General features: G+C 37.0%; 2 protein-coding genes across 7 annotated transcripts; one reads left to right on the forward strand and one right to left on the reverse strand.

Moving 5' to 3' along the window:
- The first annotated feature begins 18,073 nt into the window (after positions 1-18,073).
- LOC107808140 (uncharacterized) lies at positions 18,074-37,025 on the forward strand. Of its 6 annotated transcripts, none has more exons than XM_075234721.1 (18): positions 18,074-18,213; positions 18,433-18,576; positions 18,918-18,991; positions 20,920-20,985; positions 21,158-21,229; positions 24,327-24,399; positions 24,891-24,928; positions 25,016-25,123; positions 30,644-30,754; positions 30,845-30,925; positions 31,037-31,105; positions 33,281-33,358; positions 33,466-33,612; positions 34,598-34,705; positions 35,678-35,746; positions 35,859-35,921; positions 36,018-36,172; positions 36,363-37,025. In XM_075234721.1, exons 2-18 carry the CDS (start codon positions 18,540-18,542, stop codon positions 36,835-36,837), a joined length of 1,824 nt encoding a protein of 607 aa, XP_075090822.1. In that variant the 5' UTR covers positions 18,074-18,213; positions 18,433-18,539; the 3' UTR covers positions 36,838-37,025. The 6 variants fall into 6 exon arrangements, with proteins under 6 accessions (XP_075090822.1, XP_075090824.1, XP_075090823.1 ...); XM_075234723.1 differs by having other exon boundaries at positions 36,021-36,172; XM_075234722.1 differs by having other exon boundaries at positions 18,079-18,213; positions 18,404-18,576.
- A 1,072-nt stretch (positions 37,026-38,097) lies between these two features.
- LOC107808141 (F-box protein At5g39250) lies at positions 38,098-40,842 on the reverse strand. The gene is made up of 2 exons (XM_016632631.2): positions 40,703-40,842; positions 38,098-39,433 (listed from the first exon to the last, which is right to left on the reverse strand). The coding sequence occupies exon 2, from the start codon at positions 39,186-39,188 to the stop codon at positions 38,436-38,438; it is 753 nt and encodes a 250-aa protein (XP_016488117.1). The 5' UTR covers positions 39,189-39,433; positions 40,703-40,842; the 3' UTR covers positions 38,098-38,435.
- Positions 40,843-72,089: the final 31,247 nt, after the last annotated feature.

Genomic DNA, 72,089 nt, shown 5'->3' on the forward strand with positions numbered 1-72,089 from the left:
CGGTATTAATACCAGATATTCCTGCTATATTAGAAGCTATTAGTTGCTGGTTTCTGATTTGTGCAAGGATATTCCCTCTTCCATAGGAAGGTGTCATTCCTCGTCCTCTTCTTCGAGAAGGTCTATATTCGGGCCTTGTATCCTGCCATAAAATTAAAAGAATTATTAGTTCAAAAATTCTCTAGTGAGAAAATCAGGGAGACTATTATATGTCCCTTTTTTGTAAATGATTTCAAAATCAAATGATTCTAGTAAATCTTGCCATCCTGCAAACATTTGTTTAGATACATCATGTTTGCAATATTTATTAAAGATAAACTTTGCTGCTTGAAAATTAATTTTTATTAAAAACTTCTAATTGTATAAATCAGTCTAGAACTTTAATACAAATTTTACTATGGTAAGGATTTCCTTAGCCACAGTAGCATAATTCTTTTGGGAATTATTCCATTTTCCCAAATAGAATTGAACAAGATATTCGTGTTTATTAGTTGAGAAATATTGTTTTAATATTTCACCATATCCAATATCTGAAGCATCCGTTTCAACAGCCTTTGCCCAACTTGGATTAGTAAGCGTAAGGCATGAAAGATTATTAACCTTCTACTTAATACGTTTGACTGATTTACTATGATCAGCAGTCCATGATTTTAGATTTTTCTTTAATCTTTCATAAAGAATTGAAGTATCCTTAGCAAGGTCCTTTATGAAAGGAGCAATATAATTAAAGCTTTTTAGAAACCTCTGGAGTTGAGTCCTATCAGTTATGACATCAGGGAATTTGGTTGCAAATTCAATGCTTCTTTGTATCAGAACTATTCTTCCATTTTGAATATTATGGCCTAAAAATCTTATATTGGTCTGAAAAAGGGACATTTTTTATTTAGAAATTACTAAGCCATTTTGAATTATAATTTTTCTAAAAAGATCCAAATGTTTAAATTGAATTTCAATATTTTTTGAAAATACTAAAATATCATCAATATAAACAATTATAAAATTTGTATAAGGCATGAAAATATCATTCATTATTTTCTGAAATTCAGAAGGGGCATTTTTTAAACCAAAAGGCATAACATTCCATTCATACTAACCCATTGGGATATTAAAAGCGGTCTTGTATTTATCTAACTCAGATATCTGAATCTTCCAATAACTAGATTTTAAATCAAATTTTGAAAATATTGTGGCATCATGCAATCTATGCAATAAATCCTTTTTATTAGGGATTGAATATCTAATCTATTTTAAAACTTTATTAAGGGGCTTATAATTGATAACTGATCTTGGAATTCTCCGTTCCTATTTAGCATGTTTATTAACATAAAAAGCAGTACATGACCATTTAGACCTTGAAGGTCTTATAAGACCTTTTTGCAGCAAAGAATCTATTTCTTTTTTGCATAGTTCCTAATCATCTGAATTCATTTGGCAAGGCCTAGTCTTAGTTAGAATATTATCTTCCGAAAAGTCTTCTTTATAGGGAAGACTAACTATATGCTTTTTTCTATTCCAAAATTGGTTTGGATGGTCCTCACATATTTGTAAAGAAAACTGATTTTTCAAAAAATTATTTTTTTCTATAAGCTTTAGGTTTTGTATATCTTCTCCAATAGTAAGACTACAGATTTCATTTTTCAAGAAATCAATTTGTCTATTTTTTGTAGAGATATTCTTAGTCATTTCATTTAAAAATCTTTTAAATGGTTGAGTTATAAAATCAAAACTAATTTCTTTATTATCAAAGGTTCATGTAAAACCTTGGGCATCACATCTAGTAAAGGGAATTATATGATGAAAAATGGGTGTAACGACCCGGTCGGTTGTTTTGAGTATTATAACCCTGTTCCCCCATTTACTGTTTAATTTATGCTTTACAGTTATTTTATGACTTACCGAGTAAGTTGGTTCGGGTCCGGAAGGAATTCAGAGTGAAATGAGATATTTAGTCTCATAATTAAAAATTTAAGTTAGAAAAGTTGACCGGATATGGACTTATGTGTAAACGACCTCGAATTCAAATTCTGATAATTTCAATATCTCTGTATGGTGATTTTGGACTTAGGAGCATGTCCGAAAAATTATTTGGAGGTCCGTAGTGGAATTAGGCTTGAAATGGCGAAAGCCAAATTTTTAGAAGTTTGATCGGGGGTTGACTTTTTGATATCGGGGTCGAAATCCGATTCTGAAAATTTGAATAGGTCCGTTATGTTATTTATGACTTATGTGCAAAATTTGAGATCAATCGGACGTGATTTGATAGGTTTCGGAGTTGTTTGTAGAAATTGGTAATTTCAAAGTTCATTAGGCTTGAATTGGGGTATGATTCGTGGTTTTAACGTTGTTTGAGGTGATTTGAGGGTTCGACTAAGTTCGTATGATATTTTACGACTTGATGGTATGTTTGGTTGAGGTCCCGGGGGGGCTCGGGTGAGTTCCGGGAGGTTAACGGATCATTTTTGGACTTGGCAAGTTGGCTGAAGACTGCTGGTGTGTTTTTCTGATTTCCTTCTTCGCATTTGCGAGTGGGCCCTCGTATTCGCGAAGGGGAATTTGAGGCAGGCAAGATTTACTCTTCGCGTTCACGAGTGGGCCCTCGCATTCGCGAAGAGGAGCTAAGTTGTTCATCGCGTTCGCACTTGGGTATCGCGTTCGCGAAGAGAAAAATAGTTGGCATGGATTTTTGCCTTCGCGTTCGCGAAGGGGAACTCACGTTCGCGAAGAAGAGCTCCGTAAGGCATCGCATTCGCGAGCAGTGTCGTGTTCGTGAAGAGCAAATGTTAGGCAGTACGATTTTGTGCTTCGCGAATGCGAGGGACCTGTCGCGTTCGCCAAGAAGAGAGGTCTTGACAGAAAGATTAAGTTCTGAAAATGGGACTTTTCCATTTTTGACGGATTGGAGCTCGGGAAGATGTGATTTTTGGGAGATTTTCAAGGAAAACAACAGGGTAAATGTTCTTAACTCATTATTGGTCAAATTACCCGAATCCATGGTTGTTTTTAACATTTAATTGGTGAATTAAGTTGGAAAAGTTTGAAAACCCTCTTAGATATATTTGAGAATTTGAGGGCCGAATTGATATCGGAATTTAATAATTTTGGTATGGGTAGACTCGTGGTTGAATGGGCTTTCGGATTTTATAATTTTTGTCGGGTTCCAAGACGTGGGCCCCACGAGCAATTTTTAGCTAAATTTCGAATTTTTATGAAAAATTTGTATTTTCATATGAAATTAATTCCAAAAAATTTTATTGGCTGAAACGAATTATTTGTGACTAGATTCGAGGCATTCAGAGGCCGATTTGCGAGGCAAAGGCATAGTAGAGTAAAGAATTTTACGTTTTGAGGTAAGTAACAGTTATAAATCTGGTCCTGAGGGTATGAAACCCCAGATTTTTGTGTCATGTGATTATTTTGGAGGTGATGCGCATGCTAGGTGACAGGCGTGTGGGCGTGCACCGAAAGGATTGTGACTTGGTCTGCCCCGTGAAACTGTAAAGTTGAATAACTTGTAGTTAGCTATATGCTCTCTATGTGTTGAAGAAATTTGACTGTAAATCATGTTAAAAATCATGCTTAGGCTATGTGATAGTACTGTTGGGACCCACAGAGGTCGCGTACTTATTGAATTATTTGCTAATTATTGTATTGTACACAACCATAATTTTACTTGTGCATCATACCTTAGTCTTTCTTGATATTTGTTGATTCACTATGTTATCTTTGTTTGGACTGATCTTTGTGATTTCTGAGAGCCCGAGAGACTAGAGAGGTTGAGGACTGAGTAAGGCCGAGGGCCTGTCTGTGAGGTAAGGATATTATGGCACGTGAGTTGTCCGTGCAGGATATTATAGCACATGAGTTGTCCGTGCAGCACGTGAGTTGTCCGTGCGGATTATGGCGCTTGGGCTGTAGGAGCCCCTCCGGAGTCTGTACACCCCCAGTGAGCGCGGGTACCCATTGAGTGTGAGTGCTGAGGGCTGAGAGCCGGGTGGTTGAGCTGTTGTGAAGAGTTGAGTGACTGTTGCCTCAAAAAGTTGTACTTGCTTTCATTTGTCGTTGCACTTAGTTGCTATCTGTCATTGTTGTGAAATTATCTGAAAGATTTTATATCCGGATTACATGAACTTGAAATGTATAAATTGATTTGACTTAAACTGCTGGATTTGAAAGCATGTCTATTCTCTGTTGGAAGTACTGAAAATGAACTATAACTATGTAGCCCGTCACTATCTTCAATTCCTTATTTATTATTGTTACTTGCTGAGTTGATTGTACTCATACTACACCCTGCACTTCGTGTGCAGATCCAGGTTCTTCTGGACATAGCGGGTGTTGATTCTCTCCCACAGTTAATTCTTTCGGAGATTCAGAGGTAGCTGTCATGTTTCACAGACCTTGTCTCTCCTTCCTTATCTCCTTGTTTACTATATTTGGTCTTAGACTATTATAGATCATATTTTTCAAACTTGTATTCATATTAGATGCTCATGTATTCAGTGACACCGGGTTTTGAAGAGTGTTCGTATCAGTATTTGTGGGATTTTGTCTTGTATTTAAATATTATATTTTCAAACTTAAAGAGAAATTGTGGGTTATTGAGATTATCGGCTTGCCTAGTATTAAATTATGGGATTTTGGGTCGTGACAATGGGACTCCTAATATAATATCATGGGATATATCTTTTACCAAAAAAAATGTTTTAGGTATACAAACCTTATCTTGGCAAATAAACACTTTTGGCAATTTATAAGAAATACTCATTCTATCACCACTAGCATTTCTTAATATATGAGTAGTTTTATGAAAATATCTCGAAGGCATTATTCCTCCTTTAAATACAATTCAAATTTGCACCACTATCAAATAAAGTAGTAAACTCTTTTTTGAAATTATAGTCTATTAAAAGAGTAACTTTTATTAAGAATTTTTTAGTAGTAAAAAGCTGGAGTTTTTGTAAAAACTCATTATCAGCCATATTAACTGCTCTTAGAAAACTACTTTTTGCTGCCTCTTTAGAGGTACCATCATTAATATTATCAAAAATCTTTTTCAGTAATATTAGTACTAAATTCCTGACTTATTGTAATGACCCGGATGATCGTTTTGAGAGTATTAGCCCCGAACCCCTAATTATTTCTTCCTCTATTTTATTTTTGGGTTTTGTGACTTTCTGGGAGGATTTATCTTTGGTTTCGAAGTGAAATGGGACACATAGTCCCTAAAAAATGGAAGCTTAAGTTATAGGAATTGACCGTAGTTCGAATTGTGTGAAGACGACTCCGAAATGGAGTTTCAACGGTTCCAATATCTTCGTAGGATGATTTTGGTCTTAGAAGCGTGTTCGGATGTTGAATTGGAGGTTCGTAGGTCATTTTAGCGTCAATTGGCGAAAGTTGGAAATTTGATGAATTTTGGGAAGTTTGACCAAGAGTGAGCTTTTTTATATCGGGTTCGAATTCCGATTTCGAAAGTTGGAGTAGGTCCGTAATATAAATTATGACTTGTGTGAAAAATTTGAGGTCAATCGGACTTGATTTGATAGGTTTCGGCGTCGGATGTATAAGTTTGAAACTTTAAAGTTCATTAGGCTTGAATCGATGTGTAATTCGTGTTTTAGCATTGTTTGAAGTGATTTAAAGGCTCGACAAAGTTCGTGTGATGTTTTAGGACTAGTTGGTATATTTGGTTGAGGTCCCTGGGGCCTCGGGTGAGTTTTAGATGGTTAACAGATCATTTTTGGACTTAGAAGATTTTCTGGTGATGGACTAGTTCTGGTGTAATCGCACCTGCGCAAGATTGACCGAACCCGCAGAAGCGAGCAATTGGTCGTAGATGCGACGTGAAGACTGCAGAAGCGGACGAGTGTAGGAAGGTTTGTCGGCATAAGCGGACGTGTTTGCGCAAATCTGCACCCGCAGAAGCAGGATTTGGACCGCAGAAGCATATCACGGGTCGCAGAAGCGGTTCCGTAGGTGCAGATAATTGGCCGCAGTGCGAGAAGCCTGGGCAGTGTTTAAAACCGAAGGGCTTCCTGATTTTTATCATTTTGGACTTTGCAAACTCGGTCTAGGGCTATTTTTGAGAGCCTTTTCTAGGGGTTTCTTGAGGTAAGTCTCTTGTGCTTATTTTGATCAATAATCTTTTTTCCCCGTTGTTTTCCCTACATAGATTGTGTGTGTTTAAGGTGGAATATGGGAGTTGAGCCTAGGAATTTGAAAAGTGTAATTTGGGGATTTGAGTGGCGACATGGTGTCAGATTTCAGTAGTTTTGGTATGGCAGAACCTGATATCGAATGTGTGTTCATATTTGGTGACGTTTACCCGATTCCAAGACGTGGGCTCCGGTCGACTTTTTGGGCCGAAATTTCAATTCTTTGCTAAAGTCGTAGTTTCATTATTTAAATTAGTCTCTTGTAGTTATATTTATAGTATGAAATTATTTTGGCTAGATTCAAGCCGGTCGGAGTTGAAAAGTCAAGGGAAGGGCATACTACTTGACTGATTGAGCGAAATTTAAGCTAAGTGACTTGTCTAACTTTGTGCGGAGGAAATTACCTTAGGATTTGGTATTGTTGTAATAATTTGTGATATGCGAGCACTGTGTACGCGAGGTGACGAGTGCGTACACGGGCTTATTATGAAAAATTCGGTTCTTGCCGATTTGTCATCTTTTAAAATACATTAACGGAGTTGTCTTCTTTTAAAATACATAACTGAGTTGCCTTTGCATATGTAGTGATCATGTTTAGCCTGGCATTGCATGTCTACGTGCCTTAACTCTTACTTGCAATATGTGCAACATGCTTAGTTGAATTACCTGGTTATCCTTTATTTGAATTAAATCTGTAACTGTAAGATTTTTGCTGAAAATTCATGTTTTTCCTTCAGTTACCTGTTGCATATTTACTTTGGGACTACGAGGCGGTTTCTCGGGAGATCCCGTTGTACTACATATTTACTTTGGGACTACGAGGCGGTTCCTCTGGAGATCCCCCTGTACTGCATACTTACTTTGGGACTACGAAACATTTACTCGAGAGATCCCCATGTACTGCATATTTACTTTGGGACTACGAGGTGTTTACTCGGGAGATCCCCATGTGTTGCATATTTACTTTGGGACTACGAGGCAGTTCCTCGGGAGATCCCCCTATACTGCATCTTTACATTTGGGACTACGAGGTTGTACCTCGGGAGTGCCCCTGTTGTGTACCTATATTTATTGTGCTGATATTTTCTGAAACTTCTTATTGTTAAATTCTCAGTCATTTCAAAATATTATTATATCTTCTACCTTGTTTTTCTTTTAAACCAGTAGGGCCCTGACCTGACCTTGTCACTACTCTATCGAGGTTAAACTTGGCGCTTACTCGGTATCGTTGTTACGTACTCATACTACACTCTGCACATCTTTTGTACAGATCTAGGTTCTTCCCACCAGACCAGATACCGGTGAGTTGGACCACACATGGAGACTTCAAGGTATATATGTCAGCGCCCGCAGATCTCGGAGTCCCCCTCTATCCTTCTTATGTTGTTTTCCTTGTTTTTTCTTTAGACTCTGATGTATATAGATACTTAGTAATTCATCTTAGAAGCTTATGACTTATTTCTACTGGGGTTTTGGGAGATGCATTGATTTTGAATCGCAGTTTGAATTATATTACATGCTTAGATGTGAGCTTCAGTTTTATTATTCAGTTATTCCGCAAATTGTTAGGCTTACCTAGTCTTAGAGACTAGGTGCCATCACGACATCCTTCGGAGGGGAAAATAGAGTCGTGACAAGTTGGTATCAGAGAACTAGGTTCATAGGTGTTATGAGTCATAAGCAGGTTTAGTAGAGTCTCGCGGATCGGTACAGAGACATTTGTACTTATCTTCGGGAGGCTATAGAACTGTTAGGAAAAGTTTCACTTTCTTGATTTCCTTATCGTGCGGGATTCTAACTTCGGACTCTAAACTTCTATATTTTTATTCTCTCATAGATGGTGATGATACCTACAGCTGGATCGGATGACCAGATACCCTCGTCCCCTGCACCCGCACGAACTACTATAGAGGAGCCACCAGTAGCTCCAATTGGAGGATAGGAACTCGAGATGCTTGTTACTGGACCAGCCCTCCAGAAGACTCTAGCCCAGTTTTTGAGCATGTTCAGTGCCTTGGCTCTGGCAGGATTGATACCTCTTGCTCCTTCCACATCTCATGCCGGGGGAGGAGCACAGACTCCTGTCGCCGGTACCCCACAGCAGCGAGTTCAGTAGACCAGGATCCAAAGATCATACCGATACAGCCGGTAGCTCCAGTTCAGCTCGAGGTTAGGGCAACAGCTTCTGAGGTAGATCAACTCAGACCTAAGAGGTACAAGAAGTACCACCCGCCTACTTTCTGTGGCTTGGCGTCACAGGATGCCCAGTGTTTTCTTAAGGAGTGCCACCGTATCCTCCGTACTATGGGTATTGCAGAGACTAGTAGGGTTTCTTTCACTATATTCCAGCTTAGAGGAGCGGCCTACCAGTGGTGGCGTGCATACGAGTTGGATGGTCCGGTTGAGGCAGCTTCACCCGCCTGGACTCAGTTCTCAGATATGTTCCTGAGGGAGTATGTTCCTCAGAGTCTCAAGGATGCCTGGCACGCGAAGTTTGAACATTTGTGCCAGGGTGCTATGACCGTGTCAGAGTATGCAGTCTGATTCAGTGATTTGGCCAGGCATGCACCAACCCTGGTCGCTACTGTTCGAGAGCGAGTTCGTCGGTTTATTGAGGGGCTCAACCCCAGTATCAAATTAAGCATGGCCCGCGAGGTGGAGATGGATATTACGTACCAGCATGTAGTAGGGATTTCTAGGAGGTTGGAGGGTATGCTGACTCAAGATAGAGAGGAGAGAAAGGCCAATAGGTCTCGAGAGTCTGGCACTTACAGTGGTACTCATGCCCCAGCTACAGCTTCTCAGGGCAGAGGTTATATGGGTCACCCTGTTCATTCAGCACTTCCAGACGCCAGCGGTGCTCCGGCCACTACTAGGCCCCACGATCCTTATTATGCACCGCCAGTGTCTAGTGTGCCTTCTGTACGAGGTGCTTCCAGTGGTCAGTCCATTCGATCAGGACCGAGCCAGTCATAGCAGCCACGTCCTCTAAGAGCTTGTTTTGAGTATGGTGACACTCGTAATTTGGTGAGTGATTGCCCCAGATTCAGGAAGGGTGCATCTCCACAGATTTCTCAGGCACTGCATGCTCCACCGGGTCCTCAGGCTATGATTACAGCACCAGCTACCACCCCACCTACACAGCCAGCTAGAGGTGGAGGTCAAACAGGTAGAGGTCGCCCTAGAGGGGGAGGCCATGCCAGATATTATGCCTTTCCTGCTAGGACAAAGGGAATTACATCAGATTCTGTTATCACATGTATTATTACGGTGTGCTATAGAGATGCGTCAGTCTTATTTGATCCAGGTTCCACTTATTCCTATGTGTCATCTTATTTTGATTCGTGTTTGGGTCTATCCCATGATTCTCTGAGTTCCCCTGCTTATGTATCTACACCTGTGGGTTATTCCATTGTTGTTGACCATGTGTATCGGTCGTGTTTGATTGTTCTTAGTGGTTTTGAGACTAGAGTCAATTTATTATTGCTCAATATGGTGGATTTCGATGTTATTTTGGGCATGGACTGGTTGTCACCCTATCACGCTATCTTTCATTATCATTCCAAGATGGTGATGTTGGCTATACCAGGTCTACCAATACTAGAGTGGAGAGGTACCTTGGATCATATTCCTAGCAGGGTTGTTTCATTTCTTAAAGCTCAGCGAATGGTTGAGAAGGGGTGTGATATGTATCTGGCCTATGTGAGATATGTTAGTGTTGATACTCCTACTGTTGAGTCAGTTCCGGTAGTGAGAGATTTTGTAGACGTATTTCCAGCGGACCTTCCGGGCATGCCGCCCGACAGAGATATTGACTTTGGCATTGATTTATTACTGGGCACTCCGCCCATTTCTATTCCACTTTATCGTATGGCCCCAGCAGAGTTGAAGGAGTTAAAGGAACAATTGCAAGAGTTACTCGATAAGGTCTCCATTCGTCCCAGTGTGTCGCCATGGGGTGCTCCTATCTTGTTTGTGAAGAAGAATGGTTCTATGAGAATGCGTATTGATTATCGCCAGTTGAACAAGGTTACGGTGAAGAACATATATCCCTTTCCACGTATTGATGACCTATTTGATCAGCTTCAGGGTGCCAGAGTGTTCTCTAAGATCGACTTGCATTCAGGCTATCATCAGTTGAAGATTCAGGAACCAGATATCTCGAAGACTATTTTCAGGACTCGGTATGGTCATTACGAGTTCCTTGTGATGTCTTTTGGGCTGACCAACGCCCCAGCAACATTCATGCACTTGATGAGCAGTGTATTTCATTCCTATCTTAACTCCTTCGTCATTGTGTTTATTGACGACATTCTGGTGTACTCCCGGAGTCGGGAGGATCATGAGCAGCACCTAAGGACTGCACTTCAGACCTTGAAGGAGAAGAAGTTGTATGCAAAATTTTCGAAGTGTGAGTTCTGGCTAGACTCAGTGGCATTTTTGGGTCATGTAGTATCGAGTGAGGGGATCAAGGTAGATCCGAAGAAGATTGAAGCAATGCAGAGTTGGCCTAGACCGTCCTCAGCTACAGAGATTCGGAGTTTTCTTGGCTTGGCGGGGTACTACCATCGATTTGTAGAGGGTTTCTCATCTATTGTTGCACTTATGACTAGATTGACCCAGAAGGGTGCTCCGTTTAGATGGATCGAGGAGTGTGAGGACAGATTTCAAAAGCTCAAGGCTGCTTTGACTACAACCCCAGTATTAGTGTTGCCTACTGGATCGGGGTCCTATACGGTATATTATGATGCGTCACATGTTGGTCTCGGTGCGGTATTTATGCAAGATGGAAGGGTAATTTCCTATGCGTCCAGACTGTTGTAGGTGTATGAGAAGAATTATCATATCCACGACCTCAAGTTAGCAGCTACTGTTCATGCCTTGAAGATCTGGCGGCACTATTTGTATGGTGTTCCTTGTGAGGTTTTCACCGATCACCGGAGTCTACAACATCTGTTTAAATAGAAGGATCTTAACTTGAGACAACAGAGATGGTTGGAGTTGCTTAAGGATTATGACATTACTATCCTCTATCATCTCGGGAAGACCAATGTAGTGGCCGATGCCCTGAGTTGCAAGGCGGAGAGTTTGGACAGTTTAGCATATCTACCAGTAGCAGAGAGGCCTTTAGCCTTGGATGTTCAGGCCTTGGCCAACCAGTTTGTTAGATTAGATGTTTCCGAGCCGAGCCGAGTTTTGACTTGTGTGGTTTCTCAGTCTTCTCTTTATGATCGTACCAGGGAGTGTCAGCATGATGACCCTCATCTGCTTGTCCTTAAGGACACAGTTCAGCACGGTGATGCCAAGGAAGTCACTATTAGAGATTACGGTGTATTACGGATGCAGGGCAAGCTATTTGTGCCTAATGTAGATGGATTGTGTGAGTTGATTCTCCACGAGGCTCACAGTTCGCGGCATTCCATTCATCCAGGTGCTGCGAAGATGTATCAGGATTTGAGGCAACACTATTGATGGATGCGGATGAAGAAAGACATAGTGGGATATGTAGCTCGTTGCCTAAATTGTCAGGAGGTGAAATATGAGAATCAACGACCGGGTGGATTGCTTCAGAAGGTGGAGATTCCATAGTGGAAGTGGGAGCGGATCACTATGGATTTTGTTGTTGGTCTCCCATGGACTCAGAGGAAGTTCGATGCGTTTTGGGTGATTGTGGATAGATTGACCAAGTCAGCTTATTTTATTTATGTGATTAATACTTACTCTTCAGAGCAACTGGCTCAGGTTTACATCCATGAGATTGTCAGGCTTCATGGCGTACCGATATCTATCTTCTCTGACCAGGGTATGCAGTTTACATCATGATTCTGGAGAGCCATACAATGTGAGTTGGGTACTCGCGTGGAATTGAGTATAACATTTCATCCTTAGACGGACGGACAGTCTGAACGCACTATTCAGATAGTGGGGGATATGCTTCGTGCGTGTGTGATTGATTTTGGGGGTGTTTGGGATCAGTTCTTGCCACTTGTGGAGTTTGCCTACAACCTTTTGAGATTCTTGAGAGGGTTGGAGAGGTGGCTTATAAACTTGCACTACCACCTAGTCTCTCTGTAGTTCATCCAGTATTCCACGTTTCCGTGCTCCGGAAGTATCACGGCGATCCGTCTCATGTGTTAGACTTCAGCTCAGTCCAGTTGGACAAGGATCTATCTTATGTTGAGGATCCAGCGGCCATTTTGTACAGGTGGGTTCGAAAGTTGAGGTCAAAGAATATTACTTCAGTAAAAGTTTAGTGGAGGGGTCATCCGGTCGAGGAGGCGACTTGGGAGACCGAGCATGATATGCGCATCAATTATCCTCATCTTTTCACCACTTCGGGTATGTCTCTATACTCGTTCGAGGATGAACATATGTTTTAAGAGGGTGAATATGTAACGACCCGACCGATTGTTTTGAGAGTATTAGCCCTGAACCCTTAATTATTTCTCCCTCTATTATATTTTTGGTTTTTGTGACTTGTCGGGAGGATGTCTTTGATTTCGGAGTGAAATGGGACACATAGTCCCTAAAAAATGGAAGCTAAGTCATAGGAATTGACCGTAGTTCGAACTGTGTGAAGATGACTCCGGAATAGAGTTTCGACGGTTCCAATAGCTTTGTAGGGTGATTTTAGTCTTAGGAGCATGTTCGGATGTTGAATTGGAGGCCCGTATGTCATTTTAGCGTAAATTGGCGAAAGTTGGAAATTTGATGAATTTTGGGAAGTTTCACCAGGAGTGGACTTTTTGATATCGGGTTCGGATTCCGATTCCAGAAGTTGGAGTAGGTCTTTAATGTCAATTATGACTTGTGTGCAAAATTTGAGGTCAATCAGACTTAATTTGATAGGTTTCGGCGTCGGATGTAGAAGTTTGAAACTTTAAAGTTTATTAGGCTTCAATCAATGTGTAATTCGTATTTTTAGCATTGTTTGATGTGATTTAAAGGCTCGACTAAGTTCATGTGATATTTTAGGACTAGTTTGTATATTTGGTTGAGGTCCCGGGGCCTCGGGTGAGTTTCGGATGGTTACCGGATCATTTTTGGACTTAGAAGATTTTCTGGTGCTAGGCTAGTTCTGGTATAATCGCACCTGCGCAAAATTAACTGCATGTGCGAGCCCGCAGAAGCGAGCAATTAGGCGCAGATGCGGGGCTGGGGGACTTGGCCAGTGGTCGCATATGCGACGTGAAGACCGCATGAGCGGAGTCGCTTCTGTGGAAGATTGATCGCAGAAGCGGACGTGTTTGCGCAAATGCGCAGTCGGAAAAACGGGATTTGGACCGCATAAGCGGAATGGGTGCCAAGAGCTGATTCCACAAAAGTGGATCACAGGCCGCAGAAGCGGTTCGGCATGTGCGGATAATTGGCCGCAGGTGCGAAAAGCCTGGGCAGTGTTTAAAATCGAAGGGCTTCGTGATTTTTATCATTTTGGACTTTGCAAACTTGGTCGAGGGCGATTTTGAGAGCATTTTCTAGGGGTTTCTTGAGGTAAGTCTCTTGTGCTTATTTCGATCAATAATCTTTTTTCCCTATTATTTTCCCCACCTAGTTTGTGTGTATTTAAGGTGGAATGTGGAAGTTGAGGCTAGGGATTTGGAAAGTGTAATTTGGGATTTGAGTGGCGACTTGGTGTCGGATTTCGGTAGTTTTTGTATGGGTGAACTCAATATCGAATGGGTGTTCGTATTTTGTGACTTTTACCCGATTTCAAGACGTGGGTTCAGGTCGACTTTTTGTGCCGAATTTTCGATTCTTTGCTAAAGTCATAATTTTATTATTTAAATTAGTTTCGTATAGTTATATTTATAGTATGAAATTGTTTTGGCTAGATTCGAGCCAATCCAAGTTGGAAAGTCAAGGGAAGGGCATACTACTTGACTAATTGAGCGAGATTTGAGGTAAGTGACTTGTCTAACTTTGTGTGGGGGAAATTTCCTTAGGATTTGGTACTGTTGTAATAATTTGTAATATGCGAGCACTGTGTACGTGAGGTGACGAGTGCGTACACGGGTTGATTATCAAAAATTTGGTTCTTGCTGATTTGTCATCTTTTAAAATACATTAACGGAGTTGTCTTCTTTTAAAATACATTAACTGAGTTGCCTTAGCATATGTAGTGATCATGTTTAGCCTGGCATCGTATGACTAGGTGTCTTAACTCTTACTTATAATTTGTGCAACATGCTTAGTTGAATTACCTGCTTATCCTTGATTTGAATTAAATTTGTAACTGTAAGATTTTTGCTGAATTTTTTTGTTTTTCCTTCGATTACCTGCTGCATATTTACTTTGGGACTACAGGGCGGTACCTCGGGAGATCCTCCTATACTGCATCTTTACATTTAGGACTACGAGGTGGTACCTCGGGAGTGCCCCTGTTGTGTACCTCTATTTATTGTGCTGATATTTTCTGAAACTTCTTATTGTTAAATTCTATGTCATTTCAAAATATTATTATATTTTCTGCCTTATTTTTCTTTTAAACCAGTAGGGCCCTAATCTGACCTCGTCACTACTCTACCGAGGTTAGGCTTGGCACTTACTAGGTACCGTTGTGACGTACTCATACTACACTCTGTACATCTTTTGTGCAGATCCAGGTTCTTCCCACCAGACCAGATACTAGTGAGTTGGACCGCACGTGGAGACTTCAAGGTATATCTGCCATCGCCCGCAGAACTCGGAGTCCCCCTATATCCTTACTATGTTATTTTTCTTATTTTTCTTTAGACTCTGATGTATAGATACACTTAGTAATTGCTCTTAAAAGCTTGTGACTTATTTTTACTGGGTTTTGGGAGATGTATTGATTTTGAATCGCAGTTTGAATTATATTACGTATTTAGATTTGAGCTTCAGTTTTATTATTCAGTTATTCCGCAAATTGTTAGGCTTACCTGGTCTTAGAGACTAGGTACCATCACAACATCCTACGGAGGGGAAAATGGGGCCGTGACACTTATAGGGACATGAGAATTTTCTAATTTAATAATTCTCTTGTCTAAGGCTATATTTGAAGCCTTTAAAAACTAAAGAATAGACACAATGATGAACATTCTGTCCGTCTTCTTCTTTTACCGCGTTCATTATTTCGGCGCGATGCTCCTTTGTCAAATAATTGTCCCACCAGCCTTTTAATTGGCCAATAAAACCTACCAATATCATTTCGGCAATCGTTTTCTCAGAATTCTTATTAACCTTGCAAATAGTGATGTACATAAGAATTCTATATACTTGAGTATAAATTTGATGGTCAGTAAAACAATCTATATTTCATTCATAGATTTTTGTGCCATTATAACTCTGAAAAAATGACTAGCATCAGGCTCCTCTATGAGTACATCTTGAGGAGTTGACCTAGGATAATAGAACATCCTTTGGACCGATTTTTGAGCAAACTTTTATGAGATTTTATTAATCTCATTAGAGAGTTTTACTCTCCTATCTTCATCAGATAGGTGCTCTAAATTTAAAGGACTAATTTTGAATCCTTCAAATTTTTCATCTAATAATTTCTCGAGGTCCTCTAGATTTCTTAACTTAAAGTCTTTGACCTTAGGAGGAGGTTGGATACTTGCAGTAGTAATTTTCTCTTTAACTTTTGTAGTATCTTTCCTAGATATTTTCTGGACTTCTGTTATTAATCTGTCCAGTTTTTCATTAATGAAAATAATTTATTCACCCATAAATACTAATATAAATATTAGTATAATTATTCAGCGTAAGCATAATATTCAAATTCTTAGCAGTGATTTTTCAGTATCATCTTCAAATAATTTTGAAAAAACTATAAAATAAATTATCCTATTTTTTCTCCCATTTGAAAGAGCTTTGTGGGGAAAAAACCGATTTAGTAATTTCACCATTAGCGAATTTGTAATCTATTTCTAACATGAAAATATAACCATCAACATATTTAGACATAAACCATGGTACAAAAGCAATCATTTTATTGTGGCTACTAATATCGTTATAAAAATTATTTTGGAAGAAATTTATTAATTTCTCATTAAAATTATCAAAAAACAATTTTCTGACATGTGGGTTTTTTAAATTCTTCTGAAATTAATTTTCTTGCCAGTGAACCGGGACTAAAATCTATTTGGTTTTTATCCATTTAAACCATCGAAAAAATCCATTTCGGATTCAGTTGGATCGGGAATAGCACTAGCAATATTATTAGTACTAATTTTTATGACATCTATTCTATTATTTTCTCTAATTTGTGATGTAGATGCTCTTGATAGAAAATCTACAGTATAATCAATAAGTGAAATATAAGAGGAATTTGATCTAGTTAATCTAGATGAATAACTGATATTATAAGTTTATTCAACTTCTGTAATTTCACTGTTAGTGTCATTTCGAGGAGCTATTGCTTCCTCAATGACCCAATTTCCCCCCTTTTATTTAGGAGGATCTATAGTATTTCCATACTTTCCCTCCAGCGTGACTCGAACCCAGAACCTAACGGTCGTGGGTGGAGGTGCTTTTACTAACTGAGCAAGCCTTACTTGTCTGACAATTCTTTGAGAAAATTTATTTCATCCCATTTAATAGGTCTTCTGGTAGTAACTTTATATTTACCAAAATTAGTTTCTATAAGAATAGTCTCATTTTTGAAATTCTTAATTTTGCACATAGGATTTAAAGTATATAGAGGCTTATAATAAATCCTGTAATAGATACATATAAGTTCTGTTCCCGGCATATAATCATAACCATGAAGCTTAATACTTAATATTAAAGCATTTAAAGATTTTTCATAATATAATATATTTCCTACATAAGAAAAATAAGAATACACATTTTAATTAATGGATGGTTACGTGTGCTGACCAAAATCGTAATTTGTCAATAACTAAGAGACCAAAAGTGATTACAATCAAAGCTCTCTATAATAGCATTATTCTGCCATTTTTAGGTTTTTTTGGTTAATGGTCGCTACACACTTATAACATCATTCGAAGTTTAAGTATTTTCTGGCTGTTATAGAAAAAATTATAAAAAAATATTCTTTCCGGCTGTTTTCGATAGACCATTCTGCCATTTTTAGGTTTTTTTGGTTAATGGTCGCTACACACTTATAACATCATTCGAAGTTTAAGTATTTTCTGGCTGTTATAGAAAAAATTATAAAAAAATATTCTTTCCGGCTGTTTTCGATAGACCCTCGGCTCCCTCCCTCCAAGAACTCCCCACCTTACTCTTGGGGTGACTCGAACTCATAACCTCTTGGTTGGAAGTGGAGGGTGCTCACCACTAGAGCAACCCACTCTTGTCATTTTTATTCAAAATTAAAATCTCAAAATATATGTATATTTTACTAATTAAATATTAAAATAAGATAATACATTACTATCAAATCCGTGACTAAATATACGAAGATTTAAACTTTAAGGCACGCATTATAAAATTACTAAAAAATTTAAATTCTTTCAAGATTGATGGAAGAATTTTGAAAAAGATACGTGCAAATCTTCGAATCTTAATCATTATACAAGATGAAAATATATTCCAATGAAAAAGATTGTATTTGTAGATCTTTAAATATTAGACATTGTGCATGATAGAACCTTTTGTGCAATGAAATAAAAATATACACGCATACCTTTTAATCTAAATAAAATCTTTAATTGTGAAAGCATGCACTAATATAATATTTTTATTATAATTGTGCATTAAAGATTTTAAAAAATTAATACAAATTAAAATTTTTAGGCTTGTTATTGGTAATCTTATAAATTCTATAATGATGTTATAGAGGGTAATTTTAGAAAAAGTTGAGGTTAAATATAACATAAAAAATTAATTCCGAAAGAAATGCGATTTTTATAATGAATAAATGTTATATAGACATAAAATAATTATTTTGCTAATCAACACACGACAAAGGGCATTGTAGTCAATATAGGAAAGAGTATGATAGGCTGAAAACTCAGGCTGGGAAGATCCGAACAGCAACATCTGATTTGAAAACTTAGGGTTCCAAATTGCTCCAAATTCCCGTGGATTGAGAGTTCATTGGAGACTTCAATTTTTCCCAGCGGCTAAGGTAATTAATTTGTTATAGAATCAATTCATACAGTTATCAATGCTCCTATGACCACTAAAATACCTCACTCAAAAAGTTGGGAGAAGAAGAAAGTTGGACAAAAAGTTACCACCTATGTGATATTTGTTTACAGACGAGTTGGGCTGCCATAATTTATTTCCCCAAAGTGAAACTGAGAATTTTACTGCAGTGTTTTTAATGCAAATCATTGAATTGTAGACAAAAGCAGCCTCAGCATAGCTCATTACTGGTAGAATCCTGAAAATTCTGAAAACGCCGTCTTTTCGGATTCACTGGGAGATTTGCTCCATCCCGTTCCATTGAAGATGAGCCGGTTGATTGAGCATCACCTAGCAAATAATAGTAAGGCCCCCTTTTTAAAAAAAATATTTTTAATTTCTTTTTAGTTGCAAACGCACTTTTATGTAGTTTATATAGTAATTCACTAGAAGTTGGTTCTCAAATTGTGATCTTTTAGACATCTCCAATAATAAATGGTCACTACAGTAAGAAGATGTTGAATGATCTGTAGTTATGTGCTTTCGTATAGACTCCTTATCTGGCTCTCTTATGGAGGGAAGGTAATTGTTTGTTCTCAATTCCCTTCTTACGCAAGGTTTCAATGTGGGTTTTGCATGTTACTTTGTTTAGAAAAAGGTGGTTTTGACTTTTAATGGGCTGTACTTCTTTTTCTGGCGGAGCAGAACAGGACATGAAAGGGACAGAGGTTTTTGTTGGTGGTTTGGCCCGTACTACTACTGAAAGCAAAATTCATGAGGTTTGTTTCAGATTTATGTTACATTGTCTTTTTGGTTCTTCAAGTTTATTTTTTTTACATTGAGCTTGTTTATTTTTTTTTTTTGTGTGGATAAAATAAGTTAACATTATTAACTGGGTCAGCACTGAGCAATTGCTGAGTTACAAAAAGTACATAAAGGAAGTCCTGTAAAAACGAATGTGTTATCTACATTGTTAACAAATTTGAACTTATCAAATGACATTATGTTAAATTTTTGTTACGCCAAAACAAGGTCAGTTAAACACTTATAGATCAGTATATGACTAGGGTAAGTTTCACCATTAAACCACATCCGGGTGCTTCACTGGGGAGAGTCCACACGATTCATGTTGGGATTGTAAACAGAATCTTGTGCAGTCTTTCATGTGTTCCTACCAGCTGCATGGAGATAGGTATATTCAGAGTCCTTTGCATTACTCAATGGATCCCAATTAGATTTTTAGAAAAGGTCCCATAACTCCCTTGCCACTATACAATGTAGAAGAGATGATTAGTATCCTCGATATCCTTGTCTTACGTAAAACACCTATCACATGGGATAAAACATCTCATTCTCTTGTCATCTTTGAGTGAGGCATAGATCATGTAAAGCATCCGACTAAAGCATGTGACCTCGAGTGGAGCTTTATCTTGCATAACAGTTGCAAAGGCCAGTCGCTGGATGTTCTTCCACCTTTCAGCAGATTATGATAGTATTGTGTGTATGACTTACTAAAAGTTAATATCGCCGTTTCACTTTTTCAGAAATCTGTGTCCTGTATTCAAGTTTTCCTAGCAAAGAAATCATCCTCTCAATATCCAATCCCCACAATACCTTATATTTAGGTACCATTTGCTCTACCCTAAAGTATCATGGCATCAGGATACACTACAAACCTGAATAAATCAAGGGTATTTATCTCTCAGAAGTGTAACCAAGCCAAAGATCTTGCCAACATTTTGTCTTCATACAATTTCCCACTTCAGGATAAATATGGCTTTGGAATTCGTCCCATAACTTTCTAATGTATTTCCATGGCCTTGCTTCCATAGCCAGGATAAGGAAAGTAGATAGACGGACTCCCTCTCTCCTTCATAACTCTGATTGATCCTTCAAACTGTTGCCTTATGTGTGGGTGTTGCTCATACTGTTCTCTCACCTTAGATAGTCTAGCCAGTCTGTTAAACTAGCTAATAATTTAAGTTAAGTCTCCTATTGTCTTGAAGAATTAGAGTTAGGTTAGATTGCTTATTCAGTCAAAGGGTTAAATTCACTGAATTCTAGGGATGTCTAGTTTTCTGCTGTCTTTGAGGGCTTGTGTTGGGTCATATTTTAAACAGATCATGCTTTTTTTGAGGCAAGTTCCTCGAATCCAAGCAGTAGGTAGAGACTTTACCTTTTTATGCTACAATTTTAGGTATATTGTCACCCTTACTCATGAACATATATTAGGTATCACAAAAAGCCCCTTATTATGCTAATGACACAAACAATTGCTCCTTTTGCTCGTTATTTCATAAATTGTTATTCTGAGGAATTACATTACAAAATGGATATTGTTCTACTTTTAATAATCATTTTGTTCTAAATACACTATATGATACCACTATTGGTTGTCTCTTTTATTCCTCTCTCTTGAGGGGAAATTGTTAAAATTAATTATGCCTTTTTTTGTGGTAGATCAGTTTACCTAATTACATTATGCAGTTGCAAATTTATTTCTCCTGACTCTACTTTTATCTTTAAAAAACTAACAAACCAATCCCATGCCAAAAGCTGGTGTTTTCGGGTTTAGGGGTTACAGGAACATAATGGTAAGAAAAATATGACTAGAGCTGGACTTCTTATTGTCAATGATTGTAACTATCTTACATTATCACTCTGTATTTGTGTCAGATTATGTGCGTAAAACATCTGCATTTTACAGGTATTTTCTTCATGTGGTGAGATTGTGGAAATACGGTTGATAAAAGACCAGACAGGCGTTCCTAAGGTTGTCAGTATGATCTGCTTATTTGTATTACCTGTAATTACTCATGCTTTGCCCCCCCCCCCCCCTCAAAAACCAAAGCTAAAAGAGAAGAATAAGAAATGAAAAGCGACAATAGAAAAATGAAGGTTTAGATGCTAATGTTGTACCTTTAATTTGTTATGAATGATGACAGGGGTTTTGCTTTGTACGATTTGCAACAAAATATGCTGCTGACAAAGCTCTGAAGGAAAAATCTGGATATGTGGTAAAAGCCTCACGATAGATGCATTAGATATTTCATTGTCTTGTCTTGATAAACTCTTACATTTTCATTTATTCCTATCAACTTGCATTTGTGATGCTCTTATTGCTCATGTATGTACGTAAGACGACCACTTGCTTGGATAATATAGAGAATTATAAGCAATAGTATAATATTCCTAGTAACTAACAGAATCTTTTACTTGAAGGCTTACATCATTGTCAAAGATTTGCCTTCTGTTGATTCAAGAATTGGTCCTCATATAAGAATAACAACCGAGTAGAATCTCACTAGTGGGGTCTGGGGAGGGTAGAGTGTACGCAGACCTTACCCCTACCCCGGAGGGATAGAGAGGCAGTTTCCGGGAGACCCTCGGCTCAGGGACAATAGGTCCGTAACAGTAACAGAAACCAGAAAAATAGTATCAGCATCGTAAAATACAACAAATAAATGGAAAGGCCACAATGTGAAAGACAGCAAAAATGTGAAACACAACAAAAACAGCTAGCAGTCCTAGACAAAACTCTATCAGACTAGCCGGCAATTGGTCCTCGTAAAAGAATATTAAAAAGAGTCGCGCTTTACTTAGAATATAGATTTTCCCCTAGAATAAAAGATTGCTGTATAACTATTTCTTGACATTGTGACACTTTAGCTCATTACTTGAATATTTTTCTTCACGAAGATAAGCTTGAATTACACATCTTGCTTTATTGAAAGTTCACGAGTTGGATACATGATTTTTGTTCCAGCAATTGGAGCAACTGATTTGTTCTATGTTTTTTGTTTCTCTTTTTCCTTTTTACTTTCTTTTTCGTTCTTTGGATAGCTATGGACACCTAATTTGGTATTTGTTCAACTATGGACGCCTTTGTTTTGTTAGGATATCTCTTTACTTATTAATTAAGTAGCAAATAGTTTTCCATCAAAAAAATTAAGTAGCAAATAGTTTTCCATCAAAAAAATTAAGTAGCAAATAGTTTTATGGGCATTATGTAGTACATCTGAGTAGGACGTAGAAACTTTAATAAAGGGCTTTGCACGTACAATTCATTAGATTATCTGTTATATTCGATAACATAGTGTAATGTTAGTCTAGTAAAAAACTGTATACTGGACTAAAGACCTATTGATAGTTATAGACCGTAGACGTATTAATAGTTCCATGGATCCAAATAGTAAACCCCTATCATATCAGGGGGAGCGTGTGTAGATCTTAACAGGTAACAAAAGGTTGGTTGGTGCATTAAACTACCTTCCTATTACCATATCAGGCCCTTCTTTTGCTGTGGTCGTAGTTTGTCAATTCATGCTCTCCAAACGCTGATTATTGGGATGCTGTTGTATGAACTATAAGACACAATAGTAAAGCACCAAGCTAAATGTTACTATGCAAAGCACCAAGCAGTGTTTTGGATAGCGTGAGGCGACAAATAGCGATGAGGGCCCGCTTCACTGAGGCGAGAAGCGAAGTGCTTGCCTTTTTGATGTGAAGCGACAATTAATAAAAAAATAAAATATTAAATTTGCATATATATATATATATACTCAATAGCAATAATATATTAATAAATATATCAATTAAAAAAACAGAGCATTTGCGGGACACAACTGCTGAAAAAAACAGAGCAAATAAAAAAAAAAGAAGAGAAGAAGAAAAAGGAAGAAAGAAAGAAAGAAATCTCTCTGCCAAAAAGAAACAGCTGTTGGACAGTGCTCTAAAACAACAGAGCCAAAAAAAAAGAAGAGGAGAAGAAGAAAAAGGAAGAAAGAAAGAAACAAAGAACAAAGAAGAAAGAAGAAAGAAGAAAGAAAAAAAAAAGAAAAAAATGGACATTGCTCGAAGAAGAAGAAAGGAGAAGAAGAAAGAAGAAAAGAGATGAAGAGAAGCATACCTGATAAAGAAACTTGAAGAAGAAATCGCTGGGGTCTGGGTCGACTTGAAGGAGAAAGAAGAAGAAATCGCTGAAGCCTTAGTTTTTCTTTTAATCGCTGGTCTGCTGCCTCTTTCTTTTTTCTTTTTTTCAAAAAGCGACGCTACAGGGCGCCTCTCGCTACACATGCAGAGGCGCTCACCTTTTTGAAATCGCCACGCAACAGAGGCAAATAGCGACGGAGGCTTGCATCGCATTGCCTCACGCTATTAGCGCTGAGGCGAGCACTATTTACAACTCTGATGCAAAGACAACTGAAGTTCTCAAGATGTAGGATACTCTGACGCAAATTGGGTTGATTCTCCTATTGATCAACTATTTATATCTGGATACTATGTCTTTTCTGCTGGTGACTATATATCATGGAAAATTAAGAAGCATAACGTTGTTTTTAGCACATAAGGCAAGTTTCAACCCATGGTTATAGTTACTATGGATTATACAATTGCTTATAGCTTTGAAGTTTGGAGGCGCTAAACGAATAAGATGATGTTGTGATAATCAAGCAGCATTGGGCACAACCTCTATTCGATTTTTCATGAAGCACCTGAGCATATATGTGGCCTGCCAATTTATTTGGGTAAAAAGGTTCTTTTCAAGGAAATAGTCATTGAATCTGTTATCTCCACGAACAACTAACAAACATCTCAACAAAGCCTCTAAAGGGACCTTGAAGTCATTGTATATTTTAACAAGCTTGGTGAGTACTAGTATTATTTTTATGCCTCAAATTGAGAAGTATTGGAAATGTCATCAATAAGCTTTATGCATACGATTGATATGTTCACTTCTCAAGTTTTACTTAGTCTACTGTCAGGGAAATGGGGAATTTCCTTGTTCACTTTATTGTGTTTTTTGTGCAATGTATTAAGTTAGTTTTACTATATTAATGGCATAAAGATGGTTTTCATGGACCAATGTTCAATTTATCCGGCTCATATTACCCATTACTAATTTTTTTTTGATGACCGAGAAATCCCCGAGGGCCAGTTGCTCACGGTTTGAAACTCGGTGACTGGATAAAGTTACTTCTCTCCTAGTATGAAATGTTTGGAAGATTCTCAAAGATTGTCATCCTGCTATGAGTTTGGTTGCTTGTATCCTGTTGAACAGTGGGTTTTTTCTCTCCCTATTATATTAGATTTGTTTTGTGGCTATTATTTCAGCTGGATGGGAAGAAAATCGGGGTTCGCCCCTCAGTTGAGCAGGACACTTTATTTCTTGGAAATCTTAACAAAGGTTCGTCTTATCTTGCAAATCTTGTTGTCCAAGAGTTATTGCCTGATTTAATTAGGGTCTTTCTGTGACACTGGAGAAGTTATTTAATGACAATACATAGAAGATGCCATTACATAGAAGATATGTTGAACATACAAGGACTTAGTATTATATTATAATTTTACGGGCTGATCTTTCATAAATATCCATTGTCTTGCTGCTACTCTGGTTATGCAGGTGCTATATAATAATTGGCTTTTCACGCTTGTAGTTTATTACAGTAAACTCTATATCTGGATTATGAATTTGACAGTTAAATTGTTTCTTTTTCTTTTTCTCATTCATTTTGGGCTTTGTACTCTTGTAGTTTATTAGGATACATTTTCTTCTCTGGAGTTGTGAATTTTAGCCTTAAATCATCTTCCTTCTACTTTTGTTTTCTGGCACTTGAGCAAGAGACACTTTTTCTTTGTTTGTGTGCTTTCCTTATTGCTTGTTTGGACTATTTCAAGGTTGGGGTGGCGAGGAATTTGAGAGTATTGTGCGCCAGGTACACCTTTTAACTGCTCACAGTGCACTTTTCTTAATCTCTTGAAATATTGTTTGAATATCCATCTCTCTCTCTTTCTCTCTCTAGGCTTTTCCAGATATTGTATCTGTTGATCTTGCACTTCTTGGAGATGTCCAACCTGGTCAGAAGCAACGGAATCGGGGTTTTGCTTTCGTGAAATTCTCATCTCATGCTGTAAATGCCTCTGTCTATGTTTTACATTATTAATTAGTATTATGGTTGTTGAATTATTTTAACCTTGTTGCAACATCACTTTTACTCATATTGTTGCATCTTAAATACTACAGGATAGAAGCTCAGGTTCGTGGTTTTGATTCTCAGTTCCAGAACCAAATTATGATGCCTATATTCTTGAGGAATCTCCCTTAATGAAACAAACTCTCAGACATTTTATTAACCTCACCTTATCGAAAAAAAAGAAGAAAAAACTCTCAGACATGTTATTACAGATTGGGAAATTCAGCTTTAAAATATGACGCTAGCATTCTTTTCAATCTTTAACGTATGACTGAAATGCATATGCGATATTCTAAAACGTGAAACAAAAGCTGCAAATTTTGTTCTCTACAGATTATGTACACCACATTAAAATGCTACATGTGCTAATGAGAAACTCTTTAAGAATTGGTAATTAATGTGCCTATTGGATTCTAAAAAGGACAAAATAAAAGTTCCATATATTAATATGGATCCTAAGCGTAATGCTATACAATTCTATATCAACTAAACTGATAAAAGTACTATCATCTTTTTGTACATCTAATCTTGTTTTCACTTTTAGTATCTCCAGAGCTGATATCTCTATATGGACTTCCAATAACTCCTGATGACATCTGATTGTTGATGTCTCCATTGTTCCAGTATCCATGTTTTCATCTATAACTCTGAGTATGCCTAGAATGACGTTGATGGATCATAAGTTCTTAAGTGCTATCGCCTCAATTTATTGTTCCCTGAAACAATATGCTTTCCTTGTCTGGTGCCTTAGTTTATTGTTAAGTTGCTTATTCCCTGAAACAATATGCTTTCCTTGTCTGGCGCAAGTAAGATCAAAGATGATGTGTTGTTAATGGATTCTTTTTCCTTCCCTTCAATGTATTAATATATTCCCTTTACTTTTTATTTTATTGGATAAATTATTAGTTTTATTGCTTTAAAAGGAAAATATGCAAAAAATAAACAAAGGTAGAGAACTTGAAATAAGAGTATGATTCTTTACAAGAGCATCCAACCATTTCTGCTAACTGTTACCTCATAGGTACTTTAAATATATACTATAAGAAAAAGAGAAATCTCCTAATCTTTACATAAGTAATTTTCATTCCTTAAAGCTTGTCGATTTCACTCTCAATATTGTCCACATTAGTGATTAGTCAGGGGGTCGATTTCAATGCTCTGCTTCTCCTCCTTCTGTTCCTACATCTGTAGCATGGTTTTGAGGGTGCTCGGCATCACCCAACCAATTCCAAGCTTGTACCATAATAGATGTGCCACTTGACTGTAGTAATAGATAATTCACATCCTCCCCTGCCTTTTTAGACATAACGACTAGATAATCTGGTTTTATCTTCCTTTTCCTCAAAATCTTTATTGTGACTAGGACTTCACATGCAGCTAATCATTCAAAGGAGAATTTGTTCTCCCTTCTCCTTCTCATCAACCTATGATAAACAACCTTATTGTGAAAAGGACAACATTCTGTGTTTCATCTCCACGTGTCCTGATGTGTGATTGAGATCTCTGCTTATACAACAGGCCAAGGAGGTTTTGGTGTTCTTCAACTTTTCAATCCTGCAGAACCTTTCTTTCCACTGATCTGTATAATAGCATTTAGTTTATGCTGACATGAGATTGAGTAAATAGCTGGATAAGTGTTGGACATAAAAATTACATCATCTATCTCCAATATTGACCAGGGCTGAATTTCCCATTTTGAAATTAACATTCCCTGTAAACTCTTCTCACAGTTTCATTATACACTGCCATAGTCCTCCCCACTATATGGCATTGGAATCTAAGCAGTTCTCTGACCACTTCTTAAACTCCATATTTGTCTGCTATGACACGTTACATAATGCCAGAATTGTATCTAAACCTCCCTATCCACTTTCCCAGTGGAGCCTTGTTAAGACCCTCAGCTCTCTCACACCCTTGTGAGAAGTTGCTATCTTCCTTGTCAATGGAAACTTTCTACTCTTCTTGTTGAATCCCTCAAGAAATTTCCTTGTTTTCTCTTAAAATATTCCCACTATTGCTGTGGATATGTGCATCAAAGACATGTAGTACGTGGAAAATCTAGACTTTGTACTTTGCTTAAAACCTCCTTCCTTCATTAGGCAAGTACTTCATTTACGTCCTTATAAGGTTTTCTCAACCTTCACAGTTGCCGGATTCCACGGCACAGTTTCTGATTTTCTTCCAAGGGTAAACCCAAATATCAGAGGTGATTCATCTATGCACTTGAAAATCTGTACAAGTTGCTTAATATTCTCCACCTTTGCTTTCGAGCTAATTTGTGGCTAACATCCTGAGTAATATTGTAAAGTAAAAATAACACATCTTGGATGCATCACTTTCCTTGACGCTTCTATTATTACTTCTGAATCCCAGAATCTTGTGATTCTTGCAAAACATGTAGCTCCATATATGTGAGATGCCCAACCATTCAAGTACATCATCACAGACTTGATAGACACCTGAGGAAAAATAAAGTTCAGCCACTGATATAATTGGTAGATATAAATGTCTGTATATCTCGTATCAATCAACTATATCTCGTATGAATCCTCTATATCCCTTTCATTTTATTTGGGTTGATTTTTAAGTAGAGATTCTCTATAACTAAATGTTATTTAAATTTTACACTTCTCCCTATAGTGGCATACAAGTATCTAAGCGGACTTTAAAGATTCCTGTGAAAAAATTTCAAATGCACAAGCTATTCTTCTATATATCTCATGGTCGTGCAAATATTCCAACAAGAAGCTATGTGTATTATCACTATTGAGGAGAAGATATGTCTCTTTGATATATGTTGGTTGGGAGAAGATGAATTATGTTGTCTAACACTCGTAATCTGCTTGAGGTTTTAAACTGTTTTCTCTCAGTTTGAACTTCCTTTTCTAGTAGTTATTCTACGTTGTGAAAATGGTCTGTCTCTTACTGCTATTGGGCTCCTTTGCTGCCGGCTGTCTCTCTCACGGATTCCATGACAAACAATATTTTCCTGGAGTATGATATTAACAATATCATTTCACATACTTGGAGTTTCTATGCAGTAACTTATTGTATTTTTCTCATACTTTAGGTCACACTGTTCTTTTCTCTGGATCTTGACCTATTTCCTCTTGCTATTAGTTGTCTAGATTCTCTAGCCTTTGTTATAACCCATCCAGTTAGCTTGACCAGTTGCTTCAATTTCTTTCAGTCACATACTCTCTCTTGGGGATATTTCAAATGTCTGACATACTTATACAAATAGAATATACCAAATATTATTTGACCAATGTAAAAGTCCAAATATTATTCACATGTGTTAAGAATTCAAGCTTATAAAAGCTGTCCAATTTTCTACCCATATTCTTGAATTATTTACTTGACTTTTCCTATTGAAAACCAATTTTTATGCCTACTGTGGACAATTTACTTAATTTCCTTATAACATGATAATATAGTGCTCCTAGGTCCTAAGCCGAGTCTCAATCTTTGTTTTGTTGTCTGTTCAAAGTAACTCTCGCTTTTCCTAAAAGGTAATTTTACTCCAATTCCGCCAAAACAACAACAACCCAGTAAAATCCCACTAATGGGGTCTGGGGAGGGTAGTGTGTACGCAGACCTTACCCCTACCCCGAAGGAGTAGAGAGGCTGTTTCCGAAAGACCCTCGGCTCAAAAAAAAAAAAAAAAAGGACAAAAGGGCAAAAAAGAGACAATATTAGTATCACAACAACAATCATAGGATAAATAGAAACACCATGAAATCCAGAAGAAGGATGCAAAGCAAAGGGAGACAATATTAGTAAATATTAGTATCACCACAACAATCATAAGAACAATAGGTACACCATGAAATCTAGAAGAAAGATGCAAAGAAAAAGCGATAGCTAGTAAATAGGACATGCACTGAAAAGTAAAATAGTAAGCCACAATATTGCCACTAGCTATCTCAGACAAAAACCCTACATGGCTAGTCCCACAATGGTACGAGGTAAGGCACGACTCAACTACCTCCTAACCTACAACCCTAATACTCGACCTCCACATCTTCCTATCTAGTGTCATGTCCTCGGAAATCTGGAGTCTCGCCATATCCTGCCTGATCACCTCTCCCCAATACTTCTTAGGCCGCCCTCTACCTCTTCTCGTGCCCTCCACAACCAGCTGCTCACACCTCCGTACCGGAGCATCTAGGCTTCTCCTCTGAACATGTCCGAACCATCTAAGCCTCGCTTCCCGCATCTTGTCATCAATGGGAGCCACATGCACCTTCTCCCGAATATCATCATTCCTAATCTTATCTATCCTAGTGTGCCCGCACATCCACCGCAACATCCTCATTTCTGCTACTTTCATCTTCTGGATATGTGAGTTCTTAACGGGCCAACACATTTTTCCAGGGAAAAGAAAAAGAGAAAGATCCTTACATTTTTCCAGCTTCAAACCCATTTTTCCAGCTTCAAACCTCTGTATCTTTGCCCAGGCCTACCAGTGCCAAGTCATAACTAGATATTAATTTTGAAATGCAGGGAGAACCAAACCAACTCTTTAATATCGTTGCACAGTATGTCTTTTTATGTTGATTCCTGGTCTTGTCTATAATATTTTCATGTTTTACATAGATAATGCTCAAAAAAAAATGTGTAAATAGGCACTCTGTTGAAGTTACATTCTGGAATCAATGTTTTCTGTTATTTTCTTGATTCTTCTAGCTGTTAATAAACTTGTAGATTCTTAGTCATTAATGATTCAATTGTACCTAAGTAGTTCTAGAACAATTGTTAATCTTAAATGAAGCTATGATCTTATGGATATTAGCTCTTATTTTCTGATTTATTATAAGATACAGAGGATTTAATATACCGATCCCAGCTAGTTTAGGATTAAGGCATAGTGTTGCTGAAATAACAAAGAAATGCTAATATCCATAAATCCCAGTCTCAATGTCATTTGTCAAAAAAAAAAACTCATCTTCGATGCTATAATGTCAACCTCTGTGTCAGCCTCTATAGGATTTGAGATAGCTTGTAAGTGAGAAACGAAATTTTGTTAATCCTCGACTATGAACTTAACCAACTTCATATGATTATGTAATCTGCTCAATTTACGGCAAGTTGGGTCAAAATATCTTCATGGTGGATTGGAACCCTCATTTGGCCTTTAATCTGTTGCCTTTCCCGAGCTAAAATTACTGTATCTTGCTGTGCAAGTTCATAGTTCAAAATCTTCGGTAAGAATCAGAGCAGAAGGAATATGTATTAATTCATACTTCAAATAATTTGTCCTTGTCTTCTCCACTCAAACTGCTTCACCGTCTTGTTGCCCAAAACTCTTGAATATAGTGCTGTAATCATTGGTCCCTGCCAAATAAATAATTCAATAAAATCCAATACTTCCACCCCATTATGAATATGCTACTCTAATGAAAACAATCCTGTAAGATCCCAAATATAAACTTCCTTCAAAATTCTCAATCACAGGCTGCGGCTCGTGCTTTTCGGGTAGGCTCCCAATCTGATTTTCTCATTGATGGCAAGTTACATCCATCTGTACAGTGGGCTGAGGAACCTGATCCCAATGAACTTGCTCAGGTTTTTTCCTCTCTTCCCTTTTACGATACTTATAGAATGAAAATCCTTAGATTTCTGTTATTTTCACCTTACCTTCGTTTGGATTGTCAGATCAAAGCAGCCTTCGTTAGAAACTTACCTCCTGGTGCTGATGAAGATTACTTAAAGAAGCTCTTTCAGCCCTTTGGCAATGTATTATACCTTGCAACTTCATTTTGATGTTTCGCCTATTAGTTGCATTAAAAATTTCAAAAAAATTGAACTCTGATGACATCTTCCATACATGTGGTTAATATATCTCAGGTAGAGAGGATAGCCCTATCCAGGAAAGGTAGCTCCACCATTGGATTCGTTTACTTCGATAAGCGATCTGTAAGTTTAGCCGCTGTCATTGTTAGTATGAGTTTGACTTTCTTTCTTGGAGTTGATCAATTTGGCATTTGTGTGCAAGTCCCTTCAACTTGTGGATGTTCCTGCTCCAGTTACTAATTTCACTCTCCCCTGTAATTTTGGTGAATGCTACTTTTTTTTGTCCTCTGGCAACTTTTAGGTGCAAATCATTGATTTCTTATATTCATGTATATCAAATGTGAAATTATTTTAATGTCTGATTATAATGTCTTCAAAATAAAAAACCTAGAACAAATAAACAAATTAACTATTTTGAATTTCAAATTTGGGTTAAACTCCTCCAGAATGTGTTATTCAACACCTAATGATTGAACATTTTCAGTTTCCAGAGATGGAGCACTGGTATATTGAGCCATTTTTTAGTGCTGGCTATTTGGCGATTGAGATAACCAAGTGTATATGTTCAAGTTCTTTGTTTTAAAATAGTACCAAACCCGAGCAATTTCCTAGAAGTATTTGTGGTACAACTTTAATCGATCTAAGAAAGTTTTTTCACCCCCTTGCTTCCGGGGGAAAGTATAATGTGGAAAGAAACAAATTTAGCTTCTTTGATCCAGATAGCAGATCCTTCCTTTGCCTTATTTTTCTTCATATTAAGTTAAATGACATTGTGCCATTGAACTAAATTTTACTTTTCTTTTGAGGACCGGTTGTTTTCTTAATCAAGAAGTCATCTTATAGCCCGCAAAAGTTTGTCAGTGTCGACTTGATCAATATTAATTTGTCAGTTTCGTTTGGTCATTCAAATTTAAGATGAAATTATTGTTCCTTTTATTTTTGTTATGTAGTTAGAAATTTTGATTTCTTTTCAATAGCTTGCAGTAAAGTAGTTGAGTGCTTTTCAAATCAATATAACAACAACAACAACTACACCTCAGTCCCAAACAAGCCGGGGTCGTCTAAAGATCCTCACTGACCATGTTACTCAATTTAAACTCATCTCATGCCAATGTTATGCAAGTACAATGTTTTTAAAACAAAAAAAAGGTAATAAAAGAGTTCTTAGTATTTTTAAGTGCATTTATTTTATTAAAATGATCATCTGTCTTCATTGTCAACTCTTCGATATGATACAAAAATAACCCATTGAAGCTCTTTGTGCCAAACCCTATTGGAAACCCCCCCCCCCCCCCCAAAAACAAGTTGGGGTTGCCTATATGACGTATCACTGTCCGCTTCGTTCATTTAAGCCTGTCTCAAAAAAAAAAAAAAAAAAAAGTTGGTGCTCTAATCAACTAATTTCTTATCAAAGAAAAGAAAACTAGTTAGATAGAGCTAACTCAACAAATTCTCTAGCATTATATCCTGACGTCCCTCCCTCACTTTTCCTGAATCTACAATGTCTATTCTCATCTTCACGTTCAATAAACTCCTAGCCATAATTGTTTCCATTAGCTCCGTAAATCCTCTCAGGTCTCTTACTCGCTACATAATTTTGACCATCTAATCATCTTCATTCTTGTTAAAATATTGATGGAATGCTCAAATTACCAAATGATGTTAAGAGGTAAACTGCTTGTGCCTGGTCAACTACAAGAGATTCTTCCTAACCTAAAGCATCAAAGACTAGCTGCCAGGCAATTCGGAAGCAGATTAAGGCGGCGAAACAATTACCTTAACCATCAATATTCTATGGAGTGAGCTGATGTTAGGGGACCTATACAGTGAGGGCTCAAGGAGGTTAATTCAATGGGCAGTGGGAGAAGGGAAATGATGTCCTCAAAGGGAAATTTTGTCTGTATATCTGGAAGGATGTTTGAAAGAGTAACAGAAAGTTTGGCATTAGGCCAATAGCGCCACTGCGAAAATTTCTTGAAGCGCAGTTTGTCATTAGTCTTCTTTCACTAATATGCTTAAAGTCTCATTTAGCAACATTAAAGCTACTGCTTCTACTCATGATGAATAATAGACAATTACTATTCTTCTTGTCTAGAAGCAGTACAATAAACTGAAAGGATATCATCTGTGTAGTAGCATTGGCTATCAGTTCTGCGGGAAAATCTGACTTTATGAGGAAAAATTAAATCCAAATAAAAAGTGACCCTTAAGATTGCAATTTCGCTTCTAGTACAGCTGACATTGTCTTTCTTTTGTTTCTTTCCCCGCCCCCATTTCCTCTCTATGCTGTGAGGATAGGGTCTTGACAATGCTATTAAGGAGTTGAATGAGAAAACTGTACAAGGGCCAATGGGAGGTCCCTCATGCAAGCTTCAGGTGATTTTTATCCTTTCTAGTTTTCATAAGTTGTCCAAGCTGATATCTTCAGCAATAGTTTACAGATATGTAATTATGATTGGTGATTAATTATGATTTGCTAACAGGTCGAAGTTGCTAGGCCAATGGACAAGAACAGGAAACGAGGTCGTGAGGATCCAAACATATCCAGTACCATTGAGAGTCATTCCAAGCTTTTGAAGGATGATCCAAATGTTGAGATGATTAGGGCTCCTAAATCAACTGCTCAACTGGTGATGCAAATGAGATGTTAATTTTTTTTTAAAATTCCAACGATCTTCTCCTTTAAAATATTTAAAATGCTGGCTTTTCAATCTTGCAAATGTTTGCCGGTAAAATTTCCTTGAAACTAAAGTAAAAGCAGTTCTGATAGGAATATCCTGCGCTTGGGCAAAGCTTATTTGCCAAATTGATGCTTCTATGTTTGTAGTATGCCATCATTTCTTCTTTTCAAATATGCAAGAGACAACGACTACAATTATGTCTCAATCTCAAGCTAGTTGGGGCCGGCATATGAATTTACACTACCATTGCACTCTATTTGAACCCATTTCATTGGATATTCTATAACGTGGAGTTCCATGGTACTAGAGGTTCTCTAAATCTGCATGGATTCATGCGATTGTAGGTCTTTGAGATAACTTCATTCTATGTGATTTTAGGTCTACCTCGTTTCTTTTCATTTGGAGGTCTATGTAGGACATGACCAAATTGTCTTAAGAGACCTCTCATTTTATTCTCTATGTGTGCTACTTGAACCTTATGTCGTATGTGGTCATTCCTGATTTTCTCTAATCTTGTATGGTGGCACATCTATCTTAACATTAGAATATCTGCAACACTTATATTGTGGAATGGATATGGGACCTTAGAGGACCCAAGTTCACTCCCATATAACAATGCTGGTCTAATAACCGTTTTATAAAACTTGCCTTTTGCTCTTGTGGATATCCTCCTAGCACCTAATATTCTGGTAGCTCTCCTCCACTTCAACCATGGAGGTTTGGTAGGATGGGGTTTACCATATCAAGATAATATAATAGGAGTAATAATACTGTATTCGGTCTTATGAGCATAAATGCTTGAAGCAAGTCTATATGTTAAGTTATTGTGAGCTACATGATTGAACTGTTAAGCTCATTTTGATTAGAATGGTTGATATTTGTCGTACAACTCCAAATCTGTCTTCTTATGGTTTGATTATATTTCTTCAATCAGGAGATGGATTATTCGGATCCTTATGAAGCTGCTGTAGTTGCATTACCTGTGGTTGTCAAGGAGCGTTTAGTTCGGATCTTGCGGCTTGGTATCGCTACTAGATATGATGTAAGTTAATGGACGGACACTACTATCCGAAGTAGTAATTCTGTTTGTGTATTAAGTCTTCCTACTTTGTCAAGAAGGTTTTCATGTCAATTCTGCCCAAGTAGTGTTCTTTTTAATTCTGTTATCATCAACAGCAAAATATGCAAATTTCTTCTTTTCCCGTGAGTATGTATTAACAAAGAAAGACATGTTCGGTGTTGATTGCATTATGTAGTTTGTTTGTATTGGTTTCTAGTGTTTGTTTATTGAACTGCCAAACAAGCTGATATAAAATTTGAGATCCTCTTTCTTGCCTCTTCCTTTATATGGATTCTTGAGGAGTGGTGTTGGCTCCTTCCAAAAGCAAACTCACGATGCACAACCTAGAAGTGGTGAGTAGTGGCAAGATATAAATTCTTTGTTTTCTGTCATGTGGTATCTATAGTTGTCAATTCTTTTTTACTAATGTAAATGTCTAATATTAGTGTACTTATCCATGGAATCTTTCCATGTTTTTGATGGTGCCTATTAATTCTTTGTTCTAATGTAAATGTCTAATACTAGTGTAGTTATCCATGGAATTTTCCATGTTTTTGATGAAATATTCTGTATTTTTGTCTGTATTAGTTCATTGTTGTAGCGGGCGAGTTGTGTAGTAATTACGGTATGGAGGATTTTGTTCTTATTTCTTAGAATCCGGGATGGGCCATTTTATCTCTGCAGGAAGGTGGGGAAAATGAGACATAATGTAAATTATACAAATACATGATTTACGTATATGCTTGTGTGGTCAAACAACTAGAGTTTTTACCTGGTTCGCACGTCGCATTATGAAATCTGCACGACATATTATTTTGCAACATAAGCTTTTCACCTGCTTTATGCAACGTCTGTTACCTCATAATAGTTGCTGAAGGACTACCGATTTATGATGTTGATTGTTGTGTATTACCTAGAACCAGCTAAAGGTTTTGAATGCGTTTTTATTTTCAGATAGATGTTGAAAGTTTAACCAGTCTTAAGATGTTGCCCGAGTCAACTGCCATATCTATTCTTGACCAGGTCTGAAATATTTATACCTTTTGTGAATCTTTCTAGTGAGAATTTCAGTATATTCAAAAACAATTAAAGATCGATCCTCATGCTTCTATTTTCCAATGCCTTTTATGTATAGTTCATGTTGTCTGGAGCTGATATGCAGAACAAGGGAGGATATTTAGCTTCGTTAATTTCTAAGGTATGTTCTGTGGAGAGCAGATAAGCATCAAAATTTTTATCTTTGTTAGTATACTCTTTTGCGCTCATTATCAAACAAATTCTTTTCTGGATATAGCAGCAGGTTGAAAAACTGGGACTGAAACAATTCGATAGTAGGTCAAGGATAGAAGATGTTGGCTTGAGGGTGCCAGAACCAGACAGGTTCTCTACAAGAGTTCGTTTGCCAGATCTAGATTCATATGCCTCACGAGTACCCTTGCCCATGCCTAGGTTAGCTTGCATTTCAATGCTAGATCATTAGAACTATGCTGCATGTCTGGTGCTAAGAACAGAATGATGTTGAGCAAGTAAAAATAGTCTTGGAGTGATAATTTGTTTTGCTGGCTCTTTAGCGAAGCCTATTATTGAAGGTTGGAAACTATTGAGGTAAAAGGATCACCTTGCTGCTGGTTTCTTGCAGGGCTGATGTTTACACATCTCGCTATTCATCGTATTTAGATCCCCATCTGTCTGGTCGGATGACAACAAAGAGAATGGAGGAAGCAAGTTCCCATTTGCAGGCGACTTCACTTCTGTCTAATCGGGTGACAACGAGGATGGAGGAAGCAGGTTCCACTTTGCAGTCGCTCCTATCTGGTGGGGTGATGACAAGAAGGATGGAGGAAGCAAGTCCTATTTTGCAGGCAACACTCCTTCCATCTGGTCGGGTATCAAGGATGGATGAAGCAAGTCCCAATTTGCAGGCAACATGGAGCCCTTCTCCTACTAATGACAGAATTGGACTTCATTCACACATTACCGCAACTGCTGATCATCAACATACTCGACCACGGATCAGGTTTGATCCCTTCACTGGCGAGCCATACAAATTTGACCCCTTCACTGGTGAGCCAATTGTTCGCGAGAGCTCAAGTCATCATCGAAGCATGTACTGAACGTTCTGAGCATTCTAATTTACAAATGGCTTATTGCCAAACCTATGTAACATAGTGATGCGTATTTTTGTTCATCCGCAGCTGTAAAATAGTAGCTGTTAGTAGGATTATTTGGTTATGTTTCTCATTGACTTCATTGATTACCATGGTGCTATTAGAAATTTTGGCAATTTACAATTTTTCTCCAATGGAAGTGTGTACTATGATCATTGACATTATTATGGCTTAGTAGAAACAACGAGTAAGGGTTGTGAAAGGTGAAATTCCGTAGTGCTCGCTAAGGGGAGAAATAGATATTCTAGATAAGAACTACACATTGTTTTCAGAAGATATCAGTGTTTGTTAACTATCACATCAAAGTTATCCCCCTTTTTTCTATTCTTGTACTCTGCAACTAGGGATCAGGCGTTGAATCATTTCAACTTGTTATTCCTTCTCTATTTTGCAGTGCTAACTTCCGGACATCCTAACCATTCAACTTGGTGGGTTTCTTCTCAAATCCTGGAGTGCAAAGTAAGCAATGAACTAAAGCGCGCATATGATTTTTCGATAACCCAACATAAAGCTTCTATTCTTCAACTTCTTCACGCAAAAAGAAAATCCCCATTCTCCCAGCTGGAGGTTTATTTAACCAAAATATTTTAGATCTTTGGTAAAAAGTCTTTGGTTTCAAAAAACTCATTGCTTTGTAGTTGCTTGTTCCGGTATGAATAGAAGTAAGATAATGTATGCTTTTCTTTTTCATTCGGTGCATATACAGTAAGACAAATTAGTTATTGTCACTACATAGCTCTTCTATGTATACCTATTCAAGGTTTTGAAGGAATTTTCTTTTTACCTGACTGTACCCTTCCTTTAAAAGCCGTCGCACTGCCAAACTTCATGGTATGAAGGAAAAACAGTAGTCTTAAACAACTCTTTCTTCCGTGTACAAATAGTTTGCCATATCTGAGTCAGTCCCCACCAACATACCATTGCTCTTTTCCGCCATATTGTAGACTAATGAACAAACTTGAATCAATTGTTCAGTAATTAGCCAAACTTACAGTAGAATTTACAGCAGACGGTCTTGGCGGGGGGAAGACATACCAGCTGGCGCACAAAACTATAAATAGTGGCCAGTGGATCAGACACAATTAACAATTTAACATCTAAAGGATATATTTCCTTGGCATGTGGTGCTAATCGGTTTTATACAACCGCAAAGGGGCAAAGCACATTCAAGCATATTACCAATTGCGAAAGCATAACAGATTCTGATACTCCGTATGATGCCACTTAATTCAAAAGCAAGAACTAGTCATACATTTAAAAGATCTTCATCAGCGAAGAGAGAAAAAGATGAACAGGTTTTGCTGCAGAAGTCATAGACAACCAATACATGAAATGATACTAGAGTATCTTATTCTGAATTCTTCCTGCGATAAAACTATAAACTGTACTTCCAGAAAAAAATAACTTTAAATTGGACTTGGCATAGTGCACAACTTAAATGGTAGTCCACTCTAGCAGCATAACTATGTACAAGTTTTTAGCCAAAGTGGACATACTCCAACTACGTGACTGGCCACCTGATATAGATCTAAAGGCCACTGAGCTTACTTCCAGTCCAACATGTCTAGAAGCCACAGGACTTCGTCTTCAGAATTGGCAGCATCACAGAAATCCATCTCAATCCCAAAAACATCTAGTGCCCCCTCATTATTATGGTCCATGAAAAGCAAAGATATCCATGCCCGAACACCCGATACAAACAAGCAAATAGGAGAGGAGAAGTCAAGATAATCAAAAGCTAAAGCCCGATATGCTGTTCGATCAATATAATCAAAAAGGGATTTCTTTATAATGCATGCAACTTTATTGGTATCTTTGCGTCCTACAAGCACAGAGACACTGACCGTCTGGCACAAAGGAATCGTAAATCTTGGTTCCACAGGTAGAGTCATCTTGTATTCAGGCCCTTCCAAGTGGAACCTAAGCACATCGCAGATTCCAGGAGGCGGGATCCAAATTCCCTTCTGAAGAACAGGCCCTGGTACCACATCTGAAAATATTAGTTTCTCTTCAGTCCAAATGTCAATGTAGAACTCCAAGTCATTGAAGGAAAGTCTCGGAGGGAGAACAGTCCTGCGGTACTGCCGTTTATGAAAGTTTTGAAACAGTTTATAGTAGGTTACAGTAGGAGGAGATGTCCGTTTGCAAATTGATGGCCACTTTTTAGAACAGAGACATTTCCAGAAGTAATCATCTCGTGCAATATCTCGCCACTGTTTGCACACTATCATACATGTAGCCAGGTCAGTACCCTCCAGAAACGGGAAAACAGCCTTCAGAATTTCTTCACATGCCATTTTGTGAGCAACAAAAGATCAGCTAGGCAGAGAAACTCTGCTCTTTAGCTCTTTATACCGTTTAATACAAAGGTGTACACAACAAGAAAACCAGCTGGGGAGAAAATCTGCTTTTTGCTCTTTATAAACTTTATGGTAATCCAAGGAATTGGCTCTCAGGCATCCCAGTTGATGCAAGCAAACTGCATTTCAGAGAAAGGATAATCCTTCACCTAGGTAATAGACTTGCAGAAGCATGGAGTTATCTGCATGCAGAGTTTTGAGTTAAAGAAACCGACTTCCTTATGCAACAATCAAGATTAAATAAATGAAGATACCCTAATATCTATGTATATATTCAGACTAAATCATGCTTAGATGACTTGATATCGTGAATAAGGAGAAGATAATAAAAGTATGGATAAAGCTATAAGGAAATGTTTAGAATCAGAACAGATGAGGTCACTACTACACACAAACATCTCAAACACTTCAGGATTACTGGGGTTCCATTTTACAATGACCAAACATCTAAAACTATTCAAGATTACGGGGTTCCCACTTAATAAATATTTTGAATGAGTAAATAGGAAAAAATACCCAAAACTCGCAATTATATTTCCTCCTATAATGAGATATGCTTGGAAATAAAAGAGACTAGAGGCAAGGATAAATATGCTCTCGGTTAGATGGAAGGAGGGACAAATACATGTACAAGCTACAGCCTTTGCAGTTTGCTTATTGATCTGTACAAAAACATGAAGTCATATAAAGATCATAAACCAGCTTGTACAAGTTTTAAACAAAAAACAGTAAGGTTTTAATCTATATCCAACTAGCTGTCAGCTTTATGGAAACAACAAGGAGATGGGGTGCTGCTTAGAGATCATTATCAGCCAGTGGCGAAGCCAGAAATTTTAACGAGGGATTCCAAAAAATGCAAACTTGCACAGTGAGTGATACACCAAACTATCAAGGGTATTCAACAATTTTCAATACACTTAGCTCCGGCACTGCTATCAGTGACACAGATCGATATCCTAGAAATACTTGAATAGAAAAGGATGCCCCTTTTTGTAAAAAACGGATTTTAAGAAAATACCCAAAAAGGAAACGTCCTAGCAAGCGGTAAAAGGAAAAGGACAAAGCATTCGAATCCAGAAACGTGTAAAACAAAGTAACTCCAACAACCCACCCCAAAAAATGTTCAATTTTTCGCATTTTTAAGGCTGGAACAAACGAACAAAAAGAGGAAAAACAAAACCAATGAAAAAAAATATAAAATAGAAAAGCAGAAACCCTAAATTAAAAAATACGACAAGAACAATAACTACTATGCCTCAATTCCAAACTCCTCAGTCCGTTGTATAAATCCTATCCTCTTTATTCGGCACCTGAATCCTTAATTCGAATATAGCCCTAAATTAAAAATATTTGCTTTTTCTGATCTATAATAAATGGGATAATGATCATGAGAAATGAACGTGCTAAATCAAACAATTGAAATTGAGAAGCTAAAATTATCAAATTATTACCTCTTAAACAAAGCAGATTAAGGAGAGAGTACACTCCACGGTAATCGTCGCAGCAATCGAAAGAGGAAAATGATTAGCAGACTTTGATTTTTTTAATAGAGAGAGAGAGAGAGAGAAGAGAGAAAGAGAGAGAGGAGAGAGAAACAGAGACTGCTAATAGATTTGTTTGGATGTGTCGACAAGAAAAACACCGTGTACCGTTTGGATAGGCTCTGTGGTCCCATCCCTTTTAGATTGTAGCAATCCAACTGTGCTGGACAATGCAACATTCTAATACAGTATGCTGCTGATGCATAGGATCATATCCAGCTTCTACCGTACTTGATCTAATGACGTCCAACGACGCCGTTTCTCTACGTCCTGCTTTTAACCCCTATTCCTTCCGTTTTAACTTAGACAATTTCTTTATTACTCCGCTCCAAAAACAATGACACATTTTTTATTTGTAAATAATTTAACTTTACTTTTTATTTTATCTATTTAATCTTAATGAGAAGTTTTTATAGTTATATAAATATCATGGCCTCACAAAACTTTTGTCCTTAAACTTTTAGGACCACATATTTCAAAAGTATTCTTTTTTTCTTTTTTAAACTTGTGTTAAGTCAAATTACATTATCTAAATTGAAATGGATAGAGTATTATTAAAAGTGCTTAATGTGGCAGAATGGTCTAAATGGCACATGTATTTGTGCCACTTTGTCATGCCGGTCCCCAAACTTAAAAGTTTGTCAATTGAACACTTACACTCATTCAAACCGTAAATAATAAACGCTTATGACAGGAGGCTGCCAGTGCGTGTAATACAAACGCCTACACGTTGGACGCCACGTTAATAAAATTAGACCACGTAGGCTCCAAGTCACTTATTATGGCCGCCACGTCAATAAAATTAGACCACGTAGGCTCCAAGTCACTTATTATGGCCAAACCCAAATTTTCCCCTCATTTTACAATTACCCGCGTAGTTAGGGCTTAGAAAGTATCGAACAACAGTGAGTCTCTCCTCTCTTCTCCGTCATCGTTGCTGGGATTTTCATCATCGCAGTTGATATCGAAGTTTGTGGGGTAAGTTTCTTCACCTGTTCTTCATATTTTGTCTTTATTGATCTTCATTTCTCTCAATATATGGGGCTTTTGCTCTGTTTATGATTTTTAGGGGAAGGCTGGGTTAGGTCATAATCGTTGTTTAATTTTCCTTAATATATGGGGCTTTTGCTGTGTTTCGTTACATGTTGGAGTGAAAACCCTTTTTAATGTAGTGTAATGCATGTAATGACATATTTAGTTATTCCGTTTAGTTTTGGTTTTTTTTTTGTCAAAGCAGAATTTCATCTTAGGTTTATGCATTTTTTTGTGAAGTTTGTTGGGTCTCCTTCTTGTTAGTGGTCCACTATAGTATTTTTGAATATTATAGGATATTGTGGGGACGAAAAAGGAATCTTGGAAGCTTTTTTACTTAAAAATCTGTCTTTTTTGTTGGTTTGTTTATGGAGTTGTGTAAAGGTGTAACTTTTGATAACAAATAGTCATTGATAACACTGTTTTTTTTTTGTTACTTTGCAGGTATGAGAAGAAAATAGCTTCAAGCCTTGTTAACCTATAAATCCACCACAATGATAATTTTGTATCGGACCCTGACCTAAGGTATGCAAATGGACTACTTTGTCCTCAATTAGCTACAGTTGATGTGGATGAGCTGCATATTATGTTGTTTTACAAGTTTGCTATGGAATTAGGATTTTTAGAAGTTGATTTGTTTGGATGCAAAGTTAACAAAAAGGGTGGTTATTACATCTTAAAAACAGATGTTGATGTGTTAAAGTTTCTTAATACATTGAAAGGTGGTGACTTTGTTGATGTTTGTATTGTCCATAAAATTAGTGATCCTATTCTTGTTGAGGACATTACTAAACTAGACCCCACTATACAAACACATGGGCATGACAGTGGGTTAAATGCTAGGGCTGATGTGTTACCTCCCAACAATGATATAAATAGGACTGAAAATGACAAAGATAAGGGTAAAGGGACAAATATAAATGGAGAGATAGAAGAATCAGATGAAGGTGAATGTAATAACTTCTCATTCTATCACCTTTAAACATCAGAATCTGATTTTGATGAGGACTTTGATAATTTTGAAGGGTCTGACTTGTTGTTTGAGATAAATGAGAACATTGAAGAGTGTAGTGATTTGGAAGATGACTTAGCTGAAATTAGACAGTCTAAAATCAACAAAAAGAAGGATGCCCAAGTAAATATAGATGAGATACCATATGGTCCAGTTGGTATAGATTCTGGTTTTGAAGATATGTATAAGAACAAAAGGGAAAAATATGAAGGGAAACTAGGAGGAGATGGCCAGTATTTTGATAGCTCAGATCCAGGTAGTGAGTGTAGTGATGATGAAAGAGAACTTGTTGGCACTAATGAAGTAAGGGATGCACCATCTAGGAATCCAAGTAGAAAGGTCTACTTTGATACAAATTGCAAAAAAATATTATTTAAACTATATATGATATTTGAGAATGTTGTACAGTTTAGGGAGACATTGCAGACCTATTCTATTAAAAAAGGTATGAACCTTAAGTTGAAACCTAATGAGAGGGAAAGGGTTAGGGCAAACTGCACAAAGAAAGGTTGTCCATGACATATCCTTGGCAGCATAGAAGGTAGCACCAGGAATTTTAGGGTGATTACATACTACCCTGTCCACAAATGCTTCAAGAAGACAAGGAACAAGATGTGTAACCCACCATGGATTCCAAAGAACTTCAAAGACAGAATAACTAATGAGCCTCAAATTAAGCTTCATCAAATTCAAGCCTTAATTAGGAAAACATATGGTCTGTATGTGAGTAAAACTTTCTGGAGAAGAGCAAAAATGATAGTTATGAAGGAGAATATGGGTGATTACAAGAAAGAATTTGCTATGCTTCATGATTATGCCGAAAAGCTAAAGTCTACTAATCCTGGAACTACTGTAGTGATAAGGATATCTAAAAATGCAGAACCTGGCAAGGAGGTGTTTATGGGCATTTATGTCTATCTTGAAGCATTAAAAACTGGATGGTTAGAAGGGTGCAGAAACATAATTGGCTTTGATGGTGCATTACTAAAGGGAACATGTAAAGGTGAACTGATTTTCTACATTTCCAATGATGAAAATAATCAAATGTACCTTGTGGCTTAGGCAGTAGTTGAAAAGGAATCAAAGGATACATGGTCTTGGTTTATCAGATGTCTTAAGCATGATCTAAACTTGACAGAATCTGAAGGAGAAGGGCTGACAGTCATGTCTGATATGCAGAAGGTATAGTTTCTAACACTTTGTCTTTAAAGTGTAATTGTTTTCATTTATGTTAAAGTTATAACAATATAATGTTGTTGATTGTAGGGTCTTCATCTAGCCATAACTCAGTTATTTCCAAATGCTGAGATGAGGTAGTGTGCTAGACATATCTGGGCTAATTGGAAGCAAACTTGGCCTGGTGAGGAAAGAAGGAAAAAATTTTGGCAATGTGCAAGAGCTATATTTGAAGTTTACTTTAGCAAGAACTTAGATGAAATGGACCAGCTGAGGGGAGATATTGTTCAAGACTTACTAAAATACAACAAGGAGACATGGTGTAGGGCATACTTCAAAGAATATAGTAAGTGTGATATAGTAGAGAACAACATGTGTGAGACATTCAATAGTTGGATATTGGTAGCTAGGCACAAATCTATCATTACTATGTTAGAGAAAATTAAAATCAAGTGTATGGAGAGGATGAATAGCATGAGAGAGTTTTCTGGAAAATGGGTAGGTGATATATCTCCCATGGCTATGGAAATACTTGGAGAGAATGCTCAAAGGGCAGTCAAATGTGAAGTCAAATTTAATAGTGAAACAGGGTATGAGATCTAGGATGGACCATATAAACATGTTGTTGACTTTAGGAGGTATTCCTATACTTGTAGATCATGGTAACTTAAAGGAATTCCATGTGCACATACAATTACAACAATGCATTATAAGAACTATGAGGTTGAGCCATATGTTGACCATTGGTATAGGAAGGATACCTACCTTAAGGCATACAACAGATTCATTCAACCTTTAACTAATATGAATTTGTGGCCAAAAAGCACACTGCTAGCTATTGAACCACCTGTTATAACCGCAATGCTAGGAAGGCCAAAGAAAAAAAAAGAATAAAAGTTGTTGATAAACCAAAGAAGAAGTTTGGGAAGGATACAAGGATAAGGAGACAAATGAGATGTTCTTTGTGCGAGACTCTTGGACATAACAAGAAAGGATGTCCATCAGCAGTAAGTATTAATGTTCTTTGTGGTCATTATCAGGTGAATTCAATTACTAGTGTTTGTTTTGTTATGTGTATGCAGAGAAACCAAGGGGGAAGGGCTGGAACTAGTTCAGTTGGAGGTGAAACTGCTGAAAATGCTTCATCAACAACATCAGGTGGAAGGGCTGGAACTAGTGGAAATGCATCAGCAGCAACAACTGAAAATGCATCAGTAGCAGCAACTGGATCAGCAACAGCAACTTCAAATATGGAAAGTGGCACCTTCACTCAACCAATCACTGATCCAAGCACACAACAATCAACTAATATTGCTGGAGGTCCAAAAAGGAAGACCAATGAGCCTAGAAGATGTGGTGCAAATGCAGGGTCTAAGAGACCAAAGGCAACAAGATATGGTGTGCTATTTGATTCAAGTAGCACTGTGATACAGAGGATAAATATTTCCACTTAATTACACAATAAACATATGTGGCTTACTAGATAATCTCTCACTCACAAACTTTTATCTTTGTGCAGTCTGGAACTACTGACAGAGTAGTACATAATTCTTCTACACTCATAAGTTCTGCCCCTACCAACATTGAACTTAGGTTCAAACCCCATGGGCTAAAGTGGAAGGGTCGAGTTGCTGTTAAACAAAGGCAGCTGCAAGAACAAAGTTACAGAAGGGCAAACTCTGCTACAACCACTCAAGCCACACCAATGACACAATCCACACCAAGAAACCAAGCCACAACAGACATTAATTGAAGTGCTCAGCTGATATTTTGAAGACTAAATCATAGATGTTTTTGTTGACTGCCTGTGGTAGACAATATTTTGTAAAGCTACTTCATTATGTATGTTTTTGTTGACTGCTTATCGTAGACAATATTTTGTAAAGCAACTTCCTTATTTTGGATGTTTTATTAACTGCCTATAACATACCATGATATTAGTAGTTCATGTACTTGTTACCGTAATGGAACCTTTGTCAATATATTCCATGAACAAAATTTTACATCAATACAAAATATGTAACCTAAACCCGGGAAATAAGAAAGTACACTAACAATCATAAACACATAATATAAGAGCTAACATTAGAACAACTACAACCGCAATTATAATAACAACAACTCTGAATATCGACCTTCCTTGTCTTCTCTGACAATGGCATCGATCACTCTTCTTAATAAGACCCGCAAGAAGCATCTTGTAGTGTTCTTCCTCAATCACAGGATCAACCCATCGGAAAAAGCCACAACCTTCACCAATTTCATATCTTCTGCAGCCCATGAACCTTCTTCCGGGATTGGTGGGTGTTCGTGACATTTTAAGATCTGCAGCAAGTCCACAATAATACAAAGGTTCCTCCTTTATTTCTAAAGGAGACACGACAATAGCTTATTTCTTGCCGGAGAAGAAGAAAAAAATCGACTTTCAAAAGAAAAGGAGATAGAAAAAATTTATGGGTAATGAAGAATCCCAGCAAATTTTTTTATTTTGCACTGTTTAAGCTAACAAAGAAAGAAGAAGGCATCGGATTTGGATAGAAATCAGCTTCTATAATGTTCAACAATGGAGAATAAGGTAGAAAGATGAAGATGGCTGTTAAATAGGCCACATTATTACCGTTAGGGCTTTTTAAACTACCTTCACGCCCCTTACAGACGTGTGAATAAGCACTAAAGCCAAATATGACACATGGGATTAACCACGTAGGATAAGCGTTTATTATTCACGGTTTGAATGAGTGTAAGTGTTCAATTGGCAAACTTCTAAATTTGGGGACCGGCATGACAAAGTAGCTCAAGTATAAGTGCCATTTAGGCCATTCTGCCTAATGTTTTTTCTTGGTTAAGTTTTAACATTATGAATTAAAGGTTCATAATGTTAGTATATGATATGTTCTTGATTATCAATTAAAGTAGTATTACTATAAATAATATGGGTTGGGGTGGGGAGAGAAACAAGAAAGACAAAGATAATACTATGATTTGCAACTCTTCACTATTTTTATCCTTTCTGTAGGCAAAAAGAGTATTCAACTTTTTCTTCTATTAATTCTTCTTACTATTAGAAAACGTTTTTTTGTAAATTTTTCGTACGTCAGAACTCAAAATGGTACTCAATCTCAAAGGAGCATTGCGCTCAAGGAAAATACTGGACATGAAGTAGGAAAATTCTGGACACGAAGTTGGGAAATAAATATCATGAACTGTTTTGAAATTAAGATTTGTAGGTCAAAATTTTCAGGACAAAATAAGTATTAGCTAATCCCTAAATAGCAGTCCTAAAAATAGTTATTTGTGCATTTCTACCATCGTCAGTCGGCTATGAAAATACACCCGTCCAGTTGAATACTTAATGTATGACAGGTATATAATAAGTGCAAAATAATTGTAAATTTAGTGAATATTAATATACACACTAGTTATACACTCATTGTGTATAATAATTATACCTTGATAATACACTATATATTGGCTAAAATTCCTAAAAATTAACAACTCGGGTTTTTTTCGTTGTGGCCTTTGTTGGGATGCTGTAGTGTAAATTTCCTATTCTTTTTACCTTTTTACTTTTTGTTTTCCGAAAACATATGTTCTGAATACACTTAAATTTAAAAAGTTGTCACTTATATTGCTTTCATGTTATTTTGAAAATACTAGTTTCTATGACATAATGATTCATTCAATTATTTATGTGAAGCAATACCAAATTTTATTAATGGGATAATTATATATGTTCAGGAAGAAAAGATTGTTTTAAAGAAAATAACATTAAAAAATACAATAATTATTTAAATGTCGATAATCAATGTTACTTTATTATGTTAGCATAATACTTGAGCTCAAAATAATTGAACATCTTCTAAACAAGCAAAAATATTCAATTTAACTAAGGTAGATAATATTATTATGTACGTGTAATTTAAAAATATACAATATGATCATTCACGGTCATTTATGATGTAGTAACTTTTGTTTTGTTCTAATATATATATTTCCACTTCATGTTCATCGAGAAGTACTGTCTGGATCTTTGTCTTTTATATATTTATGTAATTATAAATTGATGTTAAAAATTAATACAGACAAGTTAAAAATATACTACAAATGTACAATAATACAATATTTCTTCGCCCACAAAGGTTAACTGCAAATGTAAACCTTCACCTCTTGCATATTTATACCCTATTAATGATCAACTTCCAGTGTCATTCTCAAAACACATGTAATAACTAAGAAAAAACTGTGAAATAATATCTAATCTAGAGATAAAATAAAGTTTTATTATATATTGTAGTTTATTCATTTAATTTAAAGAAAAAATCAAATATATTTTCATTCAAGAGTTAGAAGATCTAACGATTCTATGATTAAATAAAACTACCAAGATAACCTTTGCAATATTTAGTGATTCAAAATATTTTTTGAAATCGACTAATTATATTGAACCGTATAAAAGCCAACAAACCTACACGTCTTGATAAGTTGACCATAAATTCTGAATTAAATATCTAAACAATCAAGAATAGGTAACACATAAATTATGAACGTTATTTTTCTCAGAAAGATCAAAGTAAATATTTACCACGCATTCAGGCCTCCACATAAAAACAAAAAGTTAATTAGCTCTCGAGAAGTTTGCCGAACTTTCTTATCTTCTTCTACCAAAGCTAAAAACTAATAATTCTTAAAAAGTTTATGGTCTAGCATTTGGAATATGGGCTACTTTCATAGTTCACTTCTCATTTTACTGAATCAGATTAAAATTGGGGGAATTTGCAGTCGTACTCTATATTTGTTTCACCTTTTAACCTGTACCCTATTTTTAAAAATTATTGATTTGGTAGCCAGTTGACAAAAAATTCGTAATAATATGACAATTACACCCCTGATAGTATTAGCATTAGCATGCTACTTTGGAGATGCCCTCATTCGCATTAGCATACTGTAAAACAAGCCCTGATAAACGTAGCAGCATGCTAACGTTTGGAGATGACGTTGTTTTACAGTACCAGGGGTTATTCATTAGCATGTGAGATGGTGTAAAACTTCAGCCAATTACAGTAGCAGCTGAAGTTGTTTTACATTGAAGCTAAAACTTCATGCTAATGCATGCTGAAGTTATTTATCCTGCAGTCAACAGTTTTGTCATGAGTTTTATCCAAAACTTCAGTCTAAACATGCTGAATTTATTTAGTTCATTTGCTAAAACTTCAGAATAAACATGCTGAAGTTATTTAGTTCATTTGCTAAAAGTTCAGTTTAAACATGCTGAAGTTATTTAGTTCATTTGCGAAAACTTCACACTAAACATGCTTAAGTTTTTGTCTTGCAATATGTAATTTTCTAATGAGTTTTTGCTAATGCATGCTGAAGTTATTTAATTTATTTGCTAAAACTTCAGACTAAACATGCTTAAGTTATTTAGTTCATTTGCTAAAACTTCAGACTAAACATGCTGAAGTTATTTAGTTCATTTGCTAAAATTTCAGACTAAACATGCTGAAGTTATTTAGTTCATTTGCGAAAACTTCACACTAAACATGCTTAAGTTTTTGTCTTGCAATATGTAATTTTCTAATGAGTTATTGCTAATGCATGCTGAAGTTATTTAGTTCATTTACTAAAATTTCAGACTAAACGTGCTTAAGTTATTTAGTTCATTTGCTAAAACTTCAGACTTATCATGCTTAAGTTATTTAGTTCATTTACTAAAACTTCAGACTAAACATGCTTAAGTTATTTAGTTCATTTGCTAAAACTTCATGCCAAAAACATACTGAAGTGTTGTCCTGCAATCTACATTTTTGTCAATAGTCTTGAAGGGCAAAATTATCTTTTTAAAATGCTTTTAACAAAAAAAATAGGTACGGATGCAAACGGAAAAACAAAACGGGTATAAGTTATAAAGGGGCAACCAAATAGGGCGCCCCATGCAATTTTTACTTAAAATCGTGAGTTTGTTTCAATAAAAAAAGGAAAGGTGTATCAAGTTATCTAAACCAATATGGTCATTCTCTCATATCTAAAAAGTTGAAATATACCAACTACTTGAAACTTGGTAACCCCAACTACTTTGGATTTGCACCTTGCAATTGTATTTGTTTCTTTTAGGTTTTTGGGTTTAATATTTACTTGAACTCCAAAAATTAAGAAGTACGATACAAAAATAACTAAAAATAAGAAGTTAATCCATTCGGATGAGCTTATTTTAAGCGACTTTTAAGCATTAGTCATAAATTATGAATTCTAGCTTTTGGCTTGTTTTTATCATTTTAACTTAAAAACAAGTGATTAAAAGATCATTTTTACTTTAACCAAACACTACAAAATAGCTTAAAAACTATTTTGACTTAAAAATATTTAAAATAAGTCAATCCAAACAGGCTAATAGTGATTGTTTTACTTTTACTTTCTACAACAAAATAGCTCAGGTCGCTATACACGTTAATGCCTACTATACGTAAGAATTGTGTTTACCGTAAGTCTGCTTTTGCTGCTTTTATTTTTTATTCTAGTATACTCAATTCTATAGAAATTTTATCTTTTCCCGATTAAATGTGTACTTTTCATTTTTAAAATTTGGAAGCAAAATATTACTACCAACAAACAAAAATTAATTAAAGAAAACCTCCCCTCACGTTCCCAACGAGCCCTCTCGAAATCATCAATTTTTTCTTCAATATAATAAAACTTATTTTGTGTTGGCTTTTTGTTTCAACTATCTGTTTATTTCTAATTCCAACAAAGAAGATAGTAATGTATTTTAAGTCAAATGTATAGATAACTGACAGCGTATTTCTATATAGTTACAAGCAAAAGGATGTTTTTTAAAATATTTTCCTTAGTATTTTTTTTAGTTTTGCATTATCAATTTTAGTCTCACAAAATGAAACATCTAAACAATTTTAATAATAATCTTCAAACTATAAATATTCATGGTAAATCAATTAAAATAAGACCATTTAAATTTTTAGAAGTAGGCATCCGAAGAACAAAGTCAATTTGAAGCCCGGAATCAAATTTGAGTATGTAAAGCAAGATAACATAGAGATGATACAACAGTATTTTAGCTGAGAACATATTACCGTAATACTGTTAAAATAGAGTTTGATATAACATAGATTGTAGAATTCACATAAAATATCAATATTTTCTGAAATCAAAGAACACCTGAATTTGAGACCTTCGGTAGGTGGCAGCAATTGCCTTTCACCCTGTTGGTTTGATATACGATAGAAATAGGGGTATACAAACCGAATCGGAAAACATCCCCAAATCGAAAAGTCAAATCAAATTGATTGAAAAACCTGATTAAGTTTGGTTTAATTGGTATGGTATTGAGCAATATATATATATATATATATATATATATATATATATATATTTGTTTTTTTCTTTTCAGAATTTATACTCTACTGTTTAGCGATGTTATTGGGCCCGTGCGCAGCACGGAATATCCTTACTAGTATATATATATAATCTATTAAAATTTTAATAACTCTGAATTTATATTTTTAATATTGCAATGAGTTTAATATTAAAGTTGAATGTATTAAATTTAAATTATGAATATCTCTGACATATTTATTGGTTTATAGACATTGGCAATGATGATTTGAAGGAAAAAAATGCGGGGAAAAGCGTTAGTATGGACTCGATGATTTCATGGTGCGCGACGTAAGCGGCAACATGAAAAAGAGAAGAAAAAAACAAAGAACAAAAATTGAAAGGAGAAAAAAAGGACAAAACGACAAAAGGAAAAAATTGGAAAAGAAGAAGAAAATGCAGGAACCATTGTCGCGTGCGGGGACAAAACAAGTGGGTCAGTTGGGTCGAACCAAAAATAGCTCACTTATTAACCATTTTCCCTAGGACCATGGTCCCAACAGCCCCCACCTCACGGGGCCCAGTATCATGAAAAACTAACCATTTTTTGAGTTAATTTTTGGATGGTTACATAATTTCATTTTATTAGATGAAGGTCATTTTTGTAATCAAAAAGTGACTTCACTAGCCAAAGTATCACGAAAGTCATTAAATTATTATTTTTAACAAAAATGCCACTTATTTTGTCTAAATATCACAAAAAGTTACTAGGAGGAAACAAATGAAATATTTTTTTGTTACTTCAAAAAATAATTGAGTCACTTTTCAGTTACAAAAAATTAATTAGTGACTTAAATGATTCTTAAGAAAAAGTTAAGTGATATAATAATAGTTTAGTAGTTTTGATACAATAAAATAAATATATATTGAGTGGACTATTCATAAATTATGCCGTTATTTTCCTTTGAAAAATCATTTTATGATTAATTTCTCAAAATTAGGTTAGATATAAAAGTTGGTGATATATAATGATCAATTCATCATACAAGGTGTAGGATAATGTATGAAGATAGTGGCTTAAACAAAAAAAATACTATTAAAGGTTAATGTCAAAATATTAAAAGTGATATGTAGGGGTGTTCACGGTTCGGTTTAGCCGGTTTTTTATTAAAATCAAAACCAAACTAATTTAATTGGTTTTTAAAATTTTAAAACCAAAACCAAACTAAATTAAATACAAACCATCGGTTTGGTTGTTGTTGGTTTGGTTCGGGTTTTCGGTTCTTAATAAGCTAATGATAAGTCGATAATAGTAAAACGACACTATACAACAATATTTTAAGTACAACTAGAGCATAAATTCAAATACCTACAATGATAGTTCTTTTAACTATTTACATTTGAAATTATAGCATATAATATAAAAGCAGAGTATTAAAATTGTAGTAATAATATAAGATAGAAAACTGTACCGGCTGAACTAAGTTGCGGTACATGATAGAATCAAAAGAACAAGCTAAAATAAAGGTTCCAAAGTACAAACAACTTTTTCCCGACCATTCCCCCCAGGGCTAGGGTCTTGACCACACAAAGTTGTTCTTTTTTGCTTTTTAGGAGGATTGCGCATAATAGAGTATCAGGAGTGTTACCATGTGCTTGAGTTGCCGAAGATATTGGTGTAGCTGGAGTAGTATTTTTTAAGGTGACCTCCAAATCTTCAACCTCAGTTCTTTTCATCTGAAATAAATTAGAACCCATTTTATCAGATGTCAAGAATAAATATTGATTAACATCACTTTGTTGAATCAATTAAAAAATCAAGTGAGTAACAAAGAAAAATTAATTTAAAACGTAATGCCTAACATCACTTTGTTGAATCAATGATAAAGTATTCATTGTAACAATTAGAATCTTACGTTCATAAAAATCTTCTCAAACTTTAGCATGTAGTCTTGCAATTTGAGTAGCTTTTTTTGACTTTTGTGATAGATTTTTTTATAACTCTTCTGTTAGGCAAAAGTAGATACGTAGGGTTAGAGAATTTGAGTCTCTTAAGGAAAAGAAATTGGCCAATTCCTATTACTTTGGGTTTAGGCAATCTTTTAAGATATAAGTAGTATAAACCAAAATCTATATATAATAATTAAAATGCAGAGAATACTTAAAATTATTTACAAAAATATATGATACTTTATATAAATAGTTATTAAATTTTATATATAATTTATCGGTTTGTTCGGTTTATTTTTCGATTTTTTATAATAGAACCAAAACCAAACCAAATATTATCGGTTTTTAAAATTTAAAATCAAAACCAATCCAAATCAAGAAAAATATCGGTTTACTTAATCGGTTTGGTTCGATTTTCGGTTTGGATCGATTTTTTGTCAAACCATGAACAGCCCTAGCGATATGCATCATATGTAGAGAAGGAGTAGAGATATTTATAATGGAAAATGACATCATAATTAAGTAGTATGAGGATTTATCGATCTTCTCTAATTTCATGCAGAATACTTTTCCCTAGATAAAACATTTTATTTATAACTGAAGGTAACCAAAATATTGAAAAAGTGCTCTTTAATATTTTCGTCATTCTACTTTCTTATATATAAGCCACAGTTTGAGGAGCTTAGGGTCAACATGCGTGTTTCAGCAGCTGGCTTAACAGTTAACTTGCTTAGAAATGGAGGATGTTTTGGATATTTCATGAACTATGTGCTTGAAATAATTTGTACTTGATTGCCTGAAAGTTATACATTTCTTTTTCTGGACAAAACAACCACACTTGGTTGCAACCATGAGCACGTGCGAGCAATTTGTGAACATGTGGGCCCGCTTTAATTTACCGTCTCACATGGCCAACACTGTTTTTAAGGTCTATTTTGTCTTTGTGGGGCCCGCCTTACGTTGTACATCACTATTTTGACACATTCATTTGAGCAATTATTTTTGAAAAACTTTTATAACTATCATATTTTTAAATAATATATACAGTATCCTAGCACCATTAAGTATATGTCAAATGTGGCAGTGTATGATTTACATTAGTAGAAATCTACAAGAAGTTGACATCCCTTTAATATGCGAGAATGATGCAATTTCATCCCAAAAATATCTCCAAAAAATTAGGACTTCAATTTTATCTCCTTAAATTTATGGCCATTATCTCCTAATCACATTCATTGCTAACATATCATTCCCCTCCCGCCATAAATCATGTTTAATTTCCCCTATATTCTTTTTCAAATCAGCCTCATAATAAAGTGTACAATATATATTAAGTATATTGTATATATATATATATCCGTCTATTATATGTTTATATATGCACCCATATATTCTATTTCCACACCCAAACTCGACACTCAATTATTTTACCTAACCCAAGTAAATGTTAATCAAGTTGCAGATAAAGTGCATACCATTTTTATACCTAAAAATATATGGTATATTTTATTTATTTAGTTGTGTTTAGGTATAAGAAGTTTTTGTACTTTGTCTTCAAGATACATGGTATACTCTATTTTTTTTTATTGTGTTTAGGTATAAAAGTTATATGTATTTTTTTTTTAAATATGTGGTATATTTATTTAATTGTTCTTGGTTTAATAATGGTATGCTAATATTTTACTTTTATTTGTTATGTAATGTATTTGGTATAATATTGGTATAATCATATTCTCAAGCAAAATACTTTGAATAATATTGTTATAGTAATGGAATGTAGATTGATTTAGATTGTGTATGGGAGAATAATAAAAAATGTGACTTTTTCTGAGATTCAAAGAAAATGACAAGAATAGATTAATGATGAGAGAGGATGTTGTGATAAATTAATGTGGTTCAATAATCCCTTTAATTGTGGTTAGTGTTTACGTTAATGTGCTATTTTTTAAAATAAAGCCAAAGTAATGTTATTTATATAAATATTGTTTAAAAAGAGACTAACAGTGTTAAAATCTCATTATTTTTGGAGTAAAATGAGTTATTTAGGCTCTTCCTAAAAAAGCAGTTGAATTAATCATTGATTACTTCATAAAACGTGAAAATTCTAATAGATGGAAAAATATATCAAATTTTGTGAGAAGTCCTAATAATGAAGACTAACACTTCATCGAATAAAACTTATTTTGTTAGCCTCAAACCTTTCAAAGATTTATTGATAAACACTCAAAAAAAATTAGTACAACATGACAACTCCAATGCTAATCATTTTTAGCAGTATTATCAAAGGGGTCTTCCGTTTAGAAAGATTAGGAGAAATATTTTCAAAATAAATTTCCTCTTAAAATAGCACAAAGTTTGATTGGAAAGATTAGAAAAAATAATTTTCACGTCAGTAATGCACTTTTTATTTGACTACATAAGGAAAAAATCACTGCATAAACTAATGAAGAGTTTAATTAGTTTGGGGTTTTAATTAACATCCGTCTTAGATTTTGCACAAAATTATATACTTACGCCGTTCTTATTTATGTGATGATATTTGATTGGTCACAAAGTTTAAGAAAAAAGTATCACTTTTGATACTTGTGGTCTAAAATAATTCATGAATATTTGTGTCAGCTAGAAATTATCTCACACTGAACATTTTAAAGTTAAATTATTATTAAATATAAAAATAACATTTTTCAAATGACTAAAAAAAGGTATAATAAAACTATATCATTTTAGATGGAATAAATATAAAATAAGAAAACCCATCTTAGCATTGTAGGGTTAGAAAAGGACAAACGATTTACTACAAAACCTATATGGTTAGAATTAGAGGTTGGAGTAGTAATCTTGAAAAGGAAAAGGGAGATCAATATACTTTACCAAAAAGGTACTACTAATATTTATTTATATAAATTATATTAGGTAACCTAATCAAATTAACATGTAAGTAGTGCTAGAAACTAACTAGAAGAATATAGGTTTTGATATTAATGACGTAGGATTAAAAAGTTTTCAATACATGTAAAACGTGAAGGATACAAATAATATTAATAAGACCAAAAAAAGGTTTATGCTTAATGTGAAGATAAAAGATGAGCTGAATGACATATCCGTGAAAATGCCAAAAAAATTACTCTATAATAGCATATACATTACACATAATGTTCTTTATATTGCAATATAAAAATTTAATTATCACATTTGAATTTGTACATATTTTATATTTTTTAAGGAAATAGAAAATTTGATAATAAATAATTAGAGAAGTCGATAATAAATAACTAAAAAAAAAGCTCCATGGGTGTCCTAGAAATTACCATCCATATACTAGGTTTGATAAAATCAGTACAAAGAGGATGCTGCTAGAAAATAACTAGAGGAATATAGGTTTTGTTATTTAATAGGATTGAAAAGTTTTCAACACATGTAAAATGTGAAGGATGCAAATAATAATTTTAAATAAGACCAAAAAAAAGGATGCTTACTGTGAGGATGAGCTGAATGATATATCCGTGAAAGTACCAAGAGAAATAATAGCATATACATTACACATAAGTATTCTTTGTATTGCAATATATAAATTGAATTATCATATTTGAATTGTACATATTTTATATTATTTAAGAAAATAATAAATTTATATAATAAATAATTGGAGATGTCAATAATAAATAGCTAAAAAAGAGGCTCCATTGGTGCCCTAGAAATTACCATACATTGGATAGACGAAAAATATACTAGGTTTGGCAAAATTAGTACAAAGAGGATGCTAAAAGAACATTCGTGAATTATTAAAGTTATCGTAACCTCGAACTTTCTGATCATACACGAAAGAAAAAGATAAAGTCATTGTCTAAAAACAATCTGAGAGAGAGAAAGAGAGATGCATATCATAGACATATCTTAAGTTAAAAGACATGCTCAAACGCTGATCAATGCCTATTATATATGAATTCTGCCTTCAGCTGAAAATAAATCTCAAGTTCAAGAGGTATGCACTCTATTTTACCGCAAGCTTAATTGTTATAACTTTTATTATAATATTTATTTGATACATATCTCACTTTTATATTAACTGGAAGTTCCAGGGATATGTAACAAAAATATATATGTGAAATTATCTTAGCACAGAAATTCAGAAATCATTTCTAACATAAAGAATTATTGGAGAGTTAAACTAAACATATTCCACCACTTAAGTTGCCTCATTCTATTTGATGAATATAGCCAATTCTGAGGTCTTTTTAAGACGCTTAACAATTTTTGAATAGTACCAGGAGGCAGGAGGTTGTTACCATTGAGAACTAACAGAAAAATCATTAAATCATGATATAAATTTAGACACTAATTACTCATATTGTCATTGGGCCCGGGCTTAATCCGGGCATAACCTTACAAGTACCAAAAATATATGCGAGAGAAGCTTTTGCACTGTGCCGACAAAAAAACAGAAGGAATAAAGCACACAACTGAAACACATGGTTTTGATTGATGTAGATGTATTCAATCTGGTTACATCTGCTACAGTTTAGTACTAGATCGTAATTAGCGTGAGAAAATTTGTGAAGTATTGATGAATTCATTTCATTTGATGATAGATGATTATGAATTATCCATGCATGCATGATGCTTCATGCACCAAGCTGTCTTTTTTTAACACAGTGGCGGAGTCAGAAGTTTAGAGAAAAGGGTCAACATATAATATATATATACATGAAAATAAAGTTTTAACCTGATTAGACGGTGTACGAAAAAGTGTGAATTGATAACACCCCTTAACCTAACTCCTAAGGTGGCACTGCCACTAATCACATAGCTTGTTGCCCAGACCTGAAGTTGTATAACTTTCAAGAGGCGCGCTCACTGCTATGTCAAAAGATACAAAACTGAAATTCATTCGGCAGCTGGGACATGAACAATGATCTATTGCTATCGTCCTTACCCCATATGATTCTTTCCTAACGATTCATATACTTTAACACTTTTTTTCCAAATTCTGACAATGCCAACGTGCATTAATATCATTGTTCTATAGGTAATTAATTGTCTAGTAGTTAAAAGATACAAATTTCAAAGAATATAATTTCAGTTTTATTCTTTTAACTGCTGCACCAAATTAGTGGAGTAAGTTTTTCCTACTATTTTACGAACTATATGAAAAATAATTAATGCACCCCTGCAGAATTCTCAAGGAAGGTATATGAATCCACTAGCTTCGGAATTCAAAATCTTGAACACGAATTAATGTCCCTAAGCAAACAGAAACCATTACCAAGAAAGTTGAACCAGTTTTTGCAAATTTTGAAAGCTTGAGACCATATATATGGTTTGGAGGGAAGAAGAACCCCATTGGACAAGTGACTAGTTGCATTGGTTCTGTGAATTTGTCTTCACAAGGACGATATGCTACTAAGTTACTGAAGGTTATTTGGAGGATAACGTTGTTTGGCAGAGGAAAATCAAGAAAAAAGTCAGGTGGCAAAATGGCCGTAGGCCAAAGACATTGAACTTTTAAACTACTTATATAATTGCATTGTTAATCAAGGACCATATAATATATGATACAGTATATATTATTTTCCAATTTTGACGTAAGAAAGTTCATGTAAATAGTAAGGAAATCGAATAAGAGCATTTTAGTGGGTGTTAATATTATAAATCATAAGCAGTTGTATTGTATGCAGAGTTGTAGATTGGCTGTGTTCTTTTGTTGGACTTGTGCAATAGCCAACCTGTTTTCTCAATACCCTGCATTTGCTTTGATATACAACAGAATTGCATATTCTTTTCCCACAAAATTAAAGAAGCCTCTTTTCAAATAAGAGGAGATGATCTCCTGTGTCCACTTACATTTTGAATAGAAAAAAAATTACCCTACAAAGATCTCATGTGTTTTATTTGTAGATATCTTTTGTTGTTTTCGTTGATCTCTAGTAGAAAAGGTCATATAACTAAAATAATTGTAACGACTACAAATTCAAATCTCCCTCCACATAGTCTGATCCCTCATGGTCAAATCTATCAACAAGGCCCTCCAAACGATATGCTCACTCATGATCAAATTAAAAAGGCCAAGCAAAACACACTCTCTACCAAATCGCCACTTCCTCTGCGCACATCGTTAATCTTTGTTTGGTTTAATAATTAGCACGATTTGCTTATACAGGTAAAGTAAGTACCATTTTTTTTTTTTAAGTAGGTCGCCAGTCTAATAAGCGACCTACAGTGATATAGGTTTTCATAGACCCTACATTTTTTAACCGAGGTTCAAATTACTATTATGCTATAAACTATTTTTTTTTTTACTGCTGCACCAAAGTAAGCCTTTTCTACTATTTTAATTAGGAGGAGAAGGAATTAGGGTAAGGAATAGAGAAAGGAAAAAGGAAGGAGAGGGAGGGTTGGTTAACTAAAGACTGCTGTTGGATAAAAAGGGGAATTGAGTTGGAAAGATAACATAAATTATAAGGATATGTAGTATTATTATTTTGAGATTATAGGTTTAGCAATTATTTAATCGCGCAGATGAAAGCACGAGCATTAGTCACACGTGGCTTACATGCCGTATATAGATTCACCTGATATCATGTGACAAAATTAAGAGAATGTATAGTCTTATCTGTGATGTGAATATATCTGATGCATCTTCCATGCTGTTATCAGTGATAGTCGCATATCTATTAGCCGTAGCATTAATGATAATTGAATATTGAAATAAATCTTAATTTTTTGTGCATAGACGGTATAATTCTTTATGCCTGTCATTTTAAATTGACTTACAACAATAAGTTAACGTTTATAAAAAATTTAATGTGGTGACTTACAAAGTAAAATAAAAGCTATAATATCTTTTAAATATTTTATATGCACTAATAGTATAATAAATTTGATGTGATGACTTAATTTTTTGTGTATCTAAAACCCTTTTCATTGTCAGGATATGTATGTTAAATCCAATCGCGATTAGTACATGGTGCAAAGAAAACGGATTTGAAATTTAATCCTTCCAATGACAGACATTAGTTCTTTATGTAAATAACTATGAATTTAGTATATTTATACGCTTTTTAACATCGTTTAACTATATGCATGCAAAGATAAAGTTTAAACAGAGAGTGCCGACGGTTTTCTGACGTTCTAACTCTCAAACGAAAATTCTTATCCACTTTTGGTGACTAGTACACCGAGCTACATATATAAGTTTACCATATAATTAAGTCTAAATTGAGACAAGAATATATACATATTAATTAATCGTAATTAAGTGATAAAAGTTTAAATACTATCACACATTCATTCAGTTGGTCTAAACTCTGCTACTAACAGTTTAACAGCTAGCACATTTGCAGTGATCGGCAAAGGAAACATCAAGGAAATAGAGCAAAGAAGGGGGCGGTGGTGCAATAGCATGCAGGGAATGTGCAGAACATGCTGTACATTTCATGCTGCTTCACTGTCTAAACTTTGTCACATGCCTCTGATCTCTCTCTCAAATACTACTCTTTAATTTCTTTCCTCTTCTCTCTTATGCATATATATATTTGCCTCTTAGTCTTAGCTTGTGCATGTGCACTTGCCATGTGCTTTTCCTCTTTGCGCATTTCGGGCCACCGGCGAGAGAAGAGAGAAGGTCTTTGATTTCCTCACATCTCTTTTGTAGTACGTTTTTAAGACTTTGCTGGCCCCATACCACATTCACATGTGCCCTCACACAACTGGCTAACTACCTTTTCTTCCCTATTCAATGACTCACTTGCCCTCTTTCTCTTCCTTTTTCTATCTTTGCTTCACCTTTTTTAGCTCTTCAAAAGCACTCTCTTGTCTCGCTAAATTTAAGTTTATATAAGATGGTCAAGTTGGATGTTTTCCTTGCCAAATGTTAACCTCAACAATATGTCTGGTTTGTCACTATATATATTATTTCATCGAGCGGTTAATACAATACTGTGTGTGAAAATCAGAATCTTCTAACAGAAAGATTCCATGTGTATGTCTATTATACAAAAAAGAGTGTCCACAAAAAAAATTAAAAGGGGGAAGAAAAGGACCAAAAACAGTGTGTATACCGGTAAAATCGAGGGTAGCGAGTACCCCGATTTTTCGGTGAGGCGAACGAGGCAAGAACATGACTGCAGGGAATCAGAATCGAAGCCAGGAGCCTCTCACATCAAGGCCCGAGCAAAACACCTGCCCTCGGGCCATCGAGGCCTCGCCCCCGGGGTCCGGTTCGAGTTCCAAGACCTCGGAGAGCATTACCGAATGACCACACACGATTAACAAAGGGCCGAGATATCCGTGGCCAACCGGATATCACGACATGAATCTCGACCCGTATCAGCGGTAGATCAGTGATTAGTGAAAATGAAGTTTTTTACCTTTTTTATAATTGTACTTAGGGTAAAATTCCCCACTATATAAAGGGGAAGCTGATTATTCATTAAACACATGATAACACACATACCAAGGCAATATACATCTATTTTTCTCTGTTTCTAAAGGTTATTCAAAGTTCTTGTTTTGGTTCATAAGTTCTTCATAAATATTGGTTCGGAACCGAAGACGAGCTTCTTGTTAAGCCTTTAACCGAGCCCAGATTCAATATCATCATTGGTTTGGTTATTTACTCTATCTTTTATTTGCTTATCTAACGTCATAAATCATTTGTATTGGATTAATCCACGCATCTTTAAAGCCACGTATAAATTCAATTGTTATCCATTTTTAAGGGTAAACAGTTTGACGTCCACCGTGGGGCTAAGGATAATAGTGGTAGTTTGATACAAATTTCCATAACACACTATATTTTATGCTTGTTCTTCAAGATTTTAATTTCAGATCTACCTAAGGATGTAGAACTCTGAGTTTGCTCACTTCAATGTTGATATTGAGTCTGGCCATCATCGCGAAAACAACAATATAACATCTAGAACCGAGGTGCCTCTCGCTGATCCCAACGGAGCCCCAGTCGCAGAACCAATCGATGCCAACTCGCATGTGGCCGTTGACGCCAACCTGCCTTGAGAACAACGTTCGCGGAGGAGCCCGACCGACGACTCGAGGTACGCCCGAAGGAGAAGGCGGCGGGATTAATCTACGGGTGATCTTTGAAATGTTACAAGCTCAACATGCGGCGATAGCTCAGCTGCAGAACCAAAGCCGCTCCCCCAACAGAGTTGAGCCCGAACAATCCCGGGAAAACACCCGAAGGAATGAGAAAGCGGAGAGGCCGAGTGAAGCTGAGTCCGGGACCAACCCCGAAATTATTAAGATGCTTGAGGAATTGACAAAGTGGGTAGAATCGGGGAAAAATAAAATTGAGGCCAACGACAAAAAAATGGAGAGCTGTAACTTTAGAGTTGATCAAATCCTAGGAGCGCCCCCGTTATTGAAAGGTCTGGACTCCAAGAAATTTGTCCAAAGGCCTCCCCCCCCAGCGCAACACCGAAGCCAATCCCAAAGAAGTTCTGTATGCCTGAAATTCTGAAGTATAATGAAACCACGGATCCAAAATTCCAAACGAACACGTGACCTCATACTCCTGTGCCATCAAGGGAAACGACTTAGAAGATGACGAAATCGAGTCGTTTTTGCTGAAAAAGTTCAGAGAAACCTTTTCAAAATGAGCAATGATATGGTATCACAACTTACCCCCTCATTCTATTGATTTGTTTGCTATGCTTGCAGATGCCTTTGTAAAAGCACACGCTAGGGCCATCAAGGTCGAGACAGAAAATCGGACCTTTTCCAAGTAAAACAAAGAGATAACAAAATGCTTAGGGAATTCATGTCAAGGTTTCTAATGGAATGAATGGATCTGCCTCCAGTTGCGGACGATTGGGCCGTTCAGGCGTTCACCCAAGGTCTTAACCCCCGAAACTCCTGGCTTCACGGCAGTTGAAACAGAATTTGATTGAATACCCGGTGGTAACTTGGGTCGATGTCCATAACAGGTACCGGTCAAAAATCAAACTCGAGGACGATCAGCTCGGGGGCCCCTCTGGGTCTGTTTATCCCGTCAGAACTAATGATAGGTTTAAGAGAGTCGTCGATCATGAACCAACACCGAACAAAGACCGGTATCAACCGTATAATGGAGATCGAAGAGGTAACAGATCTGGACGTAACCTTGCGAGAAATAAAAAAAGAAACGATCGAGGCCACAGTAGCCGGGGACTAATGAGCAAAAACGGATTCGAAAGGCCACTCGGGGCCAGTGAGGCACCAAGGTTATCAGAATAAAACTTCAATGTCGATGTTTCCAGCATCGTATTTGCTATTGGACGCATCAAAGACACCAAGTGTCCTCGACCATTGCAGTCTGACCCTACCAAGAGAGACCCTAACTTAATATGTAAGTATCACGACACTCATGGCCATAGAAGTGAGGACTGGTGACATTTAAGGGAGGAAGTGGCTCGGTTATTCAATAACGGGCATCTCCGAGAATTTCTAAGTGATTGAGCCAAAAATAACTTCAGGAATAGGGACTCCAACATACAGACCGAACAAGAGGAACCTCAGCACGTCATTAACATGATCATTGGTGAAGTAGACGTCCCCCAGGGACAATTGCTAAAGCGCACTAAGGTGTCCATCACAAGGGAAAAACGAACTCGAGATTATATACCAGATGGGACCATCTCTTTCAATGATGAGGACGCTGAAGGCATTGTGCAACCACATAATCATGCACTAGTAATATCTATACTCGTAAATTAATCTCGAGTTAAGCATGTGTTAATTGATCCAGGTAGCTCGGCCAATATAATCAGATCGAGTATCGTAGAGCAGTTGGGTCTACAAGACCAAATAGTGCCTGCAGTCCGGGTTTTAAATGAATTCAACATGGTATGCGAAACTACTAAAGGGAAGATAACCCTGCCGGTGAACACCGCCGGGACCATTTAGGAAACGAAGTTCTATGTGATCAAAGGGTATATGAGATATAATGCTCTATTCGGAAGTCCATGGATTCACAGCATGAGGGCAGTGCCCTCGACACTACACGAGGCACTGAAGTCCCCCACATCGGGAGGGATTAAGACGATTTACAGAGAGTTGCCGGTCGCGAAAGAAATGTTCGCAGTCGATGAGGTGATCCCGATGTCCTCACTCTCGGCATCAAAGATCACAGAGCCGGTTAGGAAGGAAGAAACTAAATAGCAATTACCGATATCAGCCCTGATCGAACCGGAGAAACAAAATGCAGACGAGGAGCTGGAGCACTAGGTCGTTCATTGCCCCTGAAAATTCTGACGCCACAAAATCAATGGTCGAGGAGCTGGAACAAGTCATATTGATCGAACACTTGCCCGATCAGAAGGTATACCTGGGCACGGGGTTAACTCCCGAGCTCAGGAAAAACTTATTGAATTCCTTATATCTAACATAGATTGTTTTGCTTGGTACCATCTTGATATGACAGGGATCCCGCCAGAAATAACCACTAATAAGCTGAGATTGGATCCAAAGTTCCACCCGGTTAAACACAAGAGGATGCCTCAGTCCGAAGTCAGGCATGCATTCATCAAAGACGATGTATCCAAACTCCTTAAAATAGGTTCCATTTGGGAAGTTAAATACCCAGATTGGTTAGCTAACATAGTGGTAGTTCCTAAAATGGGAATAAGTTAAGAATGTACATAGATTACAAAGACTTGAATAAGGTATGCCCTAAGGACTCTTTCCCTTACCTAACATCGATCACATAATCGATGCGACGACCGGGCACGAGATACTCAGCTTTCTCTACGCCTATTCTGGGTACAACCAAATCCGGATGGACCCGGGCGATCAAGAAAAAAACTTTCTTTATCACTAAATTCGGCACCTATTGTTATAACGTAATGCCATTCGGACTAAAGAACGTCGGTTCCAATTATCAATGCCTAGTAAACCGGATGTTCGAAAAATAAATAGGAAAATCAATGGAAGTTTATATTGACGACATGTTAGTTAATACCCTGAGAGGAGAGGACCATTTGAAATATTTGCAGGAAACCTTTGACATACTGAAGAAATATCATATGAAGCTGAACCCGGAGAAATGCGCATTCGGGGTTGGATCCGGGAAGTTCCTTGAATTCATGGTGTCCAACCGAGGGATCGAGATCAATCCTAATTAAATAAAAGCTATAGAAGACATCACCATGGTGGACAGTGTCAAGGACGTTAAGAGGCTAACCGGGCGTATAGCCGTCCTGGGCCGATTCATATCGAGGTCCTCCGATAAGAGCCATCGGTTCTTCTCATTATTGAAGAAGAAGAATAACTTTTCTTGGACCCCGGAGTGAAACCTACGACACTTCAATATCGGGGAGTTGGTGTTAAGAAAAGTAACGCTGCACACCCGGAAATCGAATGAAAGGAAGATGGGGACGAATTGGGAAGGACCATATCGAGTCATCGGGATTACCGGTAAAGGCTCGTATAAACTCGAAGAAGGAAATAATGCACAGCTACCGGACACCTGGAATGTGATGCACTTAAAGCGGTACTACTGCTAAGGTACGATCTCATTCATCTTTTTATAATTTTTAGAATCGGACTAACACTTGTAGGTAATAACCAAAGGAGAATGTGACTATTAGGTCTGAAAGTACGCGTTGCACTCTTTTTCCCTTGAATCGGTTTTGTCCCAAGTGGGTTTTACGGCAAGGTTTTTAATGAGGCAACAGTAAATCGTGCTAACTTAGAATCAAAGACCGATTTTAAATCGGAGTCAGTGGTCTCATCAACAGTATCCGAGCCCTCTCAAGATCGACCTCGAATATTGGGGGCCATCACCCTCGGGTCAAACTTCTTAGCAAGGAAAGAAGGAAACTTTGTGCTTGAACAACCTAGGCTTGATGGTTAGGATTTATTATAAGGGCCAAACAGTCAAGTGAACTGTGCCCGCGTAGGCCACCTTAGCCATAATACAAGCTTTTACACACTTTCAAACTTGTACTTTATACACAAAAATGAAAGAAAGTTTCTACCTTACTATTACATATTTTTGCCTCTTAAAGAATTGAGTCTAAGGGCTATCCTTACCCGGAGACTATCAAACCTAAGGGCTACCCCTATCCGAGCCCAAGGGCTACCCCCACTCGGGGACTGTTATCCGAAATAAGTTCGGAAAACTCAGGTTATCAAAACCCGGAGGTACAAAACCTATTAGGTAGTGCCTAAATCTAAAAGGCTACGGCCGGCCTAAAAAATGGCTCGGAGACGTCCGAAGCACGTAATCAAAGCATAAGGCCTTCAATAAATATTCAAAACCTGCCAAAAGGTTGCTCTCGGCAAAAGCATCATCTAAGAACACTTAAGTATTTTTAGAAAACTTCTAGTCACTCTGTGTTTTCAAAGCTTTGAGCAAGCTTGCATCGAGGTCAAGTTCTGTTTGGGCCTCTGAAAAACAGACGACTTATTACTACATTTGATTCTATGCTAAGGCATCAGAAATATTTGCAAGAAAGGAAATTGTGAAAAGATGCTAAAAAAGATAAAATTGCCAAAAAGGGAAATTTTATTCTGGAATATCTTTACAAAGGCCCAACAAAAACGACCTCAGAATGAACAAAAAATATGTACAAAACACAAAAACTAAAAAATCCTAAGGGATTCACACATGATCTTCACCGGAGCCCGATTCATCACCAGAACCATCGGGGCCTTCGGATTTTTCGGAGTCCTCTTCACCTTCGGGTTCAACTAGTTTCTTCGCCTCGGCCTCAAGTCTTTTTGCCTCCTCTATCTCGGCAGACAGGTCAAAGACTCGGGCATGGATCTCTTTGAGGGTCTCCTTTCTAGACAGCCGCCTCACGTATTCGGCATTGGTCTTCAGGCGGGCCTCGGCTGTTTCAACATCGGCCTTGTATTGGGCCACCATCTCTTCAGCATCGGCCGAGGTTTTCTCCTACTTGGACCTTGTTTCTTCGAGCTCTTTACCAAGGGCGTCCCGTTCTGTGATGGCTGAGCCCAGCTGTGCTTGGAGATCCTCACTTAGTTGAGCCCGTTTATCAGCTTTCTCCTTCGCCACCCAAAGTTGAACCTCTACCGAAGACAGCTTCGCCTGGGCGGTTTCCTTCTCCGAGGCCGGAAAATCCATCTTGCTCTTCCACCCATCGACCATGACTTGGATCTTGTCCATCTCCTTTCAGAGTTGGTCGATCTTCTGCTGGACCTGCGAGGTATTGTCGTTAGCCACTATGACCAGTTCCTCGTTTCTAACTTCAAATACCTTTTGTAATGACCCGGGTAGTTGTTTTGAGAGTTGAGCCCTGTTCCTCCATTTACTGCTCATTTTGTACTTTATAACTGCTATGTGACTTGCCAGGGTAGTTGATTCGAGTCTGGAAAGGTTTCGGAATGAGTTGAGGCACTTAGTCTCAAGGTTAGAAGCTTAAGTTGAAAAGGTTGACGGGATTTTGACTTATGTGTAAATGACTCCAAGATGTAGTTTTGATGGTTCCGTTAGCTTTGTTGGGTGATTTTGGACTTAGGAGCGTGTCCGGATTGTGATTTGGAGGTCTATGGTTGAATTAGGCTTGAAATGACGAAAGTTGGAAATTTAGAGGTTTGATCGAGAGTGGACTTTGTGGTTACAGGGCTCGGATTGGGGTTCCAGGAGTTGGAGTAGGTCTGTGGTGTAATTTGTGACTTGTTTATAAAATTTGAGATCAATCGGACGTGATTTGATAGGTTTCGGCATCGTTTGTAGAAGTTGGAAATTCCTTAGTTTCATTAGGCTTGAATTGGGGTGTGATTCGTATTTTTTATGTTGTTTGATGTGATTTGAGGGTTCTACTAAGTTCATATCGTGTTTTAGGACCTGCTAGTAAAATTGGTTGAGGTCCTGGGGGCCTCGGGTGGAGTTCAGATGGTTAACGGATCGAATTTGGCTTAAGTGTTATACTGAGGTACTGCAGATCTGGTGTCATCGCACCTGCGGTGGGATTGGCCGCAGGTGCGGAGCTGCAGAAGCGGCTAATCTTGTGCAGCTTCGAAGAGGAGGAAAGTCTCTGGGGGTCGCAGGTACGAAAAAGTTTCTGCAGATGCGGATGCGCATCTGCGCGAGGTCGACCACAGAAGCGGCTGTGGACGGGCAGCATGGGAGTCGCAGAAGTGAGAAATGGTTCATAGATGCGGTCCCGCAGGTGCGCTTGGTCGGCTGCTAAGTGAGTCTCGAAAAAGCAAGTTTTTCTTCGCAAAGCGGGAGCGCAGGTGCGAGCCCAGGCTCCGCAGGTACGGAAATGCCTAGGTAGTGTTTAAATTAGAGGGTTTCCGAGATTTTCTTCATTTTAAACATTTCAAGCACGGGATTAGGCGATTTTTGAGAGGATTTTCGAGGGGTTCTTTAGGTAAGTCACTTGTGGTTAAATTTATTCAATAATTATGTTTCCCTATTAATTTTCCCACCTAGATTGTGTGGTTTTGAGGTGTAATTTTAGGAGTTGAGGCTAGGGATTTGGAAAGTTTCAATTGGGAATTTGGGGGTCGATTTGGTGTTAGATTTTGGTAAATTTGGTATGGTTGGACTCGTGGTTGGATGGGCTTTCGGATTTTGTGACTTTTATCGAATTTCGAGACGTGGCCTAAGGGTCGGCTTTTGAGTTGACTTTCGACTTTTGATTAATAACTTAGTGTTTGTCTTATGGAATTAAATCCTTTAGCTCGTGTTGATTGTATCGAATTGTTTGTGGCTAGATTCGAGGCCTTTGGAGGCCGATTCACGAGGCAAGAGCGTGTTGGAGTAGGGATTTGCAAGGTTTGAGGTAAGTAACACTTCTAAGCTTGGTCCTGAGGGTATGAAACCCCAAATTTCATGCTATGTGATTTATGTTGAGGTGACGCGCATGCTAGGTGATGGGCGTGTGGGCGCGCACCATAAAAATTGTGATTTAGTCGATTCCCTGGAATTTTGTAGCTATTCTATCTAAATATTTTGTTGTACTCTATGTGTTAGAGTATTTGAGCTATGATTCGTGCTAGAAATCATGTTTAGGATATATGCTGGTACTATTAGGACCGACAGTGGTCGTTCTTTGCTGTTGAGTTATCTGTTTAATGTTAGTCGTGAACTCAGTCAGGTTCATCATTACGTGCCATATCTAAGTCTCTGTTATCGTATATTATCACATCTTGTATCATTGATTAGGGCTGCTTATCATGAGTGTTATGAGCCTGAGAGACTGAAGAGATTAGTGACTGAGTTGGGGGCCTGAGTGTCGATATATATATATATATATATATATATATATATATATATATATATATATGGGGGGGAGGGTTGCACGCCGCAACGAGTCTTATGGCTATATATATATGGATCGGGTTGCACACCGCAATGAGCCTCATGGCTATATATATGTGGATCGGGTTGCACACCGCAACGAGCCTTATGGCTATATATATGTGGATCGGGTTGCACGCCGCAACAAGTCTTATGGCTATATATATGTGGATCGGGTTGCACGCTGCAATGAGCCTCATGGCTATACATTTGTGGATCGGGTTGCACGCCGCAACGAGCCTCATGGCTATATATATGTGGATCGGGTTGCACGCCGCAATGAGCCTTATGGCTATATACCTGTGCTAAACTTAACTGTTGAACCTGGAAGCATGTCTTTTTTTCTGCATTGCCAAATTCTGTATCTTTACTGTATTGTTAGAGCTCGTCACTGCTTTCAGACCACAAGTTAGACTTGTTACTTATTGAGTTGGTTGTACTCACACTACACCCTGCACCTCGTGTGCAGATTCAGGCGCTTCCGGTCACATCGATTGCTGAGTTGCGGAGTCCGGACATTCGGAGATCATCGAGGTAGTTGTTGGGCATTCACAAACCTTGACTCTCCTCCCTTATCTTTCATGTTATTTATTTTAGTTTTATTTTCTAGATGATGTACCAGACTATATCTTTATGTAGATGCTCATGTACTCGGTGACACCCCGATTTTGGGAGAGGTTATGTATTGAGTTATGACTCCCTATCCTTTTTTAAAAGATTATTCTTTAATTAAGTTGTTTTCATATCATTCAAAGTTTTAAAGTATTGGAAATGTTTGAATAGCCGGCTTACCTAGTACCATGATAGGCGCCATCATGACGGGTTGGCTTTGAGTCGTGACACCTTTACCTTTTCAAACAAGTCGGCGTGCTCCCGCCTTAGGATCGATGCTTTTTTCTGAGCCCTATCCAGCTCAGCTTGAAGGTTCTTAATGACCCCTTCTTGTTGCTTGTTGAGGAGCTTATACATATCCCTTTTCTGGGCTAGCTCCTTGACCTCGACCCGGTACCGAAGGAAGCTCTCGTGATGAAGTACCGAGGCCTACAAAAAGATGAAAAATATGAGAAATATCAAAACCTAAGTAAAGTTCAAAGGGACCTAATAATTCCTTACCCGGTTCAGCGCCTGTTGCGCCTCATTGAAAAGGCACGACACGTTGACCTCGTTCATTTTTGCCTGGTCCTCCTCGATCACTACACATCGGAGGTAGCTATGAGAACATGAGAACAGACAGAACCCGTGCATCCTCCGGGACGGTAAGAATAATTGATCTCTTGCGATCGGGGTCCACACTCGGAGCAGGGAACTGATACATCAATTTCAGGCTCGAACTCAGCCCGCCAACCTCCGAGGGTGTGTCCTTCTTCGGAACTTCCAAGTTGCCCAGCCCGGAAAAATCTTCCAAAGCGGAAGAGTTCACGCAATAGAAAAAGGAATGAAGGGGATCATACCTTCCATGGACCCCTCATTGGACTTGTTCTTTCCCGCTTGAGCCTCCTCGAGCATGGACTCGGTGTAGGAAGGAGTCCCCGCAATTTCTATTATACCGGGTGCTTCCTTCAGAACGGAGCCGACGTCCTGGGGAGTCCCACCCCGGGCATCCATATCGACCTCTCGAGTCTCCCCCTCGGATGCCTCCTGCCCTCCGAGAAAGTTCGTTCTGTGGGCGACGAAAATGAGATTTTCTTTCGGCTCGTCCCTCAGCCGGAGAAGAGAATCGGAGTCTGGCACCCGAGAGCTAGAGCTTTGCCTATTGGCTTGCGAGCCACCCTCTTCTTTGGTTTCGCCTCAGGGCCCGGGGAGCCCGAATGTTGTCTTTTAGTAGCTCCAACCATCGCCTCTGACGTAAATTCAATTCCTTTTGCTTGAATATATACTGAAGGCTCTTATGGTCCGTATAGATATCAACATGGATGCCATACAAATAATGCCTCCACATCTTTAGTGCATGAATCACCGCGGCTAACTCTAAATTGTGGGTCGGGTAATATTTCTCGTGGTTTCTTAGTTGTCTAGAAGCATAAGCAATAACCTTACCATGCTGCATCAATACACAACCCAATCCAATACCCGAAGCGTCACAATAGATAGCATAACCATCAGTCCCTTCTGGAAGTGTCAGAACCGGTGCTGAAGTCACTATGTCCTTCAATGCCTGGAAACTCGGCTCACAAGCATCAATCCACTGAAACTTGGTTGCCTTCTGAGTCAACTTTGTCAATAGTGCTGAAAGGGAAGAAAACCCCTCTACAAATCTCCTATAATAACCTGCCAAACCCAGGAAGCTGCGAACCTCTGTCGGTGTCGTGGGTCTAGGCCAAGTCTTCACAGCCTCAATCTTCTGTGTATCGACCTAGATAGCCTCACCCGAAATAATATGACCAAGGAAGGCTACAGAATTCAACCAGAATTCACATTTAGAGAATTTTGCATACAACTTCCTTTCTTGTAGATCTCTAAACACAGTACACAAACGATCTGCATGCTCAACCTCTGAACGAGAATAAACCAAAATATCATTTATAAATACAATC

Source organism: Nicotiana tabacum, chromosome 17 (genome assembly GCF_000715075.1).
Source record: "Nicotiana tabacum cultivar K326 chromosome 17, ASM71507v2, whole genome shotgun sequence".
In the NCBI taxonomy this organism is placed as follows: Eukaryota; Viridiplantae; Streptophyta; class Magnoliopsida; order Solanales; family Solanaceae; genus Nicotiana; species Nicotiana tabacum.

Excerpts from the sequence above, each read along its gene's own strand:
- LOC107808140 (XM_075234721.1), top strand. The coding sequence starts at position 18,540 with ATGAGCCGGTTGATTGAGCATCACCTAGCAAATAATA. Across the intron at positions 33,359-33,465 it reads GTCCCTCATGCAAGCTTCAG|GTCGAAGTTGCTAGGCCAAT; the intron begins GTGATTTTTATC and ends ATTTGCTAACAG. Across the intron at positions 35,747-35,858 it reads CCATATCTATTCTTGACCAG|TTCATGTTGTCTGGAGCTGA; the intron begins GTCTGAAATATT and ends TTTTATGTATAG.
- LOC107808141 (XM_016632631.2), bottom strand. The coding sequence starts at position 39,188 with ATGGCATGTGAAGAAATTCTGAAGGCTGTTTTCCCGTTTCTGGAGGGT.